Source organism: Protobothrops mucrosquamatus, unplaced genomic scaffold (genome assembly GCF_001527695.2).
Source record: "Protobothrops mucrosquamatus isolate PMUCROS unplaced genomic scaffold, P.Mucros_1.0 scaffold_247, whole genome shotgun sequence".
NCBI lineage: Eukaryota > Metazoa > Chordata > Lepidosauria > Squamata > Viperidae > Protobothrops > Protobothrops mucrosquamatus.
Window position 1 is genome coordinate 349,349 of NW_015386323.1, and position 62,941 is coordinate 412,289.

The 62,941-nt window shown below is 39.4% G+C and overlaps 2 protein-coding genes across 2 annotated transcripts in view; both read right to left on the bottom strand.

Annotated features, from left to right (window-relative positions):
* Nucleotides 1-924: 924 nt before the first annotated feature.
* Nucleotides 925-36,337, bottom strand: AKAP8L (A-kinase anchoring protein 8 like). The gene is made up of 13 exons (XM_015830657.2): nucleotides 36,293-36,337; nucleotides 31,337-31,369; nucleotides 29,059-29,299; nucleotides 25,639-26,095; nucleotides 24,810-24,927; nucleotides 24,616-24,659; nucleotides 19,597-19,651; nucleotides 9,217-9,325; nucleotides 8,287-8,428; nucleotides 7,493-7,598; nucleotides 6,762-6,892; nucleotides 4,213-4,308; nucleotides 925-2,923 (listed from the first exon to the last, which is right to left on the bottom strand). The coding sequence occupies exons 1-13, from the start codon at nucleotides 36,303-36,305 to the stop codon at nucleotides 2,576-2,578; spliced, it is 1,893 nt and encodes a 630-aa protein (XP_015686143.1). The 5' UTR covers nucleotides 36,306-36,337; the 3' UTR covers nucleotides 925-2,575.
* Nucleotides 36,338-41,686: 5,349 nt separating this feature from the next.
* Nucleotides 41,687-62,941, bottom strand: part of WIZ (WIZ zinc finger) — a 54,063-nt gene continuing 32,808 nt past the window's right edge. Inside the window, exons 5-12 of the mRNA XM_029287115.1 lie at nucleotides 55,470-55,637; nucleotides 51,952-52,461; nucleotides 48,969-49,451; nucleotides 46,947-47,474; nucleotides 45,802-46,311; nucleotides 44,688-45,128; nucleotides 43,384-43,576; nucleotides 41,687-43,146 (exon numbers count right to left, since the gene is read on the bottom strand). Coding sequence (XP_029142948.1) covers nucleotides 42,990-43,146; nucleotides 43,384-43,576; nucleotides 44,688-45,128; nucleotides 45,802-46,311; nucleotides 46,947-47,474; nucleotides 48,969-49,451; nucleotides 51,952-52,461; nucleotides 55,470-55,637 — 2,990 coding nt within the window. The 3' untranslated portion in view covers nucleotides 41,687-42,989. The remainder of the gene's footprint in view (nucleotides 43,147-43,383; nucleotides 43,577-44,687; nucleotides 45,129-45,801; nucleotides 46,312-46,946; nucleotides 47,475-48,968; nucleotides 49,452-51,951; nucleotides 52,462-55,469; nucleotides 55,638-62,941) is intronic.

Consider the following 62,941-nt stretch of genomic DNA (forward strand, 5'->3'; position numbering starts at 1 on the left):
ATACATATTTATTCAGGAAATTCCTGAATATGTATTTAATTGAATAAACATAGTTGCAATCATCTGCCTATGTAATTTGGAATAAAGTCAGTAATTACAATAGCATTTTCTTACAAGTATACAGATTCACATTTTCAAAATGGTCTTGGGCAGAAAAGCTGAGTTATCACTTTATTATGTTGTTATTATTACGTAACTGGAGTATCAAAGCATCATTTGCAGATGAGGATCTACAAACTAACTGGTTAATTCCCAATCTCATTAATTCTATTCAAGACTGCTTCCCATCTAGTTGTACCTTATTTCAAACAGGAGGGGATTCCTCTCCAAGATTTATGTCCCAGCTGGAGTATATTGGAGGGGAGGAGAGAGGAGAAGGAGAGAACAGGGTCAAAGGAAGAAAGCATCAGATACTGAGGAAAAGTTAGCATCCTTCATCAGTGCAAACTGCTCTGTACAAATATCCCAATCCAGAGAGAGAAACTGGAAAGCCCGTATGATGCAACAGTGAAGGTGCTGGATCAGAAACCAAGGAGACTTAGAGTTCCAGGCCTCAGTTAGGCATGAAAAGTGGCCAGGTGAATCATTCACTCACTCAGCCCAACCCACCTCACAGAGTGGTTGTTGTGAGGTAAATAGGAGGCAGGAGAATTAGTTTGCCTCCTTGAGTTATATATAAAAAAGATGGGATAAAAATATAATAATAAAAAGAACAATCCTGATTTTAAAGTTATATGAAAATACAGATTTGTTTTATGTTTATCTCAATACATAATGAATAAATTTGCCTACAAATTGACCAATAGTCCAAGAAATAATGCATTTGAATTATTCTAAGGTTATGGTAAGTGCTATTCATTTGGAATTAACATTTGGCTTGATAAACATTATTCAGACTGATGTAAAGAAAATTCTCATAGCAGCTGATACCATTTTGCAAAAACATACCACTGGCATGTATGTGAGTCCAAACGTTGAAAGAAGATGGGATATTTACTCAAGTACTGTATTAGCAACCTCTGTCTCTTCAGTTATTGCCAGAAACCTAATACCCCAAAGCTGTTTTGTAAATTTCCTCATTCCTTGTTCAGCCCAACTGCTAATACCTTTTAAGATACGAGCCCATACATATAAATACAAGTTTATACTGGAATTTCAGTACTCCCAACATTCATAAAATTTATTATTATCTACAACTTGATTGAGTACAAGACAAAGCTACTACTATGAACACTTGAGTCATTATACATTAAAAATAAGCAATACATTGAAATGTTTTCAATGTTTCGATTTATGTCAGTTCAATACATTGCTAAATGGTTTTTACTAACAAAACTTACTTTTACATGTTTCTCCACCAGTTATTTGGTTCTTGAGTCTTAATGAAGAAGAAGTATTATATGGCTGAAAGGCCTCTACCCAGTGTGTAATGATTCCTTCACTCACCATTCTCTTTGCTAATGTAGCAGGTTTCCAGAAAAATATGTCCACTGAATATTTTCAGATTCCATTGCTTGATCTCCACTACAGGAAGAAGGCATGTACATAAAGAGAAATGAGAGGATAATAAATTGAGCATGAATAAGAATATCAGTATCTGTACCACTATTGCTTGGAAAGCAATTCAGATAGTGGCAAGAGTTGAAATAAACTTATGGCATTAATGCCTGCAATTCTTAATAAACAAAGAAATGAAGCAATACTATATTCCTGGCAAATGCAGTAGAGATGATTTGGAAGATTTAAAATGAGACAACTTGAAGACCTGCTTTGAAGGGAATATTTAATGTTTTGTAACACTCTTCATCAGTAGATTTTTGTTGGGCTGCTACAGACTTCATTTTCAGAATATCCATCTAAAATAAGCAGAAACTAAGAAATCCTCCTGATCTCAAACGGAATAATAGAAATTGTATTTTTGGAAAGTACCAGATTGCATTTATTTCTCCTTGAGGCTTTCTGCACAATAATAAGCTTGCTGCTTCTGTCAGGAAATTTACACATATAGCCCTAATAGTTTTTTATAACCAACTATTGCAAATGTTCCCTCTTAAATAAAAGCACTGCAAAATTATTGTGCTGACCAAAGTCTTTTTTGTATATTAAAAGTAAAAAGATAGAAGAATGCTACACTTGCATGGAAGATATTCCAATCATGCAGAATTTAAAACCCAGAATTCTGCTACTGACATTTTCAGACAAGACTAGCTATGGAACTAAAACATTTTCAACTATATACAAAAGTAAATGGGAAAATTTACAGGTTATTTATCCTTCCAAGGTTTAGCACGGTATAAGCCAATTGACAAAATTTGATTTTGATTATTTACTAAAAAAAGTATACTTCCTAGTACAAAGCCACTTAAAAATTGTACCGCACAAAATCTAGCTAATACAATGAAAATTTGGTTAAAAAAGCTATTTTCAAAAACACTTTACAAATAAAGGCTGTTAACTAGGTGAAAGTGAGGTCAATGAGAACCAAAAGCCACGTGCCATGGTGTGTCACAAATACAGGTATGGTTTTAGAAGATTTAATGCAGAGTCTCAAAATGATTCAACCTTCTTTGCAAGTTCACTCATCAGGTGGTTCCATCTCCTCTGAAGGTACAATGTCTTGTGTTTCTTCTGTTTCTTTTTCTTCTGGATGTTCTGGATTCTGCTCGGTAGCAAAATCTTCTTGAGATGTGGTCAAATTCCATTCCTCCATGCGTCCTTGTAGTTCTTCTCCATCACCTTTATTTTCTGCACTTTCATCAGCCACTGGATTTTCCTCAGGAGGATTGTCTTCACTTTTACTTTGCTCTTCATTTAGGTTTCCTTCACCTTCAGCTGCTCTTTCCTCAATGATCCCACTTGTTCCTGCCTCACTTTCTTCATGTTCCTCTTTCTCTTCAGGATCATCTGTGAAGGGATTCTCGCCCTACAAAATACAATACTGTCTTGAGTTTTGGACATTTTAGTCAGTAATTATCAATGCCTGGAAATATAAAAAAAATGTACCTTATAAAAATATATAGTTGGGGGTATTAGTAATTTTTATTAATGCAATGGAAATGACACTTGAAAATAATCAAATGGCATAATTCCACTGATGGCCAATAGAACATGTTTAACCACAACAAGCAGATCTGTTTTAAGAGATTTTTTTCGAGATTAATGAAGTTTCTGCTCCAGATTTGGGATGGAAAGGAAGGAAAAGCTGGAATTCTTGAGTGGTTATGCTGCTAACGTTTTCAAAGCAGATCTGAAATTAATTTGGGCAATAAATTGCATAATCTTATATGTAGCGTGAGCTTAGTGGAGCAGAATGCCTACAACCAATCACTAACTGCCATGCAGATGGCACTAACTGCCATTTTCCTGGTATGAATTATTAGGTTCCTTATGCATTTCTATTGTTTCTCTAATCATTTTGATAATGTTGGCAGAATGCTGATATTCTCCAGATTTAGTTTGTGAAATGGCCCTTGTGGTTGATGTCTGAATAGATCTATTTTGGAAACCATGACATTCCAACCAAAGTACATTTTGATAATGCTCTGAAGTAAAGTTTCCAAAAAGAGGGAATGTACATGAGCATTCCAAAGCTGCTCACAATGAAATGGGCACCATATAAATTTAATAAATAAAAATTAGCCAGAATATTTTAGTTTTTATTCTTATTAGGTGACATTCATTTTAAAAAAAATATTCTCATAGGAAAATAAATATAATTGAGAAATACCAAGTAGACTTAAATTGAAATGGCAATAATCCTTAAAACTGGAGCTAAATGTGCATATAATAGCTAGCAGTAAAGGAATTTATTGCACTATTAAAGCTGAAACCTGTAATAATAAAAAAATGGAATCTAAGAAATAGAAAACTGAGAATCTGGACTCAGAAACAAAAATTAGATACAGAAAGAACAAAGAATTTGAGTGCAAAAAGAGAAAATAAGCACAAATTTAATATAAACATCAGTGGTTGTTCCAGCTTGCGGGACTGGCCTAAGGGATTTTAAAGGGGTTTTAATTATTTTTAAATTTGATGAGTTTAAATATTTCTTTTTAATCAATTTTAATAGGTGTATAATGTGTGTGTTTTTTATCTGATTGTTAGCCGCCCTGAGTCCGTAAGGAGAAGGGCGGGATATAAATGTAATTAATAAATAAATAAAAAATATAGCACATCTAAAAGTAAGTATCAGGAAAAAAATGTTATGCTAACCTTTAGATAACTCTCCAATTTTTTACTGATAAGTTTATTGTTAAGAATACTTCTTGCAACTACTAATGATGATTTCTTGGACTGTTCCATCATAGCCTAGAAAACAAAACCAACAATAAAAAGAAATCATGCATAACATTATTACAACATGAATGTACAACTTTCTCATTTCAAAGTGACATTCACTTAATACTAATCGTTCACTTAAAGGGGGAAATGGTAAGGGAAGAGGCATATGTTCAGCTATAACAAAAAGCAAGTACCGTGCATGTGTCAATCAATTAAATTTCATAATTAGTCTTTTTTCATAAGTTACAATGGCCATCAGAATAAATGTATATTTGATATATATTGGACCACTCTCATAAAGATTCTGTTAGCTTCAAGGTAGTGAACTCAAAAGACAATAGTGAATTGCAAGCAAAGATGTCTATACATTTTATGTAATAAGAAATGTACAAAATCACAAGGGAAACTGCATCTTCAATCAAAGAGATAATGGGAATATAGGCTACCATTTGTAACTGATTATATAATGATTATACTTACATGAAAGAGAAGAATTTTATTACTTAAAAATAAAATAAAATATTAATATATACATTGCATTATCCAGTTATTTTGAAAAGGAACAGGCCATTTTTTAATTTTATTTTGAAATGAACAGGCAGTTTATTATGAACAATTTGTATTACTATTTTAGTCACGAATCTGCAAATTTTTTGGCATTTACCTGGATTGGATTTGACTTTAAACTTGGACTGAACCTCTTTTCTGCTTTTTTTTCCTTCCTTTTGGCTGGTTAACGCCGACAGGCAGATTGTGTTTGCTCTCCAGCTGCTCTGGCTGTGGACACTGCATTGCCATGCCCACACCCATGCTGTGCCTATTCATGTTGGGGTTGCAGAGAGCTGCAGCCACTCAAATGCGAGAGTGAGCCCGAGATTATATATGAGGTTGAAGTCAGCTGCTGCACTTTTGGAGGCTTGCTATGAGGATTAGAGTCTGGGACTGTGATCTGACTATTGGGACAGTGGATGGAGCCAGCTGGAACACAAGTCAGCGGAACGGTCAATGGAACTGGCTGAAGGTTGGGCCGTGTCCATGGGTTGATGTGTGTGATGTGCTTCTGGCTCTGGGCTAGTGCTAATAAAGCCTGGGAACCAGGGAATGGTTGAGGATGGACTAGGGCTGCACCAGGCTTACTGTCATGTTGGCTGCTTTTATGGAGCTTCTGGCTCTGGGCTAGTGCTAATAAAGCCTGGGAACCAGGGAATGGTTGAGGATGGACTAGGGCTGCACCAGGCTTACTGTCATGTTGGCTGCTTTTATGGAACTAATGCTGGTTGCCACTGTTGAGTTGTACTGTATTTTCATTTCTTTACTGCTGGCATCTCTCATCACATGAATTAGATTTTACTGCATGGGACTTTCCATCTGGAGAGGCCAACCAAGACACTGAGGCTTGGTTTATTGGAGGGGCTGGGTGAGTGGAATAGCAGCAGAGTGGCAGTCTGCTGTCGACTCCAAACACATACATCCTGCAAAGTTTTTTTTTTTCTCCAATAGCTCCAAAGAGAGGGAGAAGATTATTTTCCTCCTCAAATTTGTCAGGTGAGTGTTTTGTCCCTATGCTTCCCCTTCAGGGTGAGAATCTGAGAAGGGGATTGGCTGTGGATATCCTATCATGATGTCTGGAGATTATGAAGGTCTGGATGGAGAACAACAGCTTCAACTAAACCTTGGCTTTGGGCTTTGAGCTCCTCTGGTTTTGGCACTTTACATTTTAGTAGTAGATAGGCCTGCACTGCACCAAATAGACCCCGTGCACAATCTGGAGGTCCCCCTAGACTCATGTCTAGGAGGATATGAGTTAGTAGCAGTTCAAAGAGTTAGTAGCAGTTATGGCTAGGAAAGCTATTGTACAACTTTATACCATGTGCCAGTTGCACCTATTCCTACATCAGGAGGACTTATTCATAGTCACTCATTCCCTGGTCACTTCCCAATTAGACTATTGCAATGTACTCTACCTCAGGCTGTCTCTGAAGTGTATCCATAAATTTCAGTGATTGCAAAATGTAGCAGTGGGAGCAGTGATGTTTTTTTTTCATGAACTGTATTGGTTGCCAGTTTTATTGGGCCCAATTCAAAGTGCTGGGGTTGACCTTCGAACCCTTCATGGCATGGGACTGGGTTATGTGAGGGAACATTTTTTCCTGATTTAATCTGCCTATCAGATCCAGCAGAAAGGGCATGGTACGGGTTTCATTGCCTAAGGAGCTACATTGGGGGGGGGTCTAGCGGTGGGCCTTTTCTGCTGCGGTGCCCACACTCTGAAGTCTTCTCCTCCATGAGGTGAAATTGGCCTCATCAATGTTGAGCTTCTAGAGATCCCTTAAGACCTGGTAATGCCAACAGCCCTGGAGACCCCAGGGGATAGTGAACCAGTAAAGTGACTCCACTATTTTTAACATTCCTTCATCTAATATTCTTTGATTTAGCTTGATTATATAAATTGGTTTAATAAATAAATAAAATTCACTTACTCTACGGTTGTGGTTATGATCAAGGGATTTCAGATGTTTCTGGATGATTCCATATTGCATTGGGATGAAAAGGTCACAGGCAACACAGTGAGCAGCCTCCACCTTTTTTACAAAATGTTCCATACCTATATCTAAGTAAAATAAAGTCCATACATTACAGCCTGTAGGAAAATATGCATTACCACATAAGAAGACATCTAACTTTCAAGGAACCTAGAAACACTGCATCTTTTGTAAGATTCCAGCAATATAATCAGATTAATTTCAAATATAAATTTAATAAATATTGATGGAACTGAATAATAACAAAAAATGGAAATCTAGCCATACAAACTAGAAACAGCAATGGAGGGGGGGTAGAGATTCATTTTTTAGGGTACTGTCACTTGTAAATAAAAATATTTTTCTAAGAAAAATCCTTTTAAACTGCTTGTAATAACATTATTGTTCATTCTTTCCCATGAAATTATGTGCATACAGAGACAGCTTCCAAAGCTGTGTATAAGCCTGGAAAAATTACTTATTATTATACCAATTTGAAAAGATGTTTATATGTGCACCTATATATTGTGACTCAAGAGACCTTAGCCAGCAGAATATAGAATTTGGGACCAACATACAGAGAACAATGAAGCATTTGCTAATCAACACACATCTTTATAATAGTTATACAAGAATATACATCACTTTATACCTGAATTTTAAGATACTTTCAGATAAAAAACATATACCTTGTGTAAGATCTTGGTCTTTGTAAATCTGTTGTATAACTGCATTAATATCTTCAATTGCTTTACGACGTTCTTCTGTCTTCTTTGTTTTATTAGCTACATATTCCTGCATTGAAGAAAACTTGTTAATATTAAACCAAATGCTAGTAAAATTCAGAGTAGGCCTTCCAATCAAAATCCAATTCCTCTCCCAATTTCTCCCAATCTACATCTTCATTTCTTTCTAAGAATTAAAAAGAAAGAGCAAAGCAATCATATGTTACTTTAAGGTGAAAAATTGAAGTAAACAATGCTTTTCTGGCATGTATAGGTAGTCAGTCTACAGTTAATTACTGTATTGGGACTGCAAATTCTGTCATTAATAATGTGGTTGTAAAGCGGGAAAAAATCATGGCTGCACTGAGACATGATGGCAGTTCTTACTGTACTTCTTAAGTGCAATATCATGTGACCATGACTTGCAAATTCTTGCTAGCTTCTCCATTGATTTTGCTTATTGGAATCCGGATGCAAAGGCTGTAAGTGGGGATCATGTGACAATGCGATACAGCAATTGTTGTAATTATGTGCTGGTTGCCAACTGCATTAAAATCATGTAACTGCAAGTGTGTTGTAATGGCCAGAACTTTGAGAAATGGCCATAAATCTCTTAGTTCAGTATTGTTATATCTTCAAATAGTCACTGAACAGGGGGGTTGTTAAGTCAGGGCTACCACTACTTGACATCTTAGTAAAGTATCACTGGTCCTTTTGGAAATAGGAATAGAAGGCAAGTTTAAGGAGAGAAAACTCACCTGCAGGAAGTCAGCAGTCTGCTTGGGGAGCTTGGTTCCAACAAATGTAAAATGCTCTTTATGAAATTTGCTTTCCAAATGATTGGTCATCTCATCTTCATAGAAAGTGCGATACTTGCACAATGAACATACAAACTGAATCCTGTAAAGAAGCAGCAAATAAAACAATTATTTAAAGATTTGCTGTTTTGGGCAGTATAATCATTGGGAATTTCTCTTGAATTTAAGAAGAGAAGCTGATGTATTTTAGATAGAAATCATCTTTTCCAGCACAGAAAGAACCTCCACCTGTTTTATAAACCATCCTGAAGTCTTACAATTTTACTCTCTGTAAATCACCTGTCCCTAAACATAATTTGGGAATTGCTGGGATTACCAGCTCCCTAATCTCAAATCTCCTTATTTTCCTTCTGTATAATTGCTCAAAATTCCAGTAAAAAAAAAAACCTCAGTGGCAATATGAAAAATATTGTTTTTTTCCCTCTGTAACTTGTTTCTCTTTTACTGTTATCCCTAATCCTAACTTAAAAATAAGACATATCAAGTCAACTTTCATCAAGTTAACTTTCCTTATGTCAACAGAGGTTGGATATATTGTTTTACAAATAAAAATATGTAAATATAATGAAATAATCAAATCTGAAAAAGTGGACAATTTAAATACTAGCATAGAGCTCTGGTGGCACAGTGGTTAGAATGTAATATTGCAGGTCAGCTCTGCCCACAGCCTGGAGTTTGATTATGATGGGGCCCAAGAGTGACACAACCTTCTATGCTTCTGAGGTCAGTAAAATAAGGACCCAGATTGTTGGGGGGGCAATATGCTGACATTTGTAAACTGCCTAGAAAGTGCTGTAAAGCACTATGGAGCAGTATATAAGTCTAAGTGCTATTGCTATAGAGTCATGCCTTCCTAGAGAAACAGCTTACCTTTCTACCATACGATCACGGTATCGTTTTTTTTGCCTCTCTTGAGTTTTCTTCCCAGCCTGCAATTTGCGCTTAATTTGGCTGATTTCTTCTTGAATTGTCAGAGCACCTAAATATATACAAATACACACATATACAGCTATATGCATACATATTGAAACAATATCCACTATATGCATACATATTGAAACAATATCTATCTTCTATATCCATACATATTGAAACAATATCTATTGCTTTAAATGCTTAAATCGCTTATTTATAACAACTTTAAAGAAGCAGATGAAAATATTTACTGATGCAACCTTTGGAGTGATGATTTTATTTACTATTAGAGTGCTAGGTGGGGTTAGAAACTACGAAACTAATTTCTTTTGGTCATAAAATGTAGCTAACACATCTTAGAATTTGTTCAGTAACGATTGGTTACAAGTGCTATGTTGTTAATGTGCAGTTCGGGTTGTTAATGTGCAGTACCTTACAGGGAATAGGCTTGTTCTAGCACCATCAAATTTTGGACTCACATCCCGAGATGCCTTCAGACAATGTGATTTTTAGCAAGGATACAAAATAATTTCATAGTTATATCTATGACCTCAGTTTTGAAATATAGTAAGGCATCAAGAATTAGAATTTCTGCATGGGAGGTGGCCAAAAGTTATTAACACAGAAAATATGAATTTATATCTGATTATAACAATCAATTAGTAATAATGTACTCATTTCCAAGCTTCTTAATTTCATGTCATATATGGTCAAATAACTTCATTTTTAAATTCAGATGATACAACTTGATAATATTGAACACTGAGAAATGAATTTAGTATTGTATTTTTTTTGTTGTCCATTATTGGGCTCCCATTAGTTTTTATTTGATAAAGAAAAAAGATGACTATTAATGATTCAATTGCCCTTTAATGATTCAATTGCTTCCTTAAACAGAGCATGTCATTATCCATGTATACTACTACCTGAAGATATTTTAAGTATAATTATGTCTTACAAGTTTTCTCTTTACAAACTTTAGAATAAGAATAACTGAAACTGATGAACTGATTTTAATTTCTTTTCTGCTTTAATATTTAATGCTGTAAGCCGCCCAGAGTTGTTGGATGGGCAGCAAATAAATTTTCTAAAGGTACTGCACAAAAAGTAATAGCTTTCTTAATAGCTTTAAATGCAGAACTGAATTTTAGTTTAAATTAATCTTGGATTTGATCCTACATACAAGCTGTAAACAGAGAGGTCTTCTCCATATGTTGCCCTCTAAACATGTTGAACTACTGCAGTTACAGAAGTAGTTAAAAATATGTTGATTGCACCATGTTGGGGAACATTAAATAAATCTGAAGACTGCACAATTTCCCTGATTACATGTAGCGTGAATCTACTCTGGTTGGCATTTTTGTGATCAACATGTATGTTTTGATAATTCAGTTGAGGTTATTTCCATGCTACTTAAATACAGATTCAGTGGACTATAATCCTAAAATGTTTTACCCAAAGAAAGATTACTCAATATGCAAACATTGATCTTTCAGTGGATTTACAAAGTTCATAAAATGGCCATGCTAAAACTAATAAATAGAAACAAATCAATCGAGAATTAAATTGGAAGAAAAATAAAATTTAAGTAACAATATTGAGGGATAAGAGTAACACAAAGACAAAGTAAATAACAAGTTGAAATCCCTACTGGAGATTTCCAATAGGAAATTTACCAGCAATCTAGTAAGAAACTATGTAGCTTGGAGACAGGCAATGTCTCACTTTAACAAACTGGACCAGAATTATAAAGATGGAAGGAATGTGAGGCATTCGTTTTTTTTTAATTTTTATTTTTCCTTTTTCTCTTTACAAACAAACAAAATACACGGTACACTTTTTCTTTTTTCTTAACAATACTATGTCCTACATCTCTTACATTTATTTACAGTACTTCTCATACTTTTTTATACCTCAATTCTAACCAGTTATAGTACATGTCCCATATCTCATAGAATTCTGTAGCTTCTTTGTCTTTTAGTTCTAAGGTAAGTTTGTTCATCTCAGCACAATCTAATATCTTACATATAATCATTGCATTTGTTGGTATGTTCTCTTTTCCAACATTGCGCATATGCAATGCGTGCTGCAGTTATAATATGTATAATGATGTATTGGAGTCGTTTCTCGATTTTTGGGTTGATTATCTTCTATATAAATAAAAATGTAAATGTTTGTTTGTTCAAAATCTTAAATCTCCGAAAGTTCTTCACCGATTGCTTTGAAATTTTGACACAACGTTGCATTCGAATATGCGCGTGTTTTTATATACCTACTATTATATAGATGTCACACCTGTGACACAAACGTGCGCTCTTTTCTTTCTTTTCCATTTAACCAGACTGAGCCACAGCAACGCGTGGCCGGGTACAGCTAGTGCCTAATAAAAATATTTTGGGTTTGAGTTCAATTTGTTGTTTTGTTATTTCCTGTAACCATCTCCTAATCTGCTCCCAATAGGTCTTTGCTTTGGGGCATTGCCACCACATATGATAAAATGTTCCTTCTTTGTTTTTACATTTCCAACATTCCGGATTCATATTTTTGTATATTTTAACCAATCTCGCCGGTGCTAAATGCCATCTGTAGAACATTTTATATTGGTTTTCTTTGTATGCAGTTGACAACATTAATTTGCAATTTCTGTTCCATATTCTTTCCCATTCATCTAATCCTGTATTTCTGCCTATGTTTCGGGCCCATGCTATCATTGGGCCCTTTACTATTTCTTCTTCCAATTCAATTTCTAATAGGAGTTTATAGGTTTTTGTTAAAAAAAAATCTCCCTTATTTGTCAATATTTTATCCAATTGTTGTGATGTCCGATTTATCCCATACTCTTCTATATCTTTATTATATTTTGATTTTATCTGTATATGGCCACCAATCAATAGTTATTCTTGCTAGTGAAGGAAATCTGGAATCTGCTACTTCCTGCTCAAAACAGACCAATCCAGTCCACATCTTCACATATAGTTTGACAACAGTAACTATTATTGATATTTAAAAAAAATCCTGTACAATTATACCATTGTTATTCTCATAATACATTATTTATAATTAGAAGGGGCGTTGTCTTACCTGAACACCTTTTCTCAGCATGACAATGGAGAATCCACAGATGGGTTGATCTTGCCTTTTTGCCCTAGAGACTAAGTCAATCAACCTTTGCCACGCCTCTCTTCCTCTGGCTAGGAATCCCCAGTCATGACGAAGGCGCAGCAGTTGATATTTCAAGGTGGTGGTGGCTCAAATTCCCCTGACACAGGACGGATGGACCCTATGGGGGGGAAGTGGATTCTCCATTGTCATGCTGAGAAAAGGCGTTCAGGTAAGACAACGCACCTTCTCCAGCATGACGAATGGAGAATCCACAGATGGGACATACCAAAGCCTCACTGTCCCTATGGGCGGGAAGAAGTCTGGGCCTGTGTCCCACTATCTGTTACTACCCTTTGGAGAACTTTCCTGCCAAATGAAGCGTCTGCTGAGGCGAACGTATCTAACTTATAATGCCTCACAAATGGGGAAGGAGACGACCAAGTCGCTGCCTTGCACATCTCTTTGACACCTGTGTCGCCCACGCCGCTGAAGTTGCCGCACTGCGAGTGGAGTATGCGGTGATTCGTCTTGGAACTGGCAAGGAGTGCGTCTGGTACGCCCCTGCTATGCAAGCCCTAATCTATCTGCCAATAGTAGAGGCAGTCACCTTCTGACCCATTGAAGAGGGGTGGAATGAAACGAATAGAGCTTCAGATTTGCGAAAAGAGGCAGTTCGCTTAATATAGCAATGCAAGGCTCTACAAACGTCCAAGTGTGCCATTTACGTTCCAAATCATGGGATGGCTCAGGACAAAAATCTGGCAGCACAAGCTCCTGCGCCCTGTGAAACAATGATTTTAGGGACAAAGGAGGGGTCTAAGCGTAGGACCACTGTCGTTATGAAAAATATATGTCATCTCTAATTGGGAGTGCTGCCAATTCCGAGATGCACCTAGCCGATGTGACGGCTACTAGGAAGGTGACCTTGAGTGTCAAGAACCATAGAGTGGAGATTCTGATGGGCTCAAATGGAGGTGAAGTGAGAGCCTGTAAGACCTTGGACAGATCCCAAGAGGGATATCTGTGAACCAAGGGTGGTTTGCTGTTGATTGCTCCCCTGACAAAGGAATGTACCATGGTGTGTTGAGCCAAGGGCACTGAGTTGCCATATGTGAGCACCGTGGACAGGGCAGCAACTTGTCTGCAGATTGTGCTGGGTGCTAAACCCTTCTTACGTCCCTCTAGTACAGAGGTAAGCAACCTTGGCTCTTTTATGACTCGTGGACTTCAACTCCCAGAATTCCTGAGTCACCATGGCTCAGCTTGCAAACCTCTCCCTTTTCCCTCAGCATGGCTGGCTCAGGAATTCTGGGAGTTGAAGTCCACGAGTCATAAAAGAGCCAAGGTTGCCTACCCCTGCTCTAGTAAATAATCCAAAATTCTTGGAATAGGAATTGTAACTGGATCTAATTGTTGTCTCCCACACCAGTTACAGAAATTCTTCCATGTGGAATCATAGATTCTATTAGTTGCAGGCCTTCTTGAAGCCTGAATTATGGTAATCACGTCTGATGAGTAGGTCTCTTTTGTTAGGAGTCTCCTTTCAAATGCCAGGTGGTCAGCTGGAGCCACTGAAGCTCTGGGTGTTGTAGTGTCCCCTGGCTGAGGGAGATTCGATCTTGGGGTATCCTCCACGGAGGAGAGGTCGAGAGACCTACAAGGTCGGCATACCACGGCCGTCTTGGCCAGTGGGGAGCAACAAGTATCACCTCTGCCCATTCCTGCAGTATCTTCCGGATAACTGCCTGGATCAGAGGGAGAGGAGGGAATGCATACAGGAGCTCTCTGGGCCATGGGCTGCGTAGGGCATCTACCCTTTCCACCCCAGGAGACGGGAACCGGGAGAAGAATCTTGAGAGTTGGGAATTCGCCGGGGTAGCGAACAAGTCCAGCACTGGCTGACCGAACCTCTCCGATATCACCCTGAAGAGAACCAGGTGTAGGTGCCACTGTGGCCCTACTCAAGAAATCCACTTGCCAGTTCGTCTCTCCCGAGATGTGCTCCGCCTTGAGGGACGACAGGTTGGTCTCTGCCCAGGTTCCTAATAATTGAGCCTCAGCCATGAGGGACCTGGAGTGGGTACCCCCTTGCCTGTTGATATGGGCTTTTGCCACCACGTTGTCCATGAGGACTAGAACATGTTGTCTTGCCACTGTGTTGCGAAAGTGTCATAGAGCCAGATGTATAGCTCTAAGCTCCAACCAGTTTATGTTGTGCTTCAGATCTGACTGGGACCACCGACCCTGGGCCAACTGGAATTGCAGGTGCGCTCCCCAGCCGAACAAGCTGACATCCGATGCTAGGATGAGTCGGTTGGGCTCCTTGAATAAGGTTCCCCTGGCCATCAATGGGGAGACCCACCACTGGAGGGATTTCAGGGTCCGTGAAGGATCCATACCTTGTGGTTGGAGGAACTGGTGCCTAGTCTCTGGAACGGGAGCAAGAACCATTGGAGAGTTCTGGAGTGGAGCCAAGCTCAAGGAACTACTGCTATGCAGGAAATCATCTTACCTAGCAGTTGAGAAAGGATTGCTAGGGTGACTCCCTTTGAATCTGGGTGACTAGGGATCGGATACTGTCCCGACGTTCCTGAGACAGGTAAATCTCGCACTTCCTTGTATCTATTACCGTGCCCAGGTGAAGGAGGTGGGTGGAGGGAACTATCTGGCTTTTCTGAAAATTTATTGAAAACCCGTGGTCCTGGAGGGTCTTGATGGACAATGCCAGTTCTGACTGAGTCAATTGGACTGAGGATTGAATGAGGATGTTGTCCAGATAACACTGGACATGCACCGGAATCATCCTGAGATGCGCGGCGGGCGCGGCCAGGACCTTTGTGAATGCTCTGGGGGCCAATGACAGGCCGAATGGTAGAGCTTTGTACTGAAAATGGTGGCCTGCATAGCTGAACCTGAGGAATTTCCGGAGTCCGGGAAGGATGGGAATGTGTAGGTAGGCCTCCGTCAGGTTGATTGACGTCAGGAGGTCTCCCCTTCTGATATTTAATTTCTTTAAATTTAGGATTGCCCTCCACCCTCCCTAGGCCTTCGGGAGAATGAACAGAATGGAATAAAACCCCGGCCCTTCTGCCCTGCCGGTACCGGTTCTATGGCCTGGATCGCCAGGAGATGTCGAATGGCCTCTTTCATGACGCTTCTTTTGACCGGATTTTTGGATGATGGGCAAGAGATGAAATGCCTCGGGGGGGTGTGGAGTTGAACTCTAGAGTCAGGTCGAATCTGATGGTGTTGAGGACCCAGAGATCTGTAGTGGTGTTCTCCCATTGTGTGCAAAGAGAGCCAACCTGCCCCCTATGGGAGAGGCACCTTTGGTGTCACTTGGACCTTCTGAAAGGACGGCCTCCCGCGCCTCAAAAAGACTGTTTGGCCTGTAATTGCTGTCTGGGTCTGTCCCTGTTACCAGGTCTGTCGAATTGACATTCTGGTCTGGGAAGATAAGGATGGGAGTAATGGGTGAATTCCGACTCTGTGTCGGTTGAGTGAAAGGACTACTTGCGGGCGTAAGGGGTAGCTCTCCTGTCCGCTCTCCTAATACGATGGGACATGACTTTACGCTTATCCTTGTTCTCAATCAGATAAGGATTTAGTGCCTCTCCAAATAACTGGCCTCCCATGTAAGGGGCTGAGGCCAACCACCACTTGGACCTAGCATCTGCTCGCCACTGTCTGAGCCACAGAAGTCTGCGAGAGGTAACATCAGATGCTAATGCCCGGGAGGAAAATCTGGCTGCATGCAATGAGGAGTCAGCCATGTATTCTGATGCAGCCACTAATTTGTTTAAATCTTGGTGCATCCATACCTCTTCTGGTGAGACCCTAGCCTGCAATTGGCAAAGCCAGAGGAATGAAATTCTGGCAAAAAAGGAAGTTGATGTAGCTGCCTTTACCGCCCATGCTGAGGCTTGGTGGGTCTTGCGGAAATTAAGCTCTGCTTTCTTATCCTCGGACTTCAGAACCTCCGCTATATCTCCAACAGAGGGAGGGAACCAATGGTGCTAAGGGCTCATCTACAGTGGGGACTGCTAGCACCTCTGACAGTGCTGGAGCCATATTAACTTTTTATAGGTCCCCCCTCGGAGATAGAAAAGAACCTGGCATTCCCCATTGTCTTTGGACTACATTGAGGAAAAGGGGAGAACAGGGAATGTCCTGTTGGGTAAACGTTGGTTCTGAAAAGACCTTACTGATAGGTCCCTGGCTGGTGGAAGGTTCAGCCTGAGGGACACTTTCAGGACCAAATTGAGCAGTGCTCCTGGCCTTGTGAAGTAAGGATTTAAAGAGGGCCGGATTAAACAGGCCTATGAAAGGAGGGGGAATCAGGAGATAAGTCCTCATCTTCTGACATCCCCTGCTCTCTCTGTTCGTTGTCCCCTATAAACGACCTTCTACTCCTGGAGGAATTGGAGGGGGAAACTGGCCCTTGGTATGCGGCTGCTTCTGTCTGGGAGAGATACGATACATTGCTGTGAGATGGGATTCCTGATGCTATTGACTCAGGTCGAGCTCTCTGGTGTAGGGTCGAAGCTACACCTTGGGCAATAGCCTGAGAAATCAGAAGGTGCATTCGTTCTGATAGTTCTGTCTCCTGAGCCTCTGGAGGGCGAAGCCTTGCCACTGTAGGAGTGAATGTGGCCTCTGGCCCCAGAGGCCTAGCTGTACCCGGAGGAGCAGGGATATGAACCGATGCTTCCGTGGGAACAGAAGTAATCTGACCAACCTTTGCATTCTTTTGCCTTGCAGCTTTGGATAACTGTTTTTCCAATGCCTGGTGCCTCCTGCTTGCTTCTTTCTCAGCAGCTTTGGGAGACCTTTTGCCAGAGATAGCTTTGGATCTGAGTTTCCCAGCAGCCTCCTACTTGGCTGACCTGGATTTCTTGTGCCTGGAGGAACTGCTGGAGGCACCTTGAGATATCTGAGCTTCTGTGGTTTTATCTGCCATTGCAAAATCAGAGATATCACAGAAAAGGCAATCTCAACATGTTTGCAACAGAGAGGTGATCCCAATGGCAAGGAGCCAAGTTGTGGCTAGAAGTGGTGGTGGCGCAACCAACCTAATGGGATAGCCAGCACACTCACAATCCTGGTAGTGGCGGCAAGACCAACTTAATGGGGTAGCCAGCACACTTATGATCCTGTTAGTGGCAGCAAGACCAACTTAATGGGGTAGTCAGCACACTTATAAGCAGCAAAATCGGTGGTGGGAAGAGGCGCTGAAAATGGCGGCAGTTAAAACGGGCACTCAGCCACGCCCCGAAATTTTTGGAAATTGTGTCCAGACACAGTGAAGGAGGCTGTTGTTGTTACCTCTAATTGTAATAGCCTTGGTATGCGGCAAGCTGCCAAGGAGCCTGGAATTGGAGAAGCAGCACCCTCAAAATGCCGCTCCTTAATTCTGGCCTTCTGAATGGCCTGAGAGTGTTTGTAAGGCTTTCAAGATGGCGGCCGCTAGTAAGTGACCTCCTGCTCCGTCGTTATGTCCGAATTAATAAATGCGGCAGCTGCTTCTATGGCTGACTAATAAGACTGCTGACTGAATTCTGGCCAAAATTGACTCTATTTGAGTCTAAGCGGCCCTCGCTGGAAGGGAGGGTCCCTCCCCCCACTCAGGAACAATAAAGGTGGTGCTCAAAATGGCGACCGCTACACTTCTGCCCTGCCTGGAAGCTATAAATAGCTCGAGACTTCAGCCAACACCTACAAAATCGCCTTGACACTCAGCGGTTTGAAAAGCAGCGCTGATATCAGCGCAGAGAAGGGAAGGAAAGGGAAGGGAATGGTACAACCTGGGAAAATCCAGAGTTTTGTCTTTCTACTAGAAACAAGAGCCAATCTTCACCACGCCTCTCTTGGGCTAAGATTAAGTCGTGACTGGGGATTCCTAGCCGGAGGAAGAGAGGCGTGGCAAAGGTTGATTGACTTAGCCTCTAGGGCAGAAAGGCAAGATCAACCCATCTGTGGATTCTCCATTTGTCATGCTAGAGAATAAATAAAATTAATTTAACTAATTAAAAAAACTAAGGAAATTAAAGAGCATTAACTGATTAAAGTGATAAGATATATTGGCCTTTAAACGTCAAAGGGTATTTTCCCCTTTCTGACACTTAAAAAAGGAAGGTTTGGAATCGAATTAGTTAATTAATTAATTAATTATTAATTATTTATCTATTACAGTGATCTTAGGAATCAAAGGTTCAAAACTGAGTGTATTTCCATTAAGAAAGAATAAAATTTATTCTAGGGAAATGTTAGAGTTACTATTTTCCAATAAATTCTGCAACTCTACCAATATACCAATAAGCATTTTGATCATGACAAATTTACATGATACTAAAGATGAAAATTTAATTTTTTTAAAAGCCAGATTATGACTTAACCTACAGGTCAGCAACCTGCAGCTCCGGAGCTGCATGCAGCTCTTTGACCCTTCCCCTGCGGCTCCCAGCCTCCTCTGCCATTTGCAGAGAGAGACAGAGACAAAGAGAGGCACTTGCGCTTCCCTTCTCTCTCTCTCTCTCTCTCTGTGTGTGTGTGTGTAAAAAAGAGTGGCCTCACCCTGTTCAACGAGCCTACAAGCTTACTGGGCGGGGCTCCTGCCTTGGCTGCGTCTCTGCAGGAAGGGCAGGAGAGAGGTAGCTAGCCCAGCTATGATGACTCAGTAATTCTGGGAGTTGAAGTCCATGAGTCATAAAAGAGCCGAGGTTGCCTACCCCTGAGCTTGTTGGAGAACAGCTTGAAGCCAGCTTGCCAGGTGAGCAGAAGATTGGAGAGAGGGAGAGGGGGGGAGAGAGAGGGAGATAAAGAGAGAGAAAGAGGAAAGAGAGAGAGAGGGAGGGAGAGAGAGAGGAGAGAGAGAGAGAGAGAGAGTGGGAGAAGAGGACTGGCAGACCAAAGGCAGAAAGAGAGAGAGGGAGGAGGGGGGGAGGGAGAGAGAGACAGAGAGAGACCCTTTTGACATCTAAAATGAAGATAACACTGTTATCTTCATTTTAGATGTCAAAATGGTTTTGCGGCTCCCAGTGTTTTGTTTTCGGTGGGAAACGGGTCCAAGTGGCTCTTTGAGTGTTTTGGGTTGCCTACCCCTGACCTAACCTGTAGGTAAACCTGGCATTAAAGATGAATGAAATACTTCCATTTGTAGTGACAAGTATTTATTATTTTTTACAATCCCAGTTCTTGCTAAGAACACACAAATCTATGCATATTTATACTTGCCTTTCTCTGATTCTTCTTTTCTTTCTTCATCTTCAGCACCATCTCCCTCTCCCTCCTGAAATTATAATTAAGAACACTGAAGAATAGGGTTTAGTCAAGGTCATAACAGATCAAGTACTGTTATCTACCAAAATGATTTAGAGCACAACAAAAAATGCTACTAGGGTGATTAATAATTTATATTAAATTAATTGTATGATTAATATTAGCAATAATTAATATTTTTTCTTTGCAGACAATGAATGCTAACAAATATATAATGTTCAAAACTTCAGAATGCTATACAATCCTTATGATTTCAAGTTTTAAGAAATCTTTCTATGATTATTCTAAGATAATGACTATTTAAAATAAAAGCAATTAGTCTTAGAATTAGTATTAATTCTGAATTTAGAGAGGAATAAAATTAGTATATACAATCTAACTTTGTTGATCTTAAATCTGTGCAGTTTCAGATAAATCAATCACTATTTAAGGAACCTCTTAGATATATGCAGACTCAGGTATATGATGGGAAAATGGAAGTATGCCAAGTGGTCTTTTCCTGTTGATATACCCCACCCACTCTGGCTCTGACAGAAATCTACGTTAATAGTATCCCAGAGTTTGTACAGATAAAATAATGATACCGCAAAACTGTAAACAGATTTACACAAATAAGATTCATGTGAACTGGTTATATACTTATAAGACTCCATGATACTCAAATGTATGAACATCAGAGCGAAGAGCAGGGGCAGATGACTTAATCACGATCATCTTTGCACAGAATCTAATATAATGAAAGGCCTGGATGAGCTTGCCCTTCTATTTGAGCATAAACACAAACTAGCAATGCTGTTTCTTTTCACTCTAGGCTAATGCTCTCTATCAGTAAAATACAGTCTATACTAATGCTTACATGATAACAGCAGAAATAAGGATGAATATGTAATGCCTCCTTCCCTATTACTCTATTTGACTATTCAGTTCTTCACTATGTGTTTTAATTTTCACTCGCTAATAACAATGCAGTCCTTCAATGTGTATTCAGTTTGTTTCCCAAGTCAACTATTCGGCTGAGGAATACTATTATTATGGTGATACCTAATATAGTAGTACTATAAAATGAATACATAAATGACAAAATCCATTATTTTATACATTTTCTTCAGAGCTACAAAGCAGAACTGTGCCACTGCTCATCCAAAGAGAACTAATCTTCACAACATAGTTATGATTGGATTAATCCGATTGTATTATATGTGTTTACATGATCCAGCATTGCTCAAACTGTACTGAGTGCTTCAGATTGCTTGTTTTCTGTAACCATGTATTTTAGTAATAGCATGTTATTTTGCTTTGGTCCTTTACAAGCACTTGCCCCATTATTTATTCCATTTTTCTTTTTAAATGAGTCCTAGATATAGGATTTGGCAAACAAGACATAAAATGGGGCAAAACCCACATAACAGCGTCCTTGCTTAGCAATGAAAATGTTTGACTCAATTGTGGTCTTGCATCAAGGATTGCCTATACTGTATAGAAAGATAAGCCAAACCTTTGGAAGCTGACATTACTGGTAGTTGACATGATTAGAGAACTGCAAGAGCAAATCATAAAAGGCTGCCACCGCTGTTCAAGTCACCAATCCATATCCTTTACATTTTTTAATTATGAAAAATATCAAGGCGATCACATTGCCACGAATTCCTATTTAGCACAGCTCATAAAGGTGTGCGGGCATTACTGTGGGTGCCAGCAAGAGTTTTAGAGTGTAATAGTCACATTTGCGGTAGCTGGATTTGACTATAGATCTAATTTTGTTTTCTTCAGAACTGCTCAATTTAATTGTATTAGATTAATTGTATTTCCAGGTATGTCTTTAGGTTAGTCCATCAACCTGGAAAAGTATTTTTGAGTCCTTCCTTATCCTATATCCCTGGAGATTTGTTGTTTTCAAATTGTAGATTCCAATGGTTTACTCATTATCCCTATATTCAACTTATGATAGTTCATTTAGTGACCACTCATTGTTACAACAGTTACAGCTGAAAAAAGTGACTTATAATGGGTTTTCACATTTACAACAGTTGCAACATTCCTAAAGGTCATGTGATCAAAATTCAAGCAATGCCAATTGGCATGTATTTATGATTGTTGCACTGTCACAGGATCATGTGATCACCAACTGTAACCTTCCCAACCAGCTTCTGACAAGCAAAGTCAATGGTGGAAGCCATATTTGCTTAATGACTGCATGATTCACTTAACAACCAGAGAGATTCAATTAACAACTGTGGCAAAAAAGTCATGAAATGGGGCAAAACTCACTTAACAACTTCCTTGCTTAGCAATGGAAATTTTAGGCTCAATTGTGGTTGTAAGTAGAGAACTACAGTGAGGGAAAAAATTATTTGACCCCCTGCTCATTTTGTACGTTTGCCCACTGACAAAGAAATGATCAGACTATAATTTTAATGGTAGGTTTATTTTAACAGTGAGAGACAGAATAACAACAACAAAAAATCCAGAAAAATGCATTTCAAAAAGTTATAAATTGATTTGCATTTTAATGAGTGAAATAAGTATTTGACCCCTTCGTAAAACATGACTTAGTACTTGGTGGCAAAATCCTTGTTGACAAGTCACGGAGGTCAGACGCTTCTTGTAGTTGGCCACCAGGTTTGCACACATCTCAGGAGGGAGTTTTTCCCACTCCTCTTTGCAGATCCTCTCCAAGTCATTAAAGGTTTCAAGGCTGATGTTTGGTAGCTCAAACCTTCAGCTTCCTCGACAGATTTCCTATGGGATTAAGGTCTGGAGACTCGCTAGGCCACTCCAGGACCTTAATGTGCTTCTTCTTGAGCCAGTCCTTTGTTGCTTTGGCTGTGTGTTTTGGGTCACTGCCCTGCTGGAATACCCATCCACGACCCATTTTTAATGCCCTGGCTGAGGGAAGGAGGTCCTCACCCAAGATTTGACGGTACATGGCCCTGTCCATCGTCTCCTTGATGCAGTGAAGTTGTCCTGTCCCCTTAGCAGAAAAACACCCCCAAAGCATAATGTTTCCACTTCTATGTTTGACGGTAGGGATGGTGTTCTTGGGGTCATAGGCAGCATTCCTCCTCCTCTAAAAACAGCGAGTTGAATTGATGCCAAAGAGCTCGATTTTTGTCTCTTCTGACTACAAAACTTTCACCCAATTCTCCTCTGAATCATTCGATGTTCATTGGCAAACTTCAGATGGACCTGTACGTGTGCTTTCTTGAGCAGGTGGGACCCTGCGGGTGCTGCAGAATTTCGGTCCTTCACGGCATAGTGTATTACCAATTGTTTTCTTGGTGACTATAGTCCAAGCTGCCTTGAGATCATTGACAAGATCCTCCCATATAGTTCTGGGCTGATTCCTCACCATTCTCATGATCAGAAATCTTGCTGATTGATAGGGGATCAAATATTTATTTCACTCATTAAAATGCAAATCAAGAGAGAGAGAGAGAGAGAGAGAGAGAGAGAGAGAGAGAGAGAGAGGGAGGGAGAGAGAGAGAGAGAGAGAGAGAGAGAATGAGAATGAATATATAAAAATGCACTGAGTATGATCTAATGATTAGTAAGAACACATATAATAAAAATTTAAAAATGATTATTAAAAAGATCTAAAAATATTTATCTTATTAATTGTCCTGAAGCAGCCACTGGAGATAAGTAGTGTCAGAATGGCCAGGATACCTATTGATTATTGGGAGGATAAGGTTTTTTCGAATATCTCTATAGAAAGAACATCGAAGGATGTTCAACGGTCTCCACCTCTCCTGAGCCACAGGAGCAGAGTTAAAATACTAGGACATTTCTGGAGTCAAAGAGAAGGAATTCAGATAAAAAGTAGTGTTTTAGATACATACAATAAGCCCAATTTCTCACCTTATGTCAGTGTTTCTCAACCTTGACAATTTTAAGGCATGTGGACTTCAACTCCCAGAACGCTGGCTGTGGAATTCTGGGAGTTGAAGTCCACATGCCTTAAAATTGTCAAGGTTGAGAAACACTGCCTTATGTAATCTTTTTTTTTGTAACTGCTATCTCATTCACAGATTAGATGAGGTACAGAGCACCAATTATACACAGGCCTCAGCAATATTTCCTGCAATAGCCCCTCATTTCCACCCAACACTGTAACTTTATTACACATTTCTGCTTACCTCTACTCTGACTCTTAGTGTCAATTTTTCTAGCCATTTCATTTAATGTTCTGCTAGGAGTTTGCCACTGCAGTCTGACTCTTTGAATACCCAACAAGCTTCCTTTTTTACTTGCTCCTTATATAGTTACCACACGTGCTTTATTTTATCTATACTTAGCTTATTAGCTTTTGACCAGTCTGCATTTACTAATTACTATATAGTTTATGAGAAAAATGACTTATAAGAACTGTTACATTAATTCCTCAAAGCAATTTCGAATACATTTTTATTCTAAAGGACCGAAGCAACCATAAAATAGCTCATCAAAGCTATCCTTCCACAGATTAGGTCAATAAAGATTTAACCAATTTATTTCTCTTTTGTAATCACTACTGTAATTTAACAAACCTTTATACAAGTGCAATTTTGGTTATAATTATGGTATATTCTATGTACTTCAGAAGCCTAAGTAGAAACCGTCAAAGTAAATCTGACTGAATAAACTGGGAAAAAAAATCATAGTTATATCAATTATATCATTGTTTAATCTAGAGTATACTATTGAACAACTGCCCCCTTAGAAACTCCATTTTGTATACAGACTACTGTAAAGGAGATGGAGAATATTCTGTTTCCAGCTCAGGGATTAAAATGTTTTGAAAAAGCTTTGTTCTTTTAAGCATTCCTTCAAAACTGCCCTAGCCTCTGCTCTTTGTTCTTTGTCCAACAAAAGGAGGAGCAATACACCATTCATCTCTACGCAGGGTTAGCTTGCCAAAGCATCCTTTCCAACCCTTGTTTCTATTATATCAAATGAGAATGATAATCTTTGTAGTAAGACTAAATTCAAACTCACATTTTTAGAACCCTTCTCAGCAGCTTCTCCTTCAGGCCCCTCTTCTAAAAAGAGCAGCATATCAGGTGACTATGCATAATACAAAATAGCTGAAACATTTAATCAAAAATATTGGTTTTTATATTGTCACTCTAAGTATGCAATGAAACAGGATTACTTCTCAGTCTAGGTAGACCTTAGAGGTAAACTCTTACCATTATCAGAGTCTGAGTTATCTGAGTTATCTGTTTTTGCTGCTTTGCTATCAGGTTCATCAGAACTGTTAGCTTGTTTACGTTTATTACCAGCTGGCTCATTCTTTATTCTTTTCTTCTATGGAGAGAAACATAGGAGTATATTCAGCCTTAGGTAATAATTAATTATTTTCTTATTATCAATAAAAATGTATATCGAGACATACTTTGTTATACTCAAATTACCTCAAACAGCTAAAAACATGCCCAGATTTAATTTGGTCTATTTCATACAAAGCTGAAAGAACTTTTCTCCAAGGACTTTTCTCCAAGATTACTGGTTCACATATGGGATGCAATGAGAGTTTCCAGGAATAATTTTTTTTAAAAGCAAACATCTGAAACAAGGAACCTGTTTCCTATAATTAAAATAATAAATAAATCACTTAACAGATACCTTTGCATTCTATTTATTTATTAAATTTATAAGGCCTCCCCCTCGCTATCCAATTAGCATTGATAACCAACCAGGGCACATGTAACAGTGGTGTTACATGTGCCACTCTCGGGGCCTCAGAACTGTCTGCGCTGCTGCCTTCTGAAGCAATTGTATCTTCCAAATGCTCTTCAAGGGTAGGCTCATGTAGAGCACATTACAGTAGTCCAGATGAGAGTTGACCTGGGCATGAGTGACTGAGCACAAGGCCTCAAGATCCAGAAAAGAACTGATGCACAACAAGGTTGCCCAAAGGCATTTTTAGCCACAATTGCTTCCAACTCTTTGAGAGGTATGACACTGGGCATTGCTGAAGGACATAAAGAACATGGAGAAGATTGTATAGGTGCTTACTTTAAAATCTGCATCCCACATTTTCCAGTTTCTCCTCATTCGTTGTTTCATGCTGCCTCTTCCAAAACGCATATTGCCAGAGAAACCTCGCATGCCCTGGTACATGTTGTAATCAGGAAATAGTTTGTGGGAAAAAAGGGATGGTGGTCTATTGGGGCCATGGCCCCGTCCTCCCATTGGTACTGGTGGATCATTCCATTGTCCACCCATACGCCCATATGAATGTGCCATGCCTCTGTTATTTCTTCCATCTCTGCCCCAGTTTTGACCCCGGTGGCCAAAGTTGTCACGTGCTCTGTTGTGGTACTGGTCCCTGCGGTTCCCATAGGAGCTGTCATAGTGACCTTCATAGGCATTGTCGGTTTCATGTTTGGCCTCACTGTAATCATAGCCAGATCTGTACGGATCACGCTCATTCATTGCAGACCTTGAGTCATAGGGTTCATACGTATCATACCTACAAGGGTTGCAGAGCAAGGTGAGAATCTAGTCAGTAATATACAGAGCAACATATTTAAGAATCTGTAGTAGAAGCAGGTTATATTAAAAATAAAAACAAAAAAAATCAGAATGATTCTATATTCAGTAAAATCATTAAAAGCTGAACTCATCAATTGGCTTACCTATTATGCATTACAGTAGAAAATATAGCTTCATACATATAAGGGCTGAATAAAAGAATAATTCTCAAGTTTAATCTCAATAAATCATCACAATAGTAATCTGATTAGATTTACAAATATGCTTTCAGATGGGAGAGTTATGCAAATCATTATATTTTATCTATTCCTCATTCATACACCAATTTCTATACATATTTGACTATGTTAAACAAATAAAATCCCTGGGAATAACTTTACAAAATAAGTTTTTACCAATTTATGCTATCGAGTAATTTTTGAAAGAATCAAAAATCATTAGCTATATAAAACAATGTATTTCATACATGATACCTAGCCAGTAATCTCTTCATTGTAGAAAAAAAACCAGAAACAACATCTAAGAAAATAATAGTTTGTGCTTCTTATAATGAATGGCTAAAACAATCTAACTTGGATATTTTTTTCAACTTGAAACAGCTTAGAGTTACCACTATTTCATGATAACATTCCAAAAGTTTCAAAGATTCAAGTTACATTTATTAAATTGTAATAAAGTGTCTGCATAGTTATCCAAATGTGATGATATATTTGAAGCTAAACCACTTATATTTCTGTAGCATGTTGTTTTGACGGCTATGGAAAACTAAAAGTCATGCTGTGTAAATAAACCAGCACTGGACACAAGGACACAAATTGTGTTTGATATCGAGGATCTGAAAGCAAGGATATGGAAAGGAAAGAATGGCTGAGGAGGAGACTTTAAAAGCTAACTTAGAATAGAAAACAAGGCAAAGTGAATTGGACCATCGACCAATCTTATAATCCTCATACCAATTTACAGCATAGTATGGCTCACCACTGCAACTATGCCTTCTGCAGTGTTTTCTTGGAAATTTATTTCAGGTATTTAGCCACAGTGTACGATTAGCCCACTAAGGTCAAATAAGAAGGCCCATTCTGTAGGATAAAACTGAAATCTGGAAGATGTTGAGAAGGAAATCTCACTGATTTAAGTGTGCACAAAATTGCCACTTTAGCTATTCTCAACTTGGAAAAGTTATCTGGTGATGTAAATGCTTAGAAATTCTTATAAACCTTCTAAGCTTTATGCGTGGAAACTATTCCAACCTGTAAGGAATGAGTCATGAAAACAGAAACACCTATTAGAATGTGGATAGTTATCTACAACAACTCTTCTTCTCAAGGTAAGAGACATTATTTGAATTAATAGAAAAAGTAACACTGTATCACAAAAATATATTTCATGCCAATTAACTTGTAAATGATTTTGTAATTTCTTAAATATAATTTTATAGCAATGAAAAACTGTTGGGTGGAACAATACAGTCAACTATGCAGTAGCATTTTAAAAATAAAAGTTATATTAAATGGCTCCACAAAACCAAAAAGCTAGTTTGGGAAGCTAATGCTGTATATTTCAATGTATGTCAATACAACAAGAAATACAATACAAAATATGTCTAATTCAGTCACTATATTTCGACTATTCAGCTCTTATTCAACGAAGGAATATATAATTAAGAAAAAGTTGGAATATTGTAATCATTTGATTTAATGATATTTAAATATTTGTAGCTCCAGATATAAATAGTAGGTACATCCTATTTAGACCAACCTCTAGATTAGTGATGGCAAACCTATGACAGGTGTTAAAGCCACAACTATTCACAAAAGCATGCCTTGTTCTTATGTGATTTTTGGAAGCTGTATGAGAATGGGATGTGCCCTTGTATGGCCTGTGGAGGTTGCGTGAGAGGGTTATGCTCTTGCATGGCCTCCAGAGCCTCTGAAAAATCACTTGAGAATGGGCCATGTTCTCACACAATTTGCAGAGGCTGCAGAGACTACAAAAGTGCTTTCTCTGAAGCCATTATAAGAATGAAGAACTTGTGCAATCTGGAGCTGCCTCGGATAGGCCACAGGGGCTTATCAACAGAAAGAGAATACCGCTTGAAGGCAAGCCGCACAAGGTACATCCTGGGGATCATACACAAAATTGCAGTGCATTTTTTAAAATAAAAGAATGTATAAAAAATGATTTTCTTTTGTTCCAGGGATGCTGTGACATCAGCAAAATCAAGTTAGGCATTTTCCTAATTTTTGACAAGCCAACCCCAAAAGGTTTACCACCACTGCTCTAGATATATATCTAAAATACAGAAGTACTGTCCAACTACTAATTCTAGGGTAAATTATCAAGTGTTTAAAGAATATATATTTTAATCATTAAATTTCATATCTAAATGCAAAATAATTTATTTTAACGCATTTAAAGACTTTAATATGCAGGAATTTAAAAAACAAAAATGTAAATATTCTAAATGTATGCATTTGCTTTAAACTAACATTTTTACAAACTAGCACATTTACATTAACAATGACAGGTACTGTACATTAAGGAGAGCTTCTCTCTTTATGTATTTTTAATTCCAACTGACACAAAATCCAGAGAAACTCTGCCTAATGGATATGCTATTTCAATGGGGTGTAAAAGTGCAGTCTTTGGAGAGGTCACTGTTTTCAGAAACTGATCAAAGTACTCAAACCTGCATTTATTTCAGAACATTTTATTACAATTCAGCTACCATATTTTCATCGTTCAAAGACACATTTAAGCACCTTACTTGCAAAGTTCAATTAAAAATACAAACTTAGCTAAGTCTGTATTTCCCATATGTTTTCTGTAGTAGTACGGCGCAATGTTTAGGCAACAGCACAAGATTAGATCAACATGCCTTCCAGAAGCAGAAACTAGCCTGTTCTATAACTATTACTAAACCTTTGTCTCTACACTTACCTGTCTCCACCTGAGCCATAATGTCCTCCTTGCATCGTTTCAGTGTCTAGATGAGATACCATATCTAAGCGCTGGTTAAAATTTGAAATTACATCATCAGCGCTGGTGCCAGTGGATGCGTTAAAGTTCATGTCTGCATTTGAATTAGGCATTTCCCAAGAGTTTGAAGTGGCCATACCATACCCATAATTGCCAGAGTTATCCTGACCGTATCCATATCCATAATTATAATCTTCATAACCTGAAATGAAAAACAGTTATTGAATTTTCTTTTTATATGTTTAGAATGCCATGCCTGTATAATACAAGATTGGCAGCACCAAGAATATCTCTTTCATGTTACAGTGGCTAGTTAGAGAAATACATTTCTGTATCTACTTCCAATACAATATATAAAATTAAATCTTATTTCTACGACAGCAGCATTTGGTACATGTCCTAAGAAACATTCATTCCATTCATGCCTAAAACTAGTGTTGCAACTGTATTATCTTCATCTATAATACTTCAATCCCATCTGTAGATCAATTTTAGGACAAAGCCATATCGTACAAAAACAGAAATAACATTGTTATTTCCAGTCTATTCAGTTTGCTAGGAAGCTGCCCACAACAAAATATTTTTTGCTTTAGAAAATGATACTACCTGATGTTTGGAGATAGAAAACTGCAAGAGACCTAGAATTTAGAAGATCGATAATCCTTTTCTTCACTGAATAAAGAGATATTCTGTAAAAAGTACTTAGGTCTTGCACATTTAAAAATTGCAAATTAACAAAATTGCATAACTGGGCAGATTTACAGGGATACTCTTTTAAGTAATGGAAAAGAATATACATTATGGAAGAAAAGATGAAGGATACCTATTTCAGCTTAATACAGTTTTGTGAGCAAAGAACATTATTTATTTATATTTCATATTTCTTAACAGCCTATCTCTCTCAGAGAGGGGCTCTGGGTGGTGTACAATATAATCAATAAAATTAAACATTAAATTAAACATAAATTAAGAATAAAAAATAAGGATTAATATATACAAGAAGAAACATATGAATTGAATAGCATTAAACTTCCAGGAAGTCAATTAAGGAACATTACTTCATAAGTAAAAATAAAATATATATTGACATATTTATTTTCTTATTTAAAAGGAACCATTCAAATAAAGTTATTCTAGTTAGGGATTCAGATGTTTCAGTGACTTGAAGAATATTCTGCATTTGTTCTCAATTTCATTTAAAATAATATTTATAACCGTCTAATAAACTGGACACCTAAATCATCAGTATAGCTTCCACATTATGAAAGTCTCCACTTTCTCAAAGTATTGTTTCTCAAAGATGTAGAGCAATGGTTCTCAACCTTTTTGTTCACCATGGACCCTCTTTAAATACCTTTTGTGCCAAGGACTATGGCCACAGACCCCAAGACTTAACTCAAGATTTAAATCATAACATTTCTTCAAGCCTTCACGGACCCTGTGACGACATCGTGGATTCCCAGAGGTCCATGGACCACAGGTTGAGAACCACTGATGTAGAGGATGATATGATCTGAAATATTTAGTGTACAAATATTCAATTTATCTATTTGAAATGAAGTCCTACTATGTTTCATGAGGTTAATCACAAGGTAAGACTGTTGTAAAAATGTGAATTCCCATGGATGCATGAAGTCTATGATACTTTGTTCTACATTATATATTTAGAGAGGTGCCAAGCAAGAAAGCCAGATTAGGTAAACTGTTGCAAATACCTTTTAAACATTTGTTAAAATAATTAGAATACATTTAGGTAACTACCGATGGAACTATAAATATTGGAACTATAAATATTACAAAATCTGATACTATAGCTCATGGGTCCCCAACCCTTGATCTGTGGACCGGCATGCCAGCAACCAGTCTGTGCAAACAAGTGAAGCCCCATCCACGGGATGCAGGCAGCACACGAAACCATGCCCCCTCAGACGCACAGAAAAATCTCTTTCCATGGAACTGGTCCCTGGTGCCCAAAAGGTTGGGGGCCACTGCTATAGCTCACAGGGTGAACCAAAATTCATTATGAAGTTTACTTATGGCTAACCACCAGCATCAATTTAGATTTACAGGGAATGGTGCAGTTATATAAACTTGGATTTAACCATAAATGAAAAATTAATATTAGAAAGATCATACATTAAATTAATAAAAAATGTGACATTTTGGTATTTTTTTCTGGTTAGTGTGATTGAGTTATCTATAAAAACAAATGCTAGTATTCTATTAAAACTGTACTTACCTCTATTTGTTCCAGAATTCCAATTTCCATAACCTAGAAAGAAATGACCAAATGAGTATTTCTCAAAATGATTCAGATTGGTGTTTACAAGTAAGTTGATATCTGCTCCACATTATATGCCACAGTGCAGTAAGCAGTAGTTTGCAACTCTTGCTCTGCAGTTTTAATCTCATTTATGGGTTTCTCTTTGCTAAAATCTTAAATTTGTGATTATTTTTCATATTCTGCAGTATAGTAAGGTCTGAAATTGAACAGCCTAAGGCTTATGTTCAGCTGGTGAAATATCACTATACACCTCCTCTACTAGATTTTACTGTAGAAATATGATGGCATGATCTATTGCCTATCAGCCTGACCTCAATACCTGGGAAGATTCTGGAAAAGATAATCAAACAACGAATCAGCGAACATCTAGAGGCAAATAAAGTCATTACTAAAAGCCAACATGGGTTTGTCAAAAACAAATCATGCCAGACAAATCTTATTGCATTGTTTGACCAAGTGACAAAATTAGTGGATCAGAGGAATGCTGTGGATATAATTTACTTGGACTTCAGTAAGGCATTTGACAAAGTAGATCACAACCTACTACTTGATAAGATAGAAAAATGTGGATTAGACAGCATCACCACCAGATGGATTCGTAGCTGGCTGACTGGCCTTTCTCAGCATGTGGTCCTCAATGGAACTGCATCTACATCAGTGGTTCTCAACCTGTGGGTTGGGACCCCATTTGGGGTCGATCGACCATTTCACGGGGGTCGCCAAGCAAGGCTGTCCGCCATTTTTTCCCCCCGCCATTTTTTTCCCCTTTTCCGGCGGGTGCCTTACCTCCCTTGGGCTGGGCCAGCTGGTGGTCAGCCTGCTCCGTCTCTGCCGCTTGCCAGCTACGCCTCGGCCGGCGCAGGGGGCGGAAGCACGCATGCGCGGCGCTCCCAGGCAGGGAAAGTCCTCGACTTACGACCGGTTGGGTAGTCCTCGACTTACGACCGGTTTAGTCCTCGACTTACGACCGGTTGGGGTCGCGGCATTAAAAAGGTTGAGAACCACTGATCTACATGGAGGGAAGTGTGTAGTGGGGTGTCCCAGGGTTCTGTTCTGGGCCCAGTGCCCTTCAACATCTTCATCAACAATTTGGACGGGGGGATAGATGGGGAACTCATCAAATTTGCAGATGACACCAAGATGGCAGGAATAGCCAACACTCCAGAAGACAGGCTTAAGATACAGGAGGATCTGGACAGATTTGAACACTGGGCACTATCTAACAAAATGAAATTTAATGGTGAAAAAAGTAAGGTTCTACATTTAGGCAAGAAAAACCAAATGTACAGGTATAGTATAGGGGGTACCTTGCTCAATAGTAGAAACTGTGAGAAGGATCTCCGAGTCCTAGTGGACAATCACTTAAATATGAGCTGCATTAACACAGGGATAGAATCAAGATCACATGAAGTGTTAATACCACTTTACAATGCCTTGGTAAGGCCACACTTGGAATACTGCATCCAGTTTTGGTCACCATGATGTAAAAAAGATGTTGAGACTCTAGAAAGAGTACAAAGAAGAGCAACAAAGATGATTAGGGACTGGAGGCTAAAACATATAAGGAATGGTTGCTGGAATTGGGTATGTCTAGTTTAATGAAGAGAAGGACAAGGGGGGACATGATAAGAGTGTTCCAATATCTCAGGGGTTGCCACAAAGAAGAGGGAGTCAAGCTATTCTCCAAAGCGCATGAAGGCAGGACAAGAAACAACAGATGGAAACTAATCAAGGAGAGAAGCAACCTAGAACTAAAGAGAAACTTCCTGACAGTTAGAACAATTAACCAGTGGAACAACCTGCCTCCAGAAGCGGTGAATGCTCCAACACTGGACGTTTTTAAGAAGAGACTGGACAGCCATTTGTCTGAAATGGTATAGGGTTTCCTGCCTGAGCAGGGGGTTGGACTATATGACCTCCAAGGTCCACTACTACTACTACTACTACTACTACTACTACTACTACTACTACTACTACTACTACTCTCATTATCATCATCATCATCATCTACCAAGTCCAATCATACTTAACTTTTTCGGTAACTGCAATACTGTTTTTATCAACATACTTTTTCTGTCTGAATCCCCAAAATGATTTATATATAAAATATGCACAACTGTTTTCTCCAAGTTTTAGATTTCTATTCCCAAAGATCCTCAATACAGATTTTCAATAAAACCACCACCTCTTGAAAAAGAATTCCATCATACCAGAAGATAATACATTATTTTCCCATGTTTCCTTTTTTCTGTTGGAAAAGGAATCCTGAACTCTTCTTTTTGTTTAATCACTGATTTCTAACACTGTTTATTTAAAAGACACTAATATAATAAACTCAGGAAATGCATGGAATCTAAGCAATTTGATTATTTCCTTGTATAATCTAAAACCCTTTAGTGCAAGGTAAAGAATCATTCACAGTTCTGCAGAAATTCAAAACAAAATTTACAAAATAAAACCTCAGATATATTATGAAGATATATCTGATAGAAAGACCTGGATTAGAGGAGAAATGAAATTATATGATATCATCAAAAGAGTAAAAGAATTGAAATGGAAAGGGGCCGCTCACTTAGCAAGAAGAACTGATGGCAGGTGGCCCAAGGCAGTCATAGAAGGGATCCCACTTGATAAAAAGCATCCATGAAAAAAACCTAAAACAAGATGGATCAATGACATCAGCAAATACTGCAGGCCCAATTGGCAAAAGAAAGCTCAGGACTGTATAGGTTGGAAACATGCGGAAGAGGCCTTCATCCTGCAATGGACAGACAATGGCTAAAATGATATTATGAAGAGATGTAATTTAGCTGATAACATAATAAAACTTCTAAATGTCTGAACAAAGACAATTTTTAGCATCTAATGATTGCTAACTGACAAAGTATTTGTAGTATGTGCCCCATGAAATTTCATCTGCATAACCACCCTATAGTCCAACTGTTTTACTTCAATGCCTCATATTTAACATTTAAAAAAAATTAAAATCTCATATAAGTTAAGCCATCCTACACATATGGCTGAGTTGCAGCTCATGGAAGCTCATGGAAGCTTATGTGTTATAGTAAAATTTGCAAGCCTTGATAGGTGCTATGAGAGTCTACCTCATTTGTAGAATACTAAGAAAAAAAACTTTACTTAAGAACAAAATAGGGTAATAAGAACAACACAGAGGTCATTCTACACTCAAGTATCAAGGTTTTACTTAAGTATTTGAAATCAAAAGTGGCACTAGACTTTGAAAAATTATTTACAAGGCTTAATATACGTGCAGAGGGAAGTTTATCACATTTAATGCACCAAATTGTTGAGCAATTATAAAGAGGATAAGTATTCAGCTACACGCCTTAGCATACACTTTAAAACTTTGGTGCACAAGGGCCAAAGAAGATTCTATGCACCCCCTGACAATGATCACTTCTGAAGGTACCACCTCAATTTTAGGAAGGATATTTAGCTTAAACATAGCACAGACCTCATCAAAGTATTACGGAAAAAAATGTTGCACCATATGAAGACACAGAAAATATCCAAGAAAGCAGTGGTGGGATTCAGCCGGTTCGCACCACTTCGGCAGAACCGGTAGCTAATTTTTTGTTGCCCAGGCCCAGAATGGACTTCCGGAAGCGGCATCCACACAGAGAACCGGTTGTTCACATATCTGAATCCCACGGCTACAAGAAACCCATAAAGATCCCGAACCTCGCACCCAGCTTTGAAAAAAAAAAGTCTTAATAGTTTCTAATACTGAAGGAAGAGTAAGGCAACAGGCCTAGCAAACCTGTCTTTGTCCTATAGCAGTGTTTCTCAACCTTGACAATTTTAAGGCATGTGGACTTCAACTCCCAGAATTGCTGGCTGTGGAATTCTGGGAGTTGCTGGCTGTGGAATTCTGGGAGTTGAAGTCCACATGCCTTAAAATTGTCAAGGTTGAGAAACATTGTCCTATAGTATTGCAACTGTGCACTACTTGTTTGACAGACGGAACCTGTCTAAATCCGAAAACGGATCCACGCTAAAACGGTTTCAGGGTCGGAAAGAAACCCCAGCGTTGTGTGTGTGTGTGTGTGTTTTAAAGGGAACCACTGCCGAAGTGGATTCCGTGCGTCTTCTCTCATAGTTTCTAATACTGAAGGAAGAGTAAGGCAACAGGCCTAGCAAACCTGTCTTTGTCCTATAGTATCGCAACTGTGCACTACTTGTTTGACAGACGGAACCTGTCTAAATCCGAAAACGGATCCACGCTAAAACGGTTTCAGGGTCGGAAAGAAACCCCAGCGTGTGTGTGTGTGTGTTTTGTGTGTGTGTGTGTGTGTGTGTGTGTGTGTGTGTGTGTGTGTGTGTGTTTAAAGGGAACCACTGCCGAAGTGGATTCCGTGCGTCTTCTCTCATACCCACTCGTGTCACAACTACTCGCAAGGCCAGGGTGGGAGCGGGGAGGTCTTATGCGGGCAGACGACAGGCTACCAAAGATGCCAGGCTCCGTTTCTCTCTCTCTCACGCCGGCGGCGCAGAGGATCGATATGCTTCTCTTCGTTTCTCGCGCTTCCACGAGTGCGTGGCGGAGGGGGAGGCGTCGGCGTCGGCGTCGCTCGGGCAGGCTGAGCTCCGACGAGCAGAACGAGGCGACGCACCTCACCACCCTCCTCCAAAGGGCCAAAGCCCCCGCCTGCCCGCCCGCCCGCTGCACGAGAACGCTGAACGAATGGCTTCCGCTTCGGCCAGGGACGGCGGCGAGGAGCTCGAGCCAGCAATGGCTCGAGGGGGTGGCAGGATCGTGACCCCACCCCCGGACTGTTGCCATGGGCTGGGCCTATCGCCTTCCTCTCGGTCCGCTCCCGCAGAGCCAAAGCCGCCCCCTTCCGTGAACCGCCCTGCCCGAGAAGCCCGTCTCCTCACCCACTCCCTCACCTGAATAGCTCATGATGGCGGTGGCGGTCCCAGCGCTTCCCAACGCCGCTCCTTCCCACCCGTTACCTCTCCTGCGCCAGACGGCAACCGTAGCTCGCTTAGCCCCGCCTCCCGACACCGATCGCCTTGGTCACTTTCCCAGCCTGTCTTTCATTGGCGACTGTCTTCCCTTCGTCCCGCCTCCTTTCCGGTTCTATTGGGCCCTGAGGGTCCAAGCTCCACAGCTGACTCGATGAAGAAAAACGTCCATCAGATATACCGGTTAAGGCGGTAGGGTAAAGAGGAATGTCAGTTTTAGTCCACCAGCGAATTATGCCTGCCGCTCGATGTCCTGACGAGGTGATTGGGTCTAAACTCTTATCACTGGTGGCAAGCGGATAAACGTCGGGTGCTAATTCGCGCACGCTGGTTTTCTAGATTGCAGGCGGGCCGCCTATTTCTTTCACGTCGCTCAATAGGAGGCGCCGCTGAGTTCTTGTATTGACACTAGGATGAGCGCGCTTTTCATCGGGGGGGGGGGCTGCCCTTCGTCGGAGAGCTGGCTGGTTTGGGGTGCGGTGTCCTTTTGTGTAGCGGGCTCTCTTCTTTCCTTTGGCTCCTGAAGATCCTTTGAAACGCTGGGACGTCAGCTCCCTGATTTCTCTGTAGCCGAGGGAGTATATTCAGATAACGAGGGAACAGCCATTAGGTGGGATCGCAGCCGGAGCCGAAGGCGATTCCACCGAGCGATAAAAGGAGGAGGTCCGCGATGACACCCAGTGGGGGCTGCAATACTGTAACACACATCCAGCTTCTCAACCTTGACAATTTTAAGGCATGTGGACTTCAACTCCCAGAATTCCACAGCCAGCATTGCTGGCTGTGGAATTCTGGGAGTTGAAGTCCACGTGCCATAAAATTGTCAAGGTTGAGAAACACTGAGTGCTTTTGTGTAGGTGGGGCCTCTCTTTATGGACTAGTTGGCGTCGTTTGAGCGCCCTCTCATGCAGAACCATCAGTGTATAATAAGCTCATGGAGAATATCAACGTGGTCGCTAGAAGTCGAAATTGATGGCACACAATCAGGGCAGAACATCAATGAATAGGCTGTTTGGTAGGAAAAAGTTTCCACTCAAGGTGTCGCGTAGATCATGGTTCGTTCTTTTTAAAAAAAATGGCTAATAGAAGGGGTTATTGTCTATGGAGATTCTCAGTCATCCAGGTCATAATTATTCCAAAGGTGCTTTTTCACGAGGCAACTGGACTTTCTTGTTTTTCTTTGAAGACGTTTCCATTCGCATCCTAGAAGCTTCTTCGGTTCTGACTGAATGGTGGGGAATGGAAGGATTTATATAAATCGTACAAATTCTTCCATTCCCCATCATTCAGTCAGAGCTGAAGAAGCTTCTCGGATGAGAATGGACACGTCTTCAAAGAAAAACAAGAAAGTCCAATTGCCTGATGAAAAAGCACCTTTGGGATAGAACGGCTTATGTTGAATTAAATTTAAACCATTTGAGGAACCATTACAGATTTATCCCAGGTTATTTGCAAGTTGAGATTGACATTAATTAAAACTTTGAGTCAACTCCTGGTGACTTCACTGACATACCCACACAGTATTGTTTTCTTGACAGTTATAGAACTGATTAGTCATTGCCTTCTAGGCCTTCTAGGCCTCAGATTTGTTTTATTTCTTGTGCTTTAAGCCAATGAGCTTCATTAGTCTGCAAATTTTAGCCTGCTAGCCACAGTGAATGTATAAAATCATGGCTGTCTGGCAGAGAAAATAGCTCTTGGCAGTGAGATAAAGACTACTGCCTTTTCATTAGATTGACTCTGCAATAGTCTACTGCAATGCAGTATTGTTCTCTAATAATGAAACACCCCTTGAAAGAGTCTGGCTAAATCTTGCTAAATCTGATTCAGATTGTAAAGCAGGGGCTCTGAAGTATGAGCTGATAGCCTTTAAATATGGGCTGCTTTTTTAACCTCTGGCATTGCTTCTTATTGAGGCCCTATGTTTTCAATATAATACTACAGCACTGCCACAGATTGACACCCAAACAAAACCTGTGGAACTGGTGGCAGGGAGGAGCATCTGGTCGGCCATGGCTGGGCTCCAATGATCTTGTTAGTATAGTATTCGAAAGGGAGAGTACAGGGGAATTCCAAAGGTGCAGGTTAGACTGGGCCATTGGGAAGCAAAGCTAAAACAGAAAAAAACAAAACCCCACACACCCTGCCCAAATATTGAAGAAACAATGTCAAACCACTTCCGTATTATTAGCAAAAAAAAAAAAACTACATGGAAAACCTGTGTCTGTGAAGTCCCCAGGGATTGAATCTACTTTGAATAGGACCAAGTTTGGATTTTATCTTTCTATAAAATAATTACTATAACATCAAAATGTTTATTTTGAACATTAAGGCATAATTGTATCACACCAGACAGAAAGCAATTTTATTGTGAAATTAAATTGATTATTTTCTAACAGAGCAAAACTATAGCTAATGTTTAGCATTCACTTTATGACTCTAATATTTAATTTCAAAAACTGAGTAACACACCTGTACCTCCAGTGTGCTTTAAAAAAGGTATACAGTAGGGTGAACTGAACAATTTCCCTTTGTTGCCATATTTGAAAACTAATTTTCACAGTGTTTAATGCTTCATAGTTGCTATTTAAAGAATCCCTGATTCTTAAAACCGGGGTTTCTTTCTCTTCATAAACTCAAGAATCAGACTATGGAAGACTAGAACAGATATAAGATTAAATGATAGGTGAGGGGTTCCCAACCGGGGGTGCTCGCACCCCCTAGGGTGGGTGAGATGATATTCCAGAGGGTGCGAAAACTTGAGTTTTCAAAATTATAGTGTATATGCATAATTTGTTGCCGTTATTTTGAACTTTTGTAAGGGGTGTGAGAATATATCAGAAGCATTCTAGGGGTGCGGGGTATAGAAAAGGTTGGGAGCCACTGTGATAGGTCCTTGAGACCTAATGTTGCAAATCTGTCTTTACAGATCTCATTTCTTCCTAGATTTGTTAAATAATAGTTACTTGTAAAAAAAACACTAGATACTTTTTTACTGAGCTATCAAATGTGAAATCTTAAAGTATAGTGTAGTGTATAAGCTACATCAGTTTCACACAATAGACATAATAAAACCAAACATACATTTTCTGGCTTTGTGTGATTTATGAACTCAGATAGTTATTATCTAATTGTTTTACCTGTCCCAGGATTGTAGGGCTCAGATCAGCCTGCCTCAAAGAACACACAAAAACTGTGACTTCACTCCCACATCTAGGAGATGGCAGACAACCAGGAGCCAGGAGGGGGTAAACACTAAACAACTGGACCGTTGCTTGTGATGCAATTGGATGCCCAACAGCACAGATGTCAAACTCGCCATGTCACGTGATGTGTCGCAACGTATTGCGACTTTTTGCATTGCCGGCAATGAGGTGGGCGCAGCTTCGGTATGATGAAACTGGCCCGCGGGCTGGCAGTTTGACACCCCTGCCCAAGAGCTTTGGCTGCTACTGTCCTTGTTCAAATATATAAAGACTTGATTATGGGTTTTCCATTGACTGTGTTGTTCCTCAGGAGGTGCTACTATTCTCCTTGAATGTCAGACTCAAGCCTTGACAAATTAGTGTTTAGCCACTTATGAAACAGGCTTCTAGCTAGTCAACTTGAAGCAGTGTACAGACCTGGTCATTTCACTTTTGGGTGCCCTTTTATTACTAAAGGCAATCACTTATCAGGCTACTGAAGCTTTAAGACCTGCTGGAGAACCTTGTGTTGTTCAGTCTTTGCACCTGTTCTCTCTGGTATTGTTTATGAGAAGTTTCTTTCAGTTGGGGCGAGATGAACTAATAGCGAAAATTTCTATCCTTACAGAAGCAGCAGAGTGAGCACTGGAAGGCAGCACTGCTGGAGGCCACAGTTGACTAGATCCATCCATTCCAGCCAGAGATTTCATGTGGCTTAAAAAGTGCCTGGATTCATAACCGGTGGGACAGTGAACCTTTGCTGACTTTGACAGACTCTAGGAACTCTTTTGAGAATCTTTGTGGACTTATTTTTAGACAGCCATGACTTCTGTTGGCCTTTTGCAATCTTTATATGCAACAAATGGATATGGGATAGGCTAGGAAAGGGGTGTCAAACTGCCGGCCTGCAGGCCGGTTTCATACCGAAACCACACCCACCCCATTGCCAGCAATGCAAAAAGAGCCGTGATATGTCGCGACACATCACGTGACGTGGCGAGTTTGACACCTATGGGCTAGGAGAACAATACTCCTGTTCAGCTCAAGCTTTATGTGATAAAAAATGCTGGCCTGCAAAATAAAACTTGTAGGATTTTCTCCTTCTCAACACTGCCCCTCCAAAATGGAGGTAAAGGATATCTTCTTTTTCCTGTGCCCCCAAGTACTGATTGGTGACAAGCTCCTCTCATCCCCTTCCCCCATTTTGTAGACAGGATTTTAATATTTAGCTGAATTTGTTGCAAATGTGTATTTTGTTTTTGAAATCTTTCTTAATGACACCTCAAACAGCTGTAAGGAACTTCAGGATGAATTAACTTCTCAGAAAGATAATAGTATTGAAAACAAAGCTGGCCTTAGATCAGTTGTTAGTGGAACATTAGGGGTATGTGTCTGTATGTATATTAATCAAAGCTGCTGCAATTTTCATGAAAGCTTAATTACACAACAGAAATTAGCTACAATAATTTCTCCCTGATAAAAAACGGAAACTTTTTTCAAGAAAATCAAAACACTTGGCATTTGGATGACAGATTGGAGTGGGTGAAACATTTACTGCTTATAGGAATGGCTATGATTGTCCTTGCCCTGCTTGGATGTTGTCTTCTTAAATGTACTCCTTCAATGTCTGCAACCCAGTGTTGCCATTATTCTTAGTTTTGCCCCACAGAACACTCCCACCATAAATCCCATGCCGTGTCAAATGTTCATTGTTCACTTGCTTAATTAATGCAAGGGTAGTTTAGCAAATTAATATTTTGAGAAGTAAATAGGGAATTTGTTACCTGGAGTTTTATGCTTCATTATTAGCATTTTAATAAAGGTGATATTAAGCACTTTAGCATAGCGTCCATGTTTTCTTTTGAAGTTTAGGAAACCGTGTTTTTTTCTTTGAGCCAAAACTATTTCCTTTGCTGAAGTCATTGAGTGTGGGAAAAGAGGAGATGCAACATATTTTAAGGGTGTCTCTTTTTTCATTTCTAATCAATGGCTTTTGTAGTTTATGCTTTCTGATGTTTCCATATCCACTCTTGGAATTCCCTCTACATAAACCCTAGGTTTCTTTTTTATTTTTTGGTAATCTTTCATTTTTCTACAAAGACTCAAAAAAGCACACATTCAGATTCTCCCATTTTGTTTCCAGAACAGAAGTTTAATCTAATATACATATTCCTAGGTACAATAATAACCAGAATATGCCTATTGAAAAAGTTAAAAGGTAATTTCTCTCCGAGCTTTGATCAGCTTTGAGTTCCAAATAAAAACAAAATGTTCATCATTTCTACACAAAACTAGAGTTTAAAAAGTTGAGGTTCAATGAAGAGAAAGAAGACAGCAACAGTCATCAAAAACAGGAAAGCAGAAATTCCAGTAGGACTTACTGTTGCTGATCCGGGAACTGCACCAAGTGCCTGCTAGAAAGGACACAACACAGAAAGCCCCTCCAACTAGAAGTCCAAAAGGCTCTGCTGCAAGTTCTTCAGTCACTCCTGGATATAACTTATTAATTCAGAACTGGCCAGAAGGACATGTCATCTTCAGGCAGAGGTCAATCGTTAGCCCAAGGTTTAAGATAAAAGAGAATCTTACCCCTCTACCAAAATCACACTGCCATAGTATTGCAGAGTAGGATTACCTACATATAAAATTCCACAGGAAACAAAGATAACCAACTGACATTAGGAAGTAAGGAAGAGGCAAACGTATATGGTCAAGGAGTTCTTGATTTCCCCTATAACGTACTGGGACGGAGAACCCCATTACACACAATTAGAGGATGTGAACATGCAGAACAGGATCCAACGTCCACAGAAACTAAAGACTTGTCACCTAAGGAATCAAACATATATTAAGGTCACATATAGAATCAATACCTTTCCCCACACAGCAACTTAGCTCTGCTTCTACCCTCCCAGCTTACGTTCGGGCTCAAAACGATCCCCGCGTTCACAACTTTCACTAGAACCTCATATTCATCATAACTCTCACCAAAACATCTTCTACAGCCTGAACTGCAACAGAGCAAGTGCATGTTTTCTCCTTGTCAGGAGAGTGTGTCTTTGGAAAAACTTGCATTTACTGGAAGGTTAAGGACAATTCTTTTTTGCTTCTTCTTTTTTTTAAAAAAAAAACCCATCTTCCCTCTGTGCAGACAGGACACACACAAGAAGCTCTAGTGTGGAATGCCACTGCTGTCAATAAGGACATCTCCAAAAAACCCCGAACATGGTTTATTTAGTGCTCAAACTCTGGACTCTTCTCTTAGCCTCTTAAAGTCCAAATTAAGTCTACAAATACCTGGACTCTGTGGCAAAGCTATAGAATTCAGAAAAACAAATATTGTGTTCACCCCCTATATTTGTTCAACATTATTCTTGTACATTTGGAAATGTAAGGCAGAAACCCTGGAATGCTGGTGCTTCCTAAGAGCTTTGCTATTGGGCTTCAGCTACAGGTGGTGCTGCAGGCACATCAGTCCCACTTCGCAACGGATCGGCCTTGGAGAAGTTAGTCTCCAAAATGTGGCGCTGAAGATGCCGCACCCACTCCTCTTGGATGGAGAGGGGTCCTTGGAACTCCACTTCACAAAATCTGCAGAGAGAACACAATGGCTATTGGTATCGGTCTGAATGCCAAAGAGTGAAAATTTATACGTGCAAAACATCAGCTGAGATTCCCAATTTATCTCTTCGTTTCCAAAGAGGTTTTGAAAAAGAAAAAATTGTCTTGAGGTCACCCAGATGCACGGTGTCGCCACAAATGATTCCCATGATTAATATCTAATTGTGAACTCAGGAATTAATACAATAAAAGAATAATGAGACAAACCTGCACTTTAGCGTGTAGATGTTGCCTACAAATTTCACCAAGGAAGTCTGTGGTGGCCTAGGAACCAAAGAGGGCACCGGTCTCACTCTGGGGGCCGGCTGGCGGACCTCTTCAGCCCTCTGTTGCAAGTCAGTGGATTCCTCATCCCTAGGCAGAGGAGCCTCAATGGGCTTAGCCTGCCTCCGTTCAAATTCTAATGAAGAGAAAGGTTCAGTTCAGAAAGTGTATGGAATGCAGTCAATCGATTCCAGCTGAGGTAGAGGTGGAATAGCAAGGACTTTTTGAACATTAAATGTGTTCAGGAAAGCCAAGGCTGGGAAGGGGGATAAGAAAAGGAAGGGAATCAGAAAGTCACGCCAGATTTTCTAAATAACTCTGCCCATTCTGGAATACATTAGGGGACTGGAGGTTAAAACATATAAGGAATGGTTGCTGGAATTGGGTATGTCTAGTTTAACGAAGAGAAGGACGAGGGGGGACATGATAGCAGTCTTCCAATATCTCAGGGGCTGCCACAAAGAAGAGGGAGTCAAGCTATTTTCCAAGGCGCCTGAAGGCAGGACAAGAAGCAACGGGTGGAAACTAATCAAGGAGAGAAGCAACCTAGAACTAAGGAGAAACTTCCTGACAGTTAGAACAATTAACCAGTGGAACAACCTGCCTCCAGAAGAGGTGAATGCTCCAACACTGGAAGTTTTTAAGAAGAGACTGGACAGCCATTTGTCCGAAATGGTATTGCAGGGGTCCTCAACCTTGGCAACTTTAAGACTTGTGGACTTCAACTCCCAGAATTCCTCAGCCAGCTTTGCTGGCTGAGGAATTCTGGGAGTTGAAATCCACAAGTCTTAAAGTTGCCAAGGTTGAGGACCCCTGGTATAGGGTTTCCTGCCTGAGCAGGGGGTTGGACTAGACAACCTCCAAGGTCCCTTCCTTATTATTATTATTGTTGTTGTTATTATTATTATTATTATTATTATTATTATTATTATTATTATTATTATTATTATTATTATTATTATTATTATTATTATTATTATTATTATTATTATTATTATTACAACATTATCTGAGCTTTTAACCTAAGCGTCTCTTAATTAACCTTACTCAAGTCCTTTGCTGGAATTACCCAGACCATTTGAGCCGTCAGGCACAGGCAGTGAGGTGTTTACAAACTAGGAGCGCTCAAATCTCTGCCAGTATACCCACCTCCCCACAAGGAAGCTGGGGCCTCCTCTACCAAGGCCTTTCTCTCCAGCCAGCTTTGCAATGCATCTCGTGCTGGCAATCTAAGAGCAATGACTCACTGTTGATGTTATGCTGATGATGCTCCTCCAACTTTACAAGCGACAAAGGAGATGTGATTGCAGGCCGCTCACCGCCGCCACAACCATCCATAGCTTTACTGGGCTCATTTGGCATCATCTCCCCGCTTAGGCTTCTGCTCATCAGTGAAGGACTGCCTGCCTGCAGGCTCAGAGCAACTCTCTTCCCAGAGGCGTCACCATCACGCATGTGAGCGGCATTGCGAAACTTCTTTGCAAAGGGCCGCCCACCTTGGATGTAGCTGCGATAGGCTCCGGCTTTCTGGGGGCGATGTTTGATCCACTCACTTAAAGTCTCAATTGGGGATCCGTTCACACACCATTCAGTTACTCCAAACTGCCTGAGATGTGCCCGAGCATGGCTGGCTAGTGCTTTACGGTTCTCAAAGTAGAGGCCACAGAGTTCGCAGCAGGCTTCACTGGCTGGAAGCAGAAAAGGCAGGGAGCTAGACTGAGCAAAATCCTCAATAAAGGACATAATCAGCACTTCAGGATTTGAATGATATCGTTACCTGTTCCATCTCGTGGTTTCTACGTCTCCCTAAATATCACTCAGGACTGAGGCTTTTGAAAAGTTCTGTTTGAAATCCCTAAAGCACTGCTTTCTCCGACTCTTAACTTCCTACTTACAAGCTAACTAAACCCGCTATTCTTTGTATAAAAACAGTACTGCCGCAAATACCTTTGGCCACTTTGAGGGCACGGAACTATGGCTGAGATACAGTAGTTTATTTATTTGTTTGCTTCTGCAAACCTGATGAAACTTCTTTACGAACCATGGTGAGAGGGTGGGAGAATTAAACACACAGAGAGGAAGAAAGATACGGCCACGTGCTACACTTTAAAACTATCCCAACAGATGATTATTTGCATTAAAGAGCTTGTATGAAACTGCTAAGTATATTACTACTACAGGCTTGGAGTTGTTATAAAACACAATGAAATACCGAGAGGTGCTGGCTTACTATTTAACCATCTTTTTCACTCTACCCAGTCAGAAAGCAATTCAATTTCACTAAGAAAAGCCCTGTCACAGAATTCCAAATTTTATCTGAATCCCACTCATATCCCTTCCCCGTACCTTGACGGCACTTACATGTATGAGTGGGCTTTTCATGCAGGAGCTTGGCTTTGAATGGTAATTCAGTCTGGATATATGTTTTCTGCTTCATTTCACTATGGCCACCCAGTCGTTCATCTGATAGTGGCCGTTTGGCAGAGAGCGGTGCCAGGAATCCTTCCTGTGACTTGAGCAGCGACAAGGACATATCCCGACCAAGATTTGGTTTTCCAGTCTTTCCGCCCAGTGGAGACAATGTCATGGTCTGCAGAATTTTCCCAGGTGATTTGGGATCAGCTCTATCATCTCCCATAGCTGTGGGAAGCTCAATGCTCATTGTGTTCGGCTCCTTCTTGATCAAGCACGGCTTGTTCTTTTTCTTTATGATTTCACGTAGTGTATCAATGGGAGATCCATTGACTGACCATTCAGTTACTCCCATCTGACGTAAGTGAGACCTGGCGTGGCTAGACAGCCCCTTCCGGTTCTCAAAAAACTCGCCACAAAATTCACAACGAATTTCCCGGACAGGGTCTGCACGAGCAGCTTAGATAAAAGACACACAGAAAAGGTTTAACAAACAAGGAACTAGCAGCAAACCAAACCCCTTATTTATTTCTACAGCATTTTTCAAGTCGCATAAGGGTGGGGAGATCTAACCTTGTCTATATATCTTGCTTCTCTACAGCTACTCATGTGCAGTTTTAAAAAGCCTCGAGACACTGATCATTTGTGCTTCAACCATTTGCAACTTGTAGGATAGCTGTTCTTCAAGATTGCCATCTTTTAGATAGGAGGACCAGAATTTTCGGCAAGGGATATGCTGATTGGAGAATTCTAGTATTTAAAGTCTAGGCATCGGGAGGTCAGTCAGTTTGGGGAAAGCTAGTCTAGAATGATTGAGTGTTTGGACCTGTATTTTGCCAATTACTAAATGTTTTAAGCCTTCTTGCTTTATTAAGGAACTGTCCAAAACAAAACGATCCTTTTCCGTAGTGTAAAATACAGTTGCATACACAGATAAAATTGTCAGAATGGCATGCGGGGTCTTGTTATCCAAAATTCACCGCTCAATAAAACAAAAACAAAGAAGGAAAAAAAATCTTATGAAATTCCAACTGTGGTTCCATTCAGACATGCATCCCAAAACTAGGCATCCAACACCCGTTACTAACACTTACAGAGATTGAGTGGAGACATCTCCTCCCGTGGTGACCAGCCTCTGTCAGACAGATGCGATTCATTATGAAGTCCCCCAGATATCATTTCCCGCTTGATTTCCATTCGTAGTTGGTCTTGCTTCAATTTCTTATGCAAAGAAGAAGGAAGCCCAGAGAATATCTTTCTAGCAGTTGGGGGGGGAGAAGAGGTAGGCGAGTGCCCCATGGGGCTCCCTGGCTGCTGTGCCTTCTTAGAGATCCCAGGCATGTGGCTTTCTCCTGGGCTACAGGGTTCCAGAGGACCTCCAAGAACAGACTGGGTGACTGACTTTTGACCATGTGCTGGGGAACTCGAGGTATTGGTCCGAGGTTGAGCTCGCCTTTTCAGAATTTCTCGGAGTGTGTCAATCGGAGAACCGTTCACGTACCATTCAGTCACCCCCATTTGACGTAGATGGGATCTGGCATGGCTGGAGAGCCCTTTGCGATTCTCAAAATATTCCCCACAGAATTCACATCTGATGTCCCGTACGGGTTCTGCACCAGAGGCTGAGAATAAACAAGAAAGAAGAACCAATAAATTAATGTGATTGGGGGGAAAATGAGCAGGAAAAAAGCAGGATGATGTGGGCACCAACTATGTATTCCTGCCCAATATGGAGTATGAAGCAAGTATATAGTGCAAGGGTTTTTTTCACAAGCAAAGCTGGTATTTCAGCAAATTTGGCCAAAAGAAATAAACATCGATAATTTCCAATAAAACACCATGAAATCTAGGATAGATATGGTCAAAACAAGGCTCCCTGTTAATATGGACAAAGAACTGAGAACAGCAGCAAATGTCCAATTAAAAAAGGGTGAACGCAGCTGATACAAGATAATTTCTAATGTCAAAGCATAACACAGTTGTACACTTTCCTTCTAATCCAACTTCATTCAGCTTTTGAGGGAAGAAGTTCAGGCATTTCCATGGTAATTATCACACAGTCATTTTTACCACCCATCTGGATTAAGCACACTGACTTATTGTACACTGAACAGATACTCCCAAAGTATAAATTAAGAGTTATATTTTCTATCCCATCATTCAATGTCTACATAAGTCTCCCTATCAAAGGACTCACCCCCAGAAAGCTTGGGGGGAAACCACCAAGTGCCATTTATTTGCCACCATGCAATTGTCTTTAGGTTATACAGAACAATCAAAGCAAAGAGGTGCCATTAAATTTGCCATATGTTATTAAATATGGGGTGCTTGTGGCTATCAAACAATTGTTAATCACCAGTAGGAATATACCCTTTGACTGGTTGTATCTATTTACATTAAGGGAGGAACACAGCTATAATCACCTTGAAGTTACTCTTCTTCATCCCTGATATGGGATGTTAAAGCATTAGTTAAAGCCCTGGTATAAATGGCAAAAGAAACAATCTTCATCCTAGTTCTGAAAAAGCTAAGACCTTATGTGTCAAAGAGAAACAAATTGGTATTCAATATTCCGTTGAGACTGAATACGGCCAGTGAGTGCCCTACAAAATGGAGAAGTCAGAAATCAACCCATGGCCACAAAAAAGGCCCAGGCTGCAAAAGAAAAAAAATGTCTTAAATAGCAAAAAAATATCTTCTCCTCCTTCCATAAGAAACAACTATGTGGAGTCCACACTTGTCTTTTGACATTTCTAACTGCATAGAAACCAAGCATATCCCTGGGTCCTATCTGGGTCAAGGACTGGTTATCTATTTGGAGCAAATAGAGAAAATGCCTAGAGAAGGAATGGGTAACATCAGCATATGCAGAGGCCAGCTGGGAAAGCTTTAATGTAGCACTCAGGAAAAGCTTTGAAGGGAAAGCGCAACGGAGAATGCAAGCCAAAGAGTATGTTTCTCCACCCCATTATTGGTTAAATTAGACATAAGGCAGGTAATGACAAGAGGTCTGCATCTCTAAGTGCACAGCTCCATGTCACATAAACAAGACTAGAGGGGTAGAGGGGGAGGAGGAAGAGGAGGAGGGGACAATAGCCAGCGCTGATAGAACCTACAGAGATTGAGTGGAGCCATCTCAGCATCTGATGCCCAGTACGCACTGGAAGAAAGACCCTGTTTCCTTTGTAGACTGGCCACAAGTGACAGCCTGTGCCCATGTGGCTTCAGCTTCTTGGATGGTGGAAGGGAGTGAGGTGAGAGTATAGATGGCTGTTTGCCCAAAGGCCTTGGTGAGTGTGCTTGTTTCATGCCTGTGGTAGGTGTTGCTGTAGATGTGTTCTTTGGCCTGTGTCCATGAGAACTCCCAATCTCCCCTAATGATTCTCTCTCGCTATGGATGAGAGAGGAAAGACGGCCTTTGAAGTCTTCATTTTTGATGAGATCATTTAAAACATCAATAGGAGATCCTTTAGCATCTGGATTGCTCACTCCCAGGTGTCTCAGGTGGGCTCTAGCGTGACTTGACAGCCCTTTTCTGGTTTCAAACCAGGCACCACATAATTGGCAGTCAATTTCTCTGCCCGAGTCACTATCTACAGCTGCGGAAAAAGAAAACATTGATCACAAGAGATACGATTACATAAATAATGTGTCTCAAGCACCTTTTAAAACCCGAAGAGGACTTTTCTCTAAAGGACTCGTTTCTGACTTTAGAAAGGGTATGTTAAAAAAAAATATTTACCTACAAGAATAATTGATATACAACTCCAAAGGAGAGGCTTGTTATTCACAGCTGCAGATTTAATAGTTAAAACAGACAATTTTGCAGAAGAGGTATTTAACATTTCCTTTCATTGACTCAGGTCAATTTTTCCAACAAAATTCTCTTTTTTTTTGATGCATAGGCTTGTCCTATCTCAGCTTAAACCAACAGGTGTTTAAGTATGTGTAACTTTTGAGAATGGAATAATAAAAAGTTAGTAGTAATGTCAGATTTCCAAATATCAATTGATGCCAGAAAAATCAAATGGCAGAGAGAACAGCGCTATTTGTATTTGCCTAATATTTCATGATTTGAAGCTTCTTACCAATATGGTCAGCACAGCTAAATGACATTCAGCTGAGTGGAATTCTTCCCGTAAGAACTCATTTCTCCCATCTGTCCAGTTTCTAGAAACATCTTCATTTAATAAGCTTTCATTTTGACTTCAAAATAAGACGGATTGAGAATGACCCTGACATACCTCTTGCAGTGCTATGCCTTTTATGAATTACAAAACATTATACAAACATTTACAGTTGGAATGATACCAACCTGACAAGAGTCGTTAGTCAGGTTTTGCAGGACTACTATTTGAGGAGCTTATTTTAATTAATGACATTTATGCCTATGACAAATTTACATGAATGTTCAGAAAAGCCGTAGAAGCCATAAAGAAAATGACAAGTTATACTTTAAAAATCTTCTATTGGGTATGTAAGACAAAATACTATTTGAAATTTCTTCATCCAAAATAAAGCCTGCGTTATTTTCACATAGGTTCCTAGAACATAAAGTGCCTAGACAAGACATCCATTTAGAGATGAATAATAGCTCAGAGCAGGATTGGAAAATTAAAGTTTCTTGGCAACCTCTTAAGTGTTATAACTGAGGCAGAACTGTGCCATATTTAAGGATTATAGTGCATGTCTCAAACTATTACATTGTGAACAGTATGTATGGCCTCAGTTCATTCTGAAAAACAACAAACAGTACTTGGATACACTATGGAATTTTTAGTCAGTGAAACTAGTAGAGCATTCAATGATGGGATGAATATATCAGGTTGAAATACATTTTACATAAAAATAGTGCTGTGGACTTTGCTGCTGTTACAACAATGAAAAGAACCACAACAGAAGCCTTATGTACTATTATTCCTTATCCACTTCCTGCAAGGAAAAAGTGCTCTTAGAATCCTTGTTCAAACCCATCAGACAACTGCTCTTTCTTTATAATTCTACTTACCTCAGCCTATATGCAACACTAAATGAAACTCGCTGTAAGCTACCAGTAACAATTACTGAAGAGCTGAAAAAGGCTGAATCAATAGCACAGACACTAAAAATTCTCCAGTGCAAAAGAACATCAAAGAAGGATAGTGGGTGGCTTATACCATTTCTACAGATTTCACAGAAAGCAAGGCTGAACAGACCTAGCCCTGAATATTGAAGCCAGAAATATATGCTAAATTAGTTTCAGATCAAAGAAGTTCCAATATTAGTCACAAGTCCACAAATCTTAAAATAAATCCCAACAAAGATGGCAAAAAGGAAAAATGTGCATGTAATGGGGGGGAGGGCCGTTGTGTAACAGAACAGAAAATTTTCTTCAGTCAGAAAATCAGTGGAGCCAGCAACACTGAAGTACTATCTTGTGTTCTATAGTTATTAGGAATTTTTTTTAATGATTAGTTCTTCCCAGGAGTATAAAAATGTAGTCTATTAGTTTCAAAGGTAAAGTAACTTTTCTCTAGATTTTAGAAGGAAGCAGACAGTGTTTATAGCTGCTGGCCCTTTAATGGAGAAATATCCTTGAGTTCCAACCATAAATACATATGATCTCTGGGCACAAATAAAAAAGGCCCACACAAAAGCTTTGTAGCAGAACCTGGAATTGTGTAAGTATGATCAACCCTCCTAGGGATAAGCTGGACAAAGAGACGGCTAAATTACACAGAATTGCCTCTTTTGCTGAGATTAAGTATTTAGGGATCCCCAAAAATGCCAAACCCACTTACTTGGAGAAAAACACTCCATCTAATCGAACCATAATCTCAACCTCAGTAGTTCTTTTAGAACAGAAATCTTTGCGCCAGATCAAATGTATCCTATTTGTCTTACTTGCTCACATGGTGCCTGTCGCAATACTACAACGTACACAAGGAGCAATGTGTGTGACTGGAGTAACCCCAAGTAAAGCCAAAAGTTGTAAAATGTGTCTCCCAGGTGGGCAATCCTGTAGGGGTTCAGGCTACAAGGTAATGTGAAATTCAAGAGTAGCAACCTGCAAGCCCAGCTCTCCTATTTGCAAGCAGCATCAGGATCAAACAGACTCACTTAGATTTAAAGGGCCTTCTTCCTCCAGTTGTGACCACTGTGTTTTAGGTGAACTCTGCAGAGGGCCCAACGGTAGCTTGGGGCTTTTGTCTTCAGGGTTCTTTTGTGGAGGAGAACCAGGCAGAGCAGATGCCATTTTCTTGAGAATGGGAGATCCTGGTTGGGAAACACGCTTGGGGGTGAAACCTGGAGGGGATTTGATTGCTCTGTTTACAGGTGGCTCTTGTGACCTTTCCGAAGCTTTGTCGAGAGGCGGCAGCAGTGTTGGCCGTGAGGACCCTGCGGACCCTTCTTTGGGAGAGGCAGATTTTTTGCTAAGACCTGGAGAGACGGGGCTGCTGTTCACTTTTCCCTTCTGTTTCATCAGTTCATAAAGTAAGTCGATAGGAGCTCCACTGCTCTCAGACTCAGCCACACCAAGCTGCCGTAAGTGAGAACGAGCGTGGCTGGACAGGCCCTTGCGGGTCTCGAAGCAGGTGCCACAGACCTCACATTTCGTGAGGTTTGGTGCTGGAAAGAGGAGAGTGACTTATTGAGACAACGTTAGGCTTAACCCTAGACTACCTTTGCTACCGCTCAGTAGATCAGAAATGTATTTATGTTATCTTGTTTGGGACCCTTCTCCATAAAACAGCCGGACTAGCTGAAGAAAATGACTTCTGCAGTCTGTTTTACAACAGATACATTTGCTAAATGGTAAGTGGCGGCTGCAAAACTCTTCAGCAAAAATCAAATCAAGATTAACTGCTCATCCATCGTGAAGCCATCGCTCTGAAACAAGTTCACACATAAACTGGTTTCAGCTGCCTTACCATAACTAAACCCTAGAAATCACACAGGATCAATTCCCCACTCTGCCTTAACACAACACTGTAACTCTTACTATACTTTCAAACATATTGCAAATGTCGTTTCTCATCTGCTGCTGCTGGGACAAACAGCAGTAATAGGACTCTATTATATCAGGCTGCAATGGGGAGAGGTGAAAAATGGGTTCTTCCTCCCTCAAGGGTCAACAGTATTCCATCTAATCTACTGAGGGATCAAATCTATCAGCCTCTTCCTCTCCTGGATTTTTCCTTTCAAACTGCCCATTATAACAATGCGATATAATTTTAAGAATTGGTACTCAAAAGTAATTATTTTCCTCCCCCTATTCCTTTTGTTGTTGTTGTTTTCAAATATATGAGCTTGTGGAAGGAAAATGTCTTTTTATTTATATTTTAAATTGCCCTTGAATTGTTTTCAGTTTGAAGAGCAAAGCAAAATATTTTTTTAAAAATATATAGCTATTGATTAGCTATATTAAATAAAACCAAAAAGACTTGCCTATGTTTCAGTCTTGTCTATGTATCTTGTCTATGTTTCAGAAACATACGAATGTAAATCAAATCAATATTTAAGATTCCTGCAAAATAAAACTTCATACAATCATGAAAGAAACTTTGTGAATCCCTGAGTTTTATTTAATCTGGCAGTATTTGCAACCTACAATGTGATCTGAGTCTTACCTAGTTCCTATTAATTGATAGAGATTCTGGCTAAACAAACAACACACATCTCCACTGAACACACTGAATCAACACTCACACTCTCTGGATTTAATAACTGGTGGTACTTCCTATAGTATCAATGACTAACTAAAAGTTTCCTGTATCTGTTGATGAATCCTATATGCCAATTTTAAAGTGTTCTGCCCACTTCTTTGTACAGAGCTGCTTAAATTCATTGTAACGTTGGGGCTTGTTTTGACCACAAAATTCAATTAGGGTCAGGATTTGGACTCAAGTCATTCCAATATGAAATTTCTTCTCCTTCAGCCACTCCAAGTAGATTTCTTGGATTCTTAGGATTGTCATGTTTCATGATCCACATTGGTTTAAATTTCAGCTCAAGGATAAATATCCTGATATTTTTCTGTAGAATTTGCCGATACAATCCTGAATCTACTGTTCCATCAACAAATGTGAGACTTTCAGATTCTGAAGATGCAAAGAAGTTTCAAATGATAACATGATTTATAACTGGGACAAGTTTCTTTGTTGGAATGCAGTTTTTTTCCTCCAGATATAATACTTCTCATGAATGGCAAACATTTCCAGTGTAGTCGCATTTGTGCACACACTTGTTCAGTGTTTTTTTAAATGCTGGGCTCATGAACACTGATAAGAGACAATGCAAGAATGGCTCATAGATCCTTTGTTATTACTTCTTTGTAGTTTCCCACAGTATTGTATACTTTGTTTTTAGGGTAATTTCTGCTGGACCATTCCTGAGAAGAGTAACAATGGTACTAGAGTACATTTTCTCAATCTGTATGCTATGTCCCTGATCATGGTCTGACAGAGGCCAATAACTTTGGCAATGATTTCAGTACCATTTCCATCCACAAGGGCACCACCAACCCCTTTTCCAAAGTCTGTACAGATCTCTCTTGATCAGAACACGATTCATTTCCACAAACCTGAACAACTGATTCCAATGGTGACAACTAACTGTGATCATCAACAGCAGGTTCCAGTGGCATGAACTCTCCGTTTTATAGAGGAGAACACCTTAGGCTCATATCTGATAGTTAACTTATATGTAGAAGCCTGATATATTGACCGGAACATCTAATTCAACTTACCACTTAAGAGAGGTGGTAATCCTAAAACTTCATTTACTTTTCTAACAAAAAGCAGTAAATATTGATTCAACATGTTCAGTAAAGATGTGGCACAGTGCACTGTTCTAGTATTGTTCATTTAGCCAGTAGTCCGAGATTGGATAATTCTACAGACATTTTCTATCATCATACTGTCTCTGTACGTACAAAAAGAATTTGTGCTATACTTTATAACAATAAGAAAATATTTTGAGTCTCATTAAGTATCTATGCATATTATTGTCAGCAATTCATATCTGAAAAAGGATACTTCAGTTAGATGAATGGTAATTCGATTAATGAACAGAGGTGTATTTTCAGATACAATTCTGAATTATTTTTAAAATGCATGAACATATATAGAACAGCATTTCCCAGCTCTTTCCTTTAAGTAGGCTACTAATATTAGCAGCAGCAACATTTTAAAGATTACATCTGACTCACTCAAACAGAATCTATGGCATTCCAAAATTAAATTAAAAATTAAAATTTAAAAATGTAAAAGATCCAAATATGTATAAGATTGCTAAATATTCCTTGCAAATTTTGAGTTGGGTTTTATAATCTCCTGAATTTTTTCTTTTGATATTCAGATAAAGGGTCTTAACTTTATAGACCATTAGAGTAAAATCATTAGTAAAACTATTTTACTATTATACACATAAATATTTTAAAGTGTTTGATAGATTTATTTCTGTAATATTTTATCTAGATGAATAAAAGTTTTTTTAATCATTGAAAATGTTATACTGGACAATAAAATTTATAATTAATATTCACACTGTAAAGTAAGCTGAGGCACAGAGAAGAGTTTCTCCACCATGGACACCACACAAGGTTCAGTAGTAACCACCATAGAAGGTAGACTCACTTTTGGCATCTTGGGAGTCTGCCTTGTTGCTTGAAGATTCAGGAGAGAGAGAGCTTCCTATTCGGTTTGGAATCTGATCTAGTGACCCAGCCAGAGAATTCTTCTTCTGGAGGAGTGGCGAGCCCATCTCTGAGGTAATCATCTCCTCTTCTTCCTCAGAAACCATAACTACCATACAACAGAAGGGAATATAGGGACTGAATTGAAAACTGTAGATGAGGAGTGTGACAATATTAAGACTTGACCAGGTTAGTTAAGAAAAACCTTCTTTCTGGTGAGCATAAACTATACTATGCAGTCCTATGTTCGGAATTTAGTCCCACAAAGATGAATTAGATTTAGTTTTGCGGCATATGTATCTTATTAGAAAAAAAGGGAACATTAAAATAGGATATTCATAATACAATCCTTATTTTTCCTCAAAATGTATATGGGGCATTCAAAGGCTTTCAAAAATCAAAATATGGAAAATAAAATAAACTATGTGCAAATATTACAAATCAGATTATTCCTTTATACACAACAAACCCGAAGGAACAAAATAAAAATACCAGAGATGATTAAACAAAACTTTAATATTGGTAAACAACAAAGCATCTTGTTTCCTTGAGTAGGAAGTCATAAAATATTTTGAATCAATATTCACTGGATGAACTAAATGAATTTATGAACGAAAGGTAATATAATAACATCTGAAATCCTGTTACTCATTTGGATGCCAGTTTCAGTTTCAACAAACTATTCCCTGCCTGTACATATGAACAAAAGAAAAGCCCTATGAGATCAGGCCAGAAGCTCACCTTATCCAGCATGCTCTGACACATAAGTGACCAATTTGATTCATTTCTCATTCTGGATTGGAGAATGATAGCCTCCTTCTACTACCTAATTCTCAGCAATTAGTTTATAAAGAATGCTGCCTACAGCCAAGGGAATGGTTAAAAGCCATTAGCATTAATATCCATTGATTCCTTCATGGGTCTGTTTAATCCCCTTTTAAATCCAACTATATTGGTTGCCCATTTTACAACTACCAACAGTGATTAATTATGCTGTGTGTGAAAAAGTATTTCCTTCTTTGGTCTGGAATCTCTTTGGATTTAGTTTCAAAGTACATTACTCAATGGCATCTACAATTTTGTTAAGCATATAAAAATTAAGTGCACACGTAGAAGAAAAATTGTAACAATAAAATCAAGTTAACTGAAATCATTAACTGAAGGTCAATATGCCAATTACACAACTTACAAAATGTTGTAATTTGTACCTGGTAAAATTACCAATTTTCAAAATAAAATAATTTGAAAAAAGATGTTGGGAAAAAAAATTACAAAGGCAATGTTTCCCCATAATGGAGGGGGCAAACTTTCAATCAGAACTGTGCATGAACCTCAATTCTATTAAAGCAAAGAGTTAGCATGGTGTATTGGGATCAAATCTCCACTCAGCCATAAAGATCCCTGGGTGACCTTGGATCTTCACTACCTCAACCTATTTTATTTCACAGGTTTGCTGTTAAACAATTTAGTCTACCCTGAGCTCCACGGAACAAAAGCAGGGTAGGAATGTACTTAATAAAACATACTTTAAAATAACTTCTGGGTAAATATACATAGGTTCAAATTACAAAGAATACTGAGATACAATAGTAAGTTTAGGGATCTTCTATTAAATAAAATTGATTCCATTTTCACTACACATCAGAGATAATTATATTTTATAAACTCAGGAAACTCATTAGTACATCAAAATATAACTACTTTGTTGTATTATTTTATCTTCTATTACAGTTAGCTTTAAAGACAGAATCAATCATTCTGGAGCGTAAGCTGTTTGGAAACTCGGACACATGAAGCAATTTTTTTCATAATCACAATACTAACATCATATATATATTTATTCACAGTGTAACCAGTCCATTTCACGTGCCTTTAGGTTTTTAGCTAGATAAGTTAATAAGCTCTAAATTTTAAAAGGATTTTCAAAACCCATCAGACGACTGATATACATTAATATGGAGGCCGCTCGTGTTTAGAACTGACACGATTAGGAAATAGTAACAATTGAGTGTAGATTCTCCTCCCCCCCCTCCCCCTCCCCCCCCAAGGACAAAGATGCTTTATAAAACGAATTCTTCTCCAAATGCCAGGTTTCCCCATATTGGAAGCAGGGATCAGCCGCGACAGGCGCTGGCCAGTGGCTGCGGGTGCTGCAAGCTTTGAAGGAAAGGCGGATGAATGAATGCTGACCACTGTTATCGTTAAAGACTGGGGAACCGAGGCCTTGACGGAAAAGAGATCCCGGCCTGCGATCGGGCAGGCGAGGAGACACGGGTCGCAGCTACTTGTCACTCAACCCCATCCGACACTTCCTCCAGGGAGCAACCAGCGCGCGATCTCTTCGGGAGCAGCCCGGGCTGCTCCGGAGGCCGGGAAAAGGGGGGATCCAGAAGAGGGAAGCGACATCTAGCTGTCACGCCGAGCTCGGCCTTCCTACTGGACAAGCCGAGTTTCCCCTTTTTTTAAACTTTCAGGGTCTTACCGGCCTCCGAAGGCGGCCCCGCACCCTCTTCCTCGTCTCGGGGCCGCGCCGCCGCCACCGCTTTTGTCGCCTTGGGCTGCGAGAGGGTGGAGGCCGCCATCTTGGGTCCTGCACATGCAGGGCGGCAGCGAGACGGGACGGTGGAGCGCCGAAACCTCCAGCTGAGATACATCAGCCGAAGGAATCGAGCGCCGAGCCAACCTGGACAAGCCAGCTCTGGTAGAGTTAAGAAATGTCCATAGATCGGGAGCGATCCAGGATTTTTTTTCTAACAACCAAGCTAGAGATTCAAGGGGAACCATTCCAGCACTAAACTACCGATTTGTCGAAATCCATCTAAGCGCACCAAAGCAGTAACTAATCACAATTTAAGCTCTCTATAATGCTGGAGGATTTGGATAAATTAATCAGTTTAGCTGAACTCTTAAATGGAAATGATTTTCAGATTCTACCCTAAAGAATATAGCATCTCAGATTCTATCCTAAAGAATATAGCATCTCAGATTCTATCCTAAAGAATATAGCATCTCAGATTCTACCCTAAAGAATATAGCATCTCAGATTCTATCCTAAGGAATATAGCATCTCAGATTCTATCCTAAGGAATATAGCATCTCAGATTCTATCCTAAAGAATATAGCATCTCAGATTCTATCCTAAAGAATATAGCATCTCAGATTCTATCCTAAGGAATATAGCATCTCAGATTCTATCCTAAAGAATATAGCATCTCAGATTCTATCCTAAAGAATATAGCATCTCAGATTCTATCCTAAAGAATATAGCATCTCAGATTCTATCCTAAGGAATATAGCATCTCAGATTCTATCCTAAGGAATATAGCATCTCAGATTCTATCCTAAGGAATATAGCATCTCAGATTCTATCCTAAAGAATATAGCATCTCAGATTCTATCCTAAAGAATATAGCATCTCAGATTCTATCCTAAGGAATATAGCATCTCAGATTCTATCCTAAGGAATATAGCATCTCAGATTCTATCCTAAAGAATATAGCATCTCAGATTATAACCTAAAGAATATAGCATCTCAGATTATAACCTAAAGAATATAGCATCATCAACACAATTGATGCATCTTTATGAACAGATAGTGTGTCTAAATCACAGCTTTTATGAAATTAACAAACACCTAGAATTTTAATTCATTCAGTACTTATTGTATCCTAAGGTCAGACTGCTTTCAGAACTATAAAAAGAGATGAAGAATTTCATAAAAGTAATTATCACAGATATAAATGAATTCTGGAATTGCTAAACTTTTAAAGTACGTATATTTTGAAAGAGGCATTTGCTTCGAAATGCTGAGGAAGAATGCAATGGAAATTCTGAAAATTACTAAAAAAAAACCTACAAGACGTATCCGATGATGCTATCAGGAGCCAATATTGATTTGAGGAAAAAAATATTTCAATGCCACAAAACAGTTACTTCTTTCAAAAGATTATTTTTTTTTATCAAACATCTAAATCCAAACTACAAAATGGTTCTTTTGTACTACAGCACACATATCTTATGTACTACAGCACACATTGTCAACATGGCTACCTGAGCAGGAAGGTCCCCTTATTATGAAATGCTCTTCCAAAGACATGTGTCATGACCATTATTTTTACCTGGGGTTCGTTGCATTTTATTTAGAAAAAAAGATACTATAGCATGAAACCTAATGAAATTGTCTTTCAAACCAAATTCTCCTCAGCATGTACCAATCTGATTCCTGGCCTGAAATTCTGACAAATGGCTAAACCTGATAGACTTAAGTACTGTACCTGTCAAATTACTACTCATCACAGTTCTGAAAATGGATGGTTTTCTGCCAGCTGGGGACTGGGCAAACTTTTATCCATGGTAAATGAGAAATAGTCAATCAACTGCACATCAGAACTGAGAGAACCGAAATAGTAATGTGGCCCCAAATGTATGCTGATTAATTTTTCTGCTGGTTGACAGGTAGAGAGATATAAGTTTAACTGAGTCATGACAAAAAGCTCTTTTGCCTAATTTTTTTTCTACTAATCAGTCTCTTTTCTTCCAATAATGTATTTATTGAAATTGTAAGCTCTTCAATGCTTTCTTCACTTTTTCAAAATAGTAGGTACTCTGTATTTTTAATACAGAGTCATATACACATTACAGCTCTAGCGTATTATTCTATACCCATTTACCAAGAAATAAGTCCTATGAAATTCACAGGTTCTTGCTTCAGAAAAGACACAATACAATTGACTTTTGTAGGCAAGAAAAGTAGATTATATTATGGTATTACAATCTCACATTCATCAAGAATTCCTAATTAGAGGAGATTTATTCCCATGTAAATGCAATTAAAGAATTAAAAATTATTCAATAGAAAATATTATTATTTTTATGTTTTGATTAATCCAAAATGGTAAACAGTCTATATTTAAATTATTGATGTATTAAAATTGGTGGTTTGTAAGGTCCCTTATTATTATTATTATTGTTATTATTGTTATTGTTATTAAATGTATTAATGGAGCATGGTATATTGAGAAGTAAAAGTTAGCCTCAAAAAACATATTAAAAATATGCCTGCTGGTGTTTGGATTTTTAAACTTTCTTAGAAAATACAAATAGTATACAGGAAGTCCTCAACTTACAATAGTTCATTTAGTGACCTTTCAAAGTTACAACAGCACTGAAAAAAGTGACATGACTTTTTTCACACTTACAACCATAGCAGCACCCCCATGCCATCTGATCAAAATTCTGAAGCTTAGCAACTGGCATGTATTTACAATGGTTGCAGTGTCCTGGGATCGTGTGATCCCCTTTTGTAACCTTCTGACAAGCAAAGTCAATGGAGAAGCCAAATTCACTTAACAACTGGGTTACTAACTTAACATCGGCAGTGATTCATTTAACAACTGTGGCAAGAAAGGTCGTAAAATAAGGCAAAATTCACTTACCTATCTTGCTTAGCAACAGAAATTTTGGGCTCAGTTGTGGCCATAAGTTGAAGACTATCTGTATGGCTAAGTCTAGGGCTTTGCTTGGAAATGACCAGCAAAAAAAGTGATGGGATTGAAAACTATCCTACGGAGAAATGAGGAGCTAGAAAAGTGCAATCTTGCACATTTATTTTGTAATGTATGGATATAATTTTGACTAGCCATGTTTTCCATGGCAGCTATGGTGAACATGTAAACTCTTCCACAGTAACCATTTTTGGGGAGTGATAACATTCTATCAACATTTCAGATGTCGCCACTAACTTTAAAATGTTACCTATTTTGATGCTAGCTTAACATAAGATAAGATCATTGTGTCATTATTTTCCATTATGGGGACAGAACATACTGTACATATGGTCATGACATGTTTTAAATGAGGCATTCTGAAAAAGAATGGGAGAAAAAGCAGAATGGCAACAAATCAATGGATCTGTATAATTAATTTTTGGCAAAGTTGTGTTTTTTTCAAAACAAATTGCTTACTGTTGTTCAAATTGCTCTAAGTAGCTTGCACTAATGTGAGATTTGGTATACAGCAGGGGTCCCCAACCACTGGGCTGTAGTCCACTACCGGGCCTTGAGTTGTTCGGAACCGGCCTCAGAAATGGCGGGCGAGTGCTTGTGCATGCGCTTGCCCACCACTTGCGCAGAACCATCCCCTCTCCCCCCCCTCACTGATCCTCAAAGCTGGAAAGGTTGGAGAACTCTGGTGTACAGAATGCCAGCTAAAAGCCTAGGTATCAGCTGCTTATATCAGTTCCTACACTCTTTCATGTCTTATAGCAGGTCCAAAAGTTATTCAAGAGCAGAAAATGTGAACTCAGATATATTTACTTACAATAGAATTCCAGGCTATATATTAAAAATTGTTTGCCAATAGTAAATAAATTGAGCAACTCTTTTTGACCCATCCTTGAAAGGTGATACATGTTTTTCTTTTCTTTTTTTTTTGAAAAAAACTACAGTTTTTATGAATTAAACTCCAATTTTTCATGCATTTCCTATCTCAAAATGTCAGAAAACTTGACTACCAACGTTGTCAATTATTCCAACAAAATTCAATGATGCAATCAGATGGGGTTGCAAGATTAATTTTCAAAAAATGGTCTGGTGGATGTGGAATGCCTAACCTTCTCCTGGGGGATAAAACTGATAATGGTACTACTTATATACTACTTCCAATACTAAAGGAAGTATATTTCCATATACTGATTGCTTAAAAATAGGAAGCTCAGTGCTTTCAAATATTCCTTGAAGTGTTCTCTCAATATGTTTCCTGTTGTGGGAAACAGAATAAAGGATTAATAGTCCTTTGATTTAATATAACAAAGCTCTTATGTTCAATTTTCCACCTCATCAGCTGGAATTTCTGGGGGTTTTTTTGCTTTAATTTTGCAAGCCTATTAAGCTCTATTGCTGTCGATCAAGGAATTCTGGTTGGCGGAGTTCAGAAGAGCCTTTTCTACTGTGGCTCCCACCTCTGGAACATGGTGCCCACCCCAAGGTGAAGTCCATACCCATAGTACATATGACTCAAGTCTGATTAAATCTTATGTCCTCCAGATGTAAAAGGCTACATATTCATTCACTGAGAACTTTTGCAACTGAACACTGAACAAGATTATATTTTAAAGAATTAAATATTCCGTGCATGCCTTCCATCAGAGAACAGCAGAAACCACAACCGTTGGGATTATTTTTCTATATCATTGTGATATTGACACTGGTGCACCAGGCGTTTTACCGGGTACGCCTGGTGCACCAGTTGCGGCCTTTTCTGGACCGGGATGCCTTGCGCACAGTCACCCATGCCCTTGTCACCTCCCGCCTGGACTACTGTAATGCTCTCTACATGGGGCTTCCCTTGAGGAGCACTCGGAGGCTCCAGTTAGTCCAGAATGCGGCCGCGCGGGCGGTGATGGGAGCGACTCGT

Coding starts and splice junctions, on each gene's coding strand:
- AKAP8L (XM_015830657.2), bottom strand. Junction 24,660..24,809: donor TAACTCAGACTCTGATAATG/GTAAGAGTTTAC, acceptor TGCTCTTTTTAG/AAGAGGGGCCTGAAGGAGAA. Junction 4,309..6,761: donor ATCATAACCACAACCGTAGA/GTAAGTGAATTT, acceptor TTTGTTTTCTAG/GCTATGATGGAACAGTCCAA.